General features: G+C 47.1%; 4 protein-coding genes across 5 annotated transcripts; all 4 read right to left on the bottom strand.

Moving 5' to 3' along the window:
- Nucleotides 1-40,221: 40,221 nt before the first annotated feature.
- On the bottom strand, nucleotides 40,222-42,013 carry LOC109764226 (uncharacterized). Its single transcript, XM_020323072.4, has 3 exons — nucleotides 41,722-42,013; nucleotides 41,481-41,610; nucleotides 40,222-41,366 (listed from the first exon to the last, which is right to left on the bottom strand). Exons 1-3 carry the CDS (start codon nucleotides 41,852-41,854, stop codon nucleotides 40,583-40,585), a joined length of 1,047 nt encoding a protein of 348 aa, XP_020178661.1. The 5' UTR covers nucleotides 41,855-42,013; the 3' UTR covers nucleotides 40,222-40,582.
- A 6,684-nt stretch (nucleotides 42,014-48,697) lies between these two features.
- Nucleotides 48,698-53,660, bottom strand: LOC109764221 (putative 3'(2'),5'-bisphosphate nucleotidase, mitochondrial). Its single transcript, XM_020323068.3, has 9 exons — nucleotides 53,477-53,660; nucleotides 53,238-53,370; nucleotides 51,549-51,651; nucleotides 51,230-51,465; nucleotides 51,085-51,144; nucleotides 49,449-49,831; nucleotides 49,254-49,332; nucleotides 49,098-49,148; nucleotides 48,698-49,002 (listed from the first exon to the last, which is right to left on the bottom strand). Exons 1-9 carry the CDS (start codon nucleotides 53,575-53,577, stop codon nucleotides 48,859-48,861), a joined length of 1,290 nt encoding a protein of 429 aa, XP_020178657.1. The 5' UTR covers nucleotides 53,578-53,660; the 3' UTR covers nucleotides 48,698-48,858.
- A 2,940-nt stretch (nucleotides 53,661-56,600) lies between these two features.
- On the bottom strand, nucleotides 56,601-59,006 carry LOC109764227 (laccase-4-like). The gene is made up of 4 exons (XM_020323073.3): nucleotides 58,839-59,006; nucleotides 58,195-58,720; nucleotides 57,105-58,079; nucleotides 56,601-57,019 (listed from the first exon to the last, which is right to left on the bottom strand). Exons 1-4 carry the CDS (start codon nucleotides 58,941-58,943, stop codon nucleotides 56,889-56,891), a joined length of 1,737 nt encoding a protein of 578 aa, XP_020178662.1. The 5' UTR covers nucleotides 58,944-59,006; the 3' UTR covers nucleotides 56,601-56,888.
- Nucleotides 59,007-60,615: 1,609 nt separating this feature from the next.
- LOC109764223 (uncharacterized) lies at nucleotides 60,616-64,722 on the bottom strand. 2 transcript variants are annotated; one of them, XM_020323069.4, is made up of 5 exons: nucleotides 64,562-64,722; nucleotides 62,352-63,904; nucleotides 61,589-62,273; nucleotides 61,426-61,506; nucleotides 60,616-61,336 (listed from the first exon to the last, which is right to left on the bottom strand). In XM_020323069.4, the coding sequence occupies exons 1-2, from the start codon at nucleotides 64,608-64,610 to the stop codon at nucleotides 62,541-62,543; spliced, it is 1,413 nt and encodes a 470-aa protein (XP_020178658.1). In that variant the 5' UTR covers nucleotides 64,611-64,722; the 3' UTR covers nucleotides 60,616-61,336; nucleotides 61,426-61,506; nucleotides 61,589-62,273; nucleotides 62,352-62,540. The 2 variants fall into 2 exon arrangements, with proteins under 2 accessions (XP_020178658.1, XP_040254516.2); XM_040398582.3 differs by lacking the exon at nucleotides 64,562-64,722 and having other exon boundaries at nucleotides 62,394-62,936.
- Between the last annotated feature and the right edge of the window lie 6,505 nt (nucleotides 64,723-71,227).

Genomic DNA, 71,227 nt, shown 5'->3' with positions numbered 1-71,227 from the left:
GGAGTTGCCCTCCGTCTTATGGAGCATCAACACTACTCCTAACAGGTCTACAGGCTTCACGCCTTTCTTCATGGTTTATGGAGCAGAAGCAGTCCTCCCCAGCGACATCCGTCACGATTCACCTCGCGTGGCGGCTTATGTTGAGACGGATAATGAACAGGCGCGCCAAGATGCTCTGGACTTGTTGGACGAACAGCGTTATGTGGCAGCAGCCCGTTCAGCGATTTATCAACAAGACCTGCGCCGTTATCATAGCCGCCAGGTCAAATCCCGGGTCTTCCAGGAAGGCGACCTTGTGCTCCGGCTCATCCAGGATCAAACAGATGTACACAAGTTATCCCCGCCTTGGGAAGGGCCCTTTGTGGTCAGCAAGAACTTGCACAACGGGTCATATTACCTCATTGCTATTCGGGAGCACAAAGATTCACGTAAATCTGAGGAAGAGACCCGTCGGCCGTGGAACATAGCTCAGCTTCGGCCTTACTACACTTGAGCAACCGGCTCTCGTGGTGTACATATTTATCTCAGCCATGTATCTATTATGATAAGCAATAAAGCAGGACCTCTGTCCTTTTCTCTCCTCCAAATATGTGTGTGTTGTTTTTATTACAAGATTACATGCTGACTTAAAGGAGGATCCGGCTTATGATCGTATTCGAATCTACCCGTAAACAGTAAAGTCACTTGGGGGCTTCCTGTTCAAACATGGGTCGTATTCGAACCAAAGAGAACATAGCTGTCGATACCCATTTGATTGGCCAAGTGCCGAGCTCATTGGGAGGTTGCCTTTGGTCATATTTGAATCATAGTTTAACCCCTCTGAGAAGCGACGTGGATCGTATTCGAATCAGCGTCGTTAAACAATTTTAAGAATCACTTGGGGGCTTCCTGTTCAAACATGGGTCGTATTCGAACCAAAGAGAACATAGCTGTTGGTACCCTCTTGATTGGCATCGCCGCACCCACTGGGGGCTATATGATCGTATCCGAATCTTGGCTTAACCCCTTTGGGCCGGGTCTCTGGTCGTATTCGAACCGGAAGCCCCTAAGTTCTTCTGCTTTTTCAAAAGTTTACTCTGAGGGGTGCATGGCCGGGTCTCACTTGCCAGCTTAACTTTGGTTTGCAGTGTTAGTTGCACGTCATGGGTGTCATCAAGGCAAGTAAATCGGAGTTAAGGTGTCAACCTTGCTACCCGGGTTATTTAAGCCGGAAGATGCTTACAGGCTGTTAAGTGTGTTATTTTGGCTATGTTCAGAGTATAATTAAGGACCAGTCTTTTTTAATTCATATTCCGGGTTATTTATCTCAAACACCTGATTCTCAGGGCGGTAAGCCGCCTCAAGATTTGTGATTTTCCTTTTATATGCAGATACTTAAAGGCACCTTTTGAGGTTGAGAAAAACAAAGGGATGATTATGACCCGGCGAAACATCAAAGAAGAAAATTCAAAGGGCTTTCGCATTCAAAACGTGCACGATGGCACGGCAGAGATAAACTGTTGCACCTACTCTATTACAATAATTCTCCAAGTCTAAAAGATGGAACAATGTTTGATAAGCCGCCAGCTAAATTATGATGCCCGCTGAGTTGAAGTCCCCGGCTCATTCCTGTCTTCTCCTCCGGCTGATCCCAAGACCTCGAAGGTTGATGATTTCCAGTCGATGCCGCTGAGAGCTTCGAACTGGGCTTCTTCGTCAATTAACCCGGTCGGGTCAATCTCCGGGGCGAAGGTGTGCTGACGAGCCGGAGGGATCAGATTGAGGGCTTCATAGCGAGGGGTTGGAATCCTCTGATTCTCCGCATCATAACCCGGCTGGTACTTGGTCAAGTCGGTGTCGTTCCCGATGAGGGTGGCCACCAGGCGTACAGCCTTCACACATGCCGCGAAGTCCTTCTGGTCGAAGGCTGAGCCGTCTTCCTTCAGGCTTGGGTAACCCAGGGCGATGTCTGCCGGGTCTAGCTCTGGCAGGAATGCCTTGGCCCGGCTCAGCGCGGCGATTGCTCCGGCTCTCGCGGAGGCCCGTCGCAGCTCTTGGATCCGCTGAGGCAGAACGGCGAGCCGGCGCAGGACTTCGGCCAGATGAGTTGGCACCTTGTTGGATAGGGCCACCACAGCTAAGGCACGCTGTGACCCGGTGTAGAGCTGTTCCACTAGGGTGTACACGGCCTTTAACTTGGTGACCACGCTCTGGTTGAGGTTGGCACTCCTGGGACCTGTTTAACAGAATCAGATAAGCCGGTGACAAGGATGAATCATGACATATATGAACTTGATGAAAGCTGGTGAGGCGACTTACCGAAGATAGCGGCCACCATTTGGGAAACCTGGCGCTTTAGGCCGGAGAGCTCGGCGGTCTTCTCAGCGAGAGCCTTTTCCGCCTGTTCCGCCCGGGTCACCAGTGCGGCCTTCTCTTCGACCCAGGCTTTTCTCTCAGCATCAAACTCGGTCTTCAATTTTTCTTGAGTGGCGATGCTGGATACAAACTTGGCGTTTGCCTTCCGGGTCTCCATCTCCTGCATCTTCATCCGGCTCTTGAGATCCGCAAGGTCCGCCTCTAGTTTCTTGCCAACAGCCTGCATATATTTCCGGGTTATTAACAGTCATTATATAAGTCCCAAGCGTTTTCCAAGCAAAGACACTTGGCACTTGGGGGCTAATGCATATTGAACGTATCTGTCTACATACTGCCGGCTCAGTTGACTAAGCCGGAACCTAAGTCTACAACATATTCAAGCATAAGTCGTCGACTTGGGGGCTAGCATGGCAAAGGTAACTATGCAGTAAGTAAGAAGACAGCAGAAGGATACCTCAGATTTTTGTTGGATCTGGTTGACCATGGCGACCTCGGCGTCCCGGCTCTTGTGTACTTGGCTGATGTAGCCAGAGACGAGCTCTCCAATGCTCAAGTCGGTGTAGCCGGAGAGGTCCAGGTTCACCCGGTGGGGCTGCAGCAACTCCCCCTTCGCGGAGCATTTGGCCAGCGCAGTCGGTCTCCCCGGCTCAACGAACTCCGTCCGGGTGATTACCACGTCCGGGTCGTCTGCTGGTGGGGTTGAGCCGGAGGCCTCCGGGTTAACCGCAGTTTCGGTCGTGGCCTTGGTAGTCGGGGCTGAGGCCTCAGGTGCCGTGTCCATTGGAGTGGTGGCTTCGGGGGCGGAGGCAGCTGGCGGCTCTTTAGCCGTCACCTCCGGTTCAGGTATGTCCGGCACTCCGGCTGACCTGGTCTTCTTCGCTCTTTTGGTGAGCTTTGCCTGGGCACTGAAAAGACAGAAGTGTTAGGCACACAAAGAGTAAGTACAGACAAAGATAATGTAAGATGATTGTTGTTACCCGGGCGCAGTCTTGAAGGCCGGCAGATTTGACTGCATGGAGTCACCCGAAGAGGGGGAGGTCTCCTGATAATTGGAGTCAGAAGAGTTGAGTGGCTGACGGATAACACCCGCCAACGGATGAAAAGGGTACAAGTGAGAAAAAACCTCAGTGTGACGCTTCCTTGTTGCGTCGGGTAACCCGGCGGAGAGATCGGTGTCCTTGTTGGTCCGGGTGTGACGCCGGCTTTCGCGAACCTGTTGCTTCAAAAGAAATTGAGGGTCTTGATGAGCTAAAGGATGTGAAAAGCTTACTTTCCGGGTTACCCTTCGGACTTTCAGCTGTGGCAAGGGCTCCGAGTCGGAGGAAAGTGACATTACCTCTTCTACCACCGGGTTACTGGCGCCGGTGTCATCCTGTCAATGAGCAAGTATTGATAAGGCGGACAGCAACAAACAACAAATATAGCAAGGATTTAAAGGTTTAAGGGTTACCTCTGACTCGGAGCTGTCGCTTAATTGCATTAGCTCCGAAGCGGTGGGTCGGCTTCCCTTTTTGCGAGGGGGGGTTTTCTTGGCGGCTTTCTTTGCCTTCCTGGCCTTCTTGGCCGCCTCATGGTCATATTTGACCCGCCATAATTTATCATCAGCCTGAAGAATACAGTAATGAATTCTTAAAACAGTTCAGGTCAAGGTTACATGCAGAAGAAGTTGAAAGGTTAAAGTCAGCGGCTCACCGCTGGGGCTGGATTGGTCTTGCATAAGGGGGCTAACCCGGTCCTTCCACAGTCTGCCAGACTCTCGTTTAGAAGAGCCTTGGTCTCTTCCTCTGCAACGTCTTCTGGAAGATCATTACGACTGTGCCTCTGAGAGTCATCCTTTCGCCCGGTGTACTCACACATTAAGCCGGGGCGGCGGCTCAATGGGATCACCCGCCATGAGATCCAGACCCGGACCAGGTCGATTCCGTTCAGACTGTTGCCTAGCAGGGCCTTGATCTTATTGATAGTTGGAAGCAGAGGCTGGCGTTCCGCTGCAGTCAGTTTGTCCGACAGTGGATGAGTCGGCTCTAGACGTGTTGGGCGAAAGCCGGGCAGCGGGTTCTTGTCAGCCGGGGACGTATCTTGGTAGTAGAACCAAGTCATATTCCAGTCCTTGGGGTGGCTCGGCGGCTCAGCGTAAGGGAAAAGACAGTCCCTACGCCGCTGGATGGAGATGCCACCTAACTCTAGACTTGGCCCATTGGCACACTCATTTTGGCGGTTTAAGTAAAACAGCTCTCTGAAAAGCAGCAGACTAGGCTCTTCTCCAAGGTACACTTCGCAAAAGACTTGGAAGTTGCAGATGTTGGATACGGAGTTGGGTCCTATATCCTGAGGCCGTAGGTCAAAGAAGTTGAGCACGTCCCTGAAAAACTTTGAGCCGGGCGGTGCGAAGCCCCGGCTCATATGGTCTGCAAAGATCACTACCTCCCCGTCCCGTGGCTGTGGTCTCTCTTCCGACGGGTCAGGGGCACGGGAGGACATGATTTCCTTCTTAGGCAAATATCCGGACTTAACGAAATTGGCCAGGGTCTCGTCGGTGACGTTGGACCTCATCCAGTTGCAAGTGATGGGAGCCTTGGGAGGCATGGTGAAAGTTGGTGGTCTATGATAAAGAGAAAAAGTGTCCGGGTTAATATAAGCCGGAGATCTATCGTTCAAGCTAAGATGGCGGCTTATGAAGGGGACTAATGATATATACTCAGGTACAGTGGGTTATTTAAGCCGCAGGGGCATTCAAGATAAGATTGATTGTTTACGACTTTATCACAGTTAAGCCGGAGGATTCTACAAAGCATGGTTCTCTTTAAACCGGAGGATTCCACAATGCGTGAGTTCTTTAACCCGGAAACGTAAGACGTCAAGATTCAATGGTTGCCGTTTTTACTAAGTGTGGTAAAACAGGTTTCACATATGGCAGTAACTTTTTTGGATCAAAATGGTCGGGTGAAATGAAAACTTTCTAGACCTAGAAACAGACGAGCGGATATTCTTGAGCTCGAACGAAGCAGCTATACAGTGGAAGGAGATCTACTGGTACTTGAAATGAGGCTTAAACGACTACCGCACTAGTTCTATGCAAGGTTGAAGATCAACCAAGTACAGTGACTATGAGAACTACTGAGGTTTGTGGCAATGGCGATGAACGCGAAGAACACAAACGAACCCTACGGTAGATCTATCTGATAGGGCAAAGGAGACTCACCGGAGTTGGAGAAGAGCGGAGGTCGCCGCCGTTTATCTGGTCCGAGTCAGGGTGATGCAGCGGCCGGGTTGATGAAGACCAGGGGTGCGACGACGGCGGCAGTGGCAGAGCTCTGGCAGAGGAGCGACGGCGCGAGGAGGAAGAAGAGAGCATGAGAAGAACCCGTTGGGCCGGCCTATTTATAAGGCAAGGTCATAAGTGGGCGCGAGATTCAAGGAGACCACGGCGTGATTATCTCCCCCCCATGACGCCTCGATTTTCGGAATGACAGTAAAGCAAAGATCCGTTACGGATCTGGCGGAGTAAAAAACGGACTTAATGGAGGATGACGTCATGGCGGATTATCCGGAGTCCAGAGGATGACGTCACTCCGGGTTATGGCCTTTACATGAATGGTAAGCCGGAGATTTTTTCTATCAGAAGAGTTGAAAATTGACATGAGCCGGCTCAAATCAATCTGGGGCCTAATGTTGAGGATATAGACCTTAGAGTCACCCGCCAGGAGGGGCCGGGTTACTCGTACGGTCGTTGCCAGAAGCCCGGAGCTAAATTTCAAGATGATGGGCCAGAGATGGGCTGAGACCCGGATATGGCTTAAGGCCCGTAGTTACAATCATTACTATAATAGAACTTGTAGTGTAAGGCAAGTATTGTTTAGAGTCCGAGCCGGACACTCTTATGAGCCGGCCGGGACTCTAAGGGCTGCTGGGCGTCAGCCTCCCTATATAAAGGGACGACCCGGCAGCGGTTTAAGGACGACAACAATCTCATCGAAAGCCGGGCATAGCTGTTTAGCTCCCTGGTGATCGTAACCTTAATCAATACCACCTCAAACTAGACGTAGGCTTTTACCTTCACCGTAAGGGGCCGAACCAGTATAAACCCTCGCGTCCCTTGTCCCGCATAACCCCTTCAAGCTTCCTAGCTGCGATGGCTCCACGACTAAGTCCTAGCTCGAGGACATCTGCCGTGACAATTCCACGACATACAGGAACTTAACATGGCAAAACAAGGCATGGCATGAATCTACTCAAAGCATATAACAAAAGTCCCTTACTGACCATAAGTCAAAAAGGACCAGAAGATATGATGGCAAGCATGTAAACATAGCAAGTTTCGTTAACAGGTTTCAGACTTAGCAGAAAACATAGCATGGCAGAAATAATAATATGTCGGCCTCTTTGTGAGCTTAATGCACTCACTATAGAGCAATGCATGACAAAACAAGCGTACCTACAGCAATATGGTATGTTTACGAAGCTAACCATGGCAAGAGCAATAGCATAGCATGCATGGATCAACTACAATAAGCTTGGCAAAATTGCATATCATGTTAAAAATCTGCCAGAAATATTTTATAGCAAAAGTAGAGCAAGATTGAGTCATGCTATGGCACTCCATAATTGCAAAAAATTGCAGGAATGGATCAATTACAACTATAACTACAAAACATCCTTACTGAACATCTCCAAAATATGCATGGATCTCTCTGTAGCATCAAGTTAACATGGCAACAAAATTACAGCAGACAAGGACTTAAGAGAAAACACTAAGTCTCTGAAATCAGAAACATTACGGGGCCTACTTTGCATGCTTATGCTATTCACCACAGAGATCACAAAAATACATGGACTACATCACTGGGAAGATGGCATGGCATACTTCAAAACACATGTAGAGCTCATGCCCAAAAGATCCACAGATTAAATGATACAAAAATGACAAATCTCCAAGTTCTGTTAAGAACCAGAGAATAACAGCAACTAGCCCTCTTCTAACAGAGATTTGGGCATCAAGATGACCTCTAATGAACATGGTGCAATTGAACAAAATAAAGGGCATCACAAGACGAACAAATCGACATATTACACGCACGAATCGGAGCTACATGCAAGAAGTTACACACAGTTGAACATGCACACATATTGATAAGAACTGGGGACTTAGAAATATTTCGACCTCGAGGGGGGGGGACGAAGTCAACGCGGACTGTTGACCCGATCGGGATCCGGGGCTCGGCGGCGCGTCTCGCCGGAGAGAGGCCGGAGGAGAGGGAGGCAGCCGGGGATGGCGCGGCGCCGGCGAAGGGGCGCCGGATCCGGCCGGGGCGCGGTCCCGCGACGGAAGGCGGCGAGGAGAGGCGAAGGCGAGGCACACCGACGGCGGGGCGGGCGGCGCACGCCGGCGGGGCGGCGAGGAGAGGCGCGGCCGGGCGCCGGCGGCGGAGGGAGCTGGGCGGCGCGAGGAGGCGGCGGCCGGAGGGCGCACGGCGGCGCGGGCGGAGCCCGGCGGCGACGGGAGGCAGAACCCGCGGCGGCGGAGGGATGGCGGGCGGCGGAGTCCGGCGGAGCTCCGGTGGCCGGAGATGGACGCGGCGGCGGAGGACGCGTGGGCTCGGGGCGGCGCTAGATGGGCTCGGCGGGCCCGCGACGGGCTCGCACGGGCCGGCGGCGGGGGCGGCGGCCAGGGACAGGTGGCGGCGTGCGATTCGCGGAGGGCGGCGGCTGGACATGTCCGACGGCGGCGCGGACATGTCCGGCGGTGCGAGGAGGGAGACGCTAGGGTTTCATCCGCGGATTTTTGGGGGAGAGGGCAAATATATAGGCAGAGGGAGCTAGGAGAGTCCAAACGAGGTGCGGTTTTCGCCCACGCGATCGTGATCGAACGACCGAAAGCATGGCGGAGACTTAGAGGAGTTTTGGGGCTGTTTGAAAGGGGGGTTTGTTGCAATACCAAAACGGACTTTGCGGTTACCCGGTTAACCGTTGGAGTACCAAACGACCTCCAAATGGAACGAAACTTGACCGGTGGTCTACCGGTGGTATACCAAGGTCACTTGACAAGACTCGGTCCATTCGGAGAAGGTTCAACACCCGCACACGAAAAGAAACAAGAGGGGGCCGGGTGACAACGGAGTGCCGGATTGCAAAACGGACAACGGGGAAAATGCTCGGATGCAAGAGACGAACACGTATGCAAATGCGATGCACATGATGACATGATATGAAATGCAGATGATGACATGGCAAAAGCAACACGCAAGCGAAAGACATGGCAACGACAGCGAATAACTGGCAGACACCTGGCGCAACGGATCCGGGGCGTTACAAGTTGGGCCGGCCCATTTAAACTTTATGGGCCACTTTTGTGCCGGTCCACGTGTCAACATATCATAGGCGCATCTCGCCCATTGGATGAGTGACACCTGTGCCAACGCGGAGCTGACACGTGTTTCCGTCAGCCAATCAGAATTTTACAAGTGGAAAATCCCCATTGGTCCGGGCTGTTAATGGGTTATCGGATCCAAAACCGGACCCGATAGCTTAACGGCGTTCCGTTACGGTGGATGCCACGTGTCGGTCACCCTTGACGAAAGCACTTCTGTGACGCGCGATTTATCGTCATGGAAGTGGACACTTCCGTGATGATAATTTTGGTAATGTCATGGAACACTTCTACGACAGCACGGGTATGACTATCTTGATTCCGTCATAAATTTGTCATGGATGTACATGCATGACAGAAAACGTGACCTACTGTGACAAACACGTATCATCATGGAAGTGTATTTTTTTTGTAGTGATAGTGATGGAGCTAGGAGAGAATCAAGGGGGGGCAAGGAGAAAATACACATGTTTGAGGGTGGGGGCAAATGGATGCATTTTGCTTAATCTATGCGTTTTTTAATTATTTTTCTTCATTAAATATCCAAGGGCTAGGGGGGCGACGGCCCCCTAAGCAGTACATGAAGCTCCGTCACCGCCGATCAAACGCTGAAATGAAACTATTCAGTTTCATCTCACTATTCGTTTTAAAACAAGGGAATGGAATCATTCCATGTGATGGGAACTCAAACAATTTTATTTTTACTCGGTTCTTTAACCAACGACGCCATCACTCATGGACAAATCGGGCTGCAAGTGGGATGCCCTGCGGGACGCCCGCATCACGCCGCATCAGCTCGCGTAATTAAGTGGGCTTATGCGGGCTTGCCACATAACATGCAGTTTTGTCCGTGGTTGCCGCTCGTCCCACATAATTTCAGGTCGTATTCCTATGTATCTCTGTGTGTAACGGCTTCACATACAACTCCTACTATATTGTTCTGTATGTGCCATGTATCTAGGATCCTGAGCTACTAAAAGCAGGTTGTTATGCCCCGGTTTGCATTAAATTCAGTTAAGAATTAGAAGGCATAGGGATTCATATTTGAAACATCGGAATCTGACGAACAAATGTACACTTGTAGAGGATACTAGTATATGTGAAGATTCAGATTTAATTACTACGTGGATCCTTATAAGATTGAAAGGCAACAATCAACTAGCAGTCTAGCTACATGGATCGGATCCTCTTTGCTATCCCCACGTCAGGATGGATTGATAGGTTCAGCACTACCTGCTGCCTCCCTGTGTTGGGAAAAGTGCATCTACATATCTGCAACTGCCGCATATCCATGCTAGCTCTTGCGAAAGAACTGGAAACGATCCCGCTTGTTCAACCGTTCAAGGCCAGCCAGTAGCTAGCTGCAGACATAGCCATGGCGTCGATGTTTTTCACCTCATGTACGGGTAAAGGTCCGTACGACATGGCTCCGTGTACGACGCGCCGGGCGGGGGGTGGAAAAGGCCATGCGGTGTAACAGCAGCGCTGCAGCGGAACTGGACGGCGATCTTGCGACCATGGCGGAACTAGACAGCGGCGGCACCCTAATCATCATTGCATCATCGCGGAAACGTGGGCTTGATGCGGATGCCGTGGGACAGCCCACATATGCCACATATCTGGCTGCTCTATTCGCGGGGGTCCGTGAACGTTGATTATGCGGGTTTTTATATAGGCGCCGTGGGCAGCCCACGTCCACTTGCAGCCTGATGGACAAACTTGATACGTCAAGACAACCAAAGTCAGTAGGGGCGTGTTTGTTTACATTGCCAATCGAGCCTGGCCCGGCGAGCCTGGCTCTAGTGAGCTGATTTGAGGAGATGCAGACAAAAAGACCCAGATGCACATAGTTTGGTTGCCTACATGTACCTTAGTTGCATGAGACAACCATTTTTGACCCGACGTTTGGTTTCCCGTATTGCATTAGGCGCACATATGACATGGTGTTTGGTTGCAACCTGCATAAGGTGTTGTCACCACTTCTAACTAGTGGTGAGCTTATCACACACAATCTAAACATGTAGTGCCAGCTAGTTAAACAAATGGCAGTTTATCCTAACTACTATCAAATGAAAATTCAAATTATTAAGAGCCATTGGCTAAATAGGGGATAGTTCATCGGTGTTGTTGGTACCAGATCTTCCTCTTCTTCTGCTTCTGCTTCTTCTTCTTCCTCTTTCTTCAAATATCGTACTGACCTCTATTAAGCCACATTGCCTCTACCCACTTCAACCTTTTGTTCTTCCAAGCGTCATTGTCAAATGCCTCCACACCATGGCCGGAGCTAACAACATCGTCAGGCTCGACCTCTTCCTCCTCAGGCACGTGTTCATTAAAGCCCCACTGAAGGATCCAGTTATGCAGAATGCAACAAGCAAGAACAAGCTTAACCTGAGTAGAGTATGGGTGGAATGGCTTCTGATCCAGGATCTTAAATCTATTCTTAAGAGCTCCAAATGCCCTCTCAACAGTTACTCTAAGGCAAGAATGTCTGAGATTAAACAGCTCATGTGCAGTCCTAGGATAGTTCCTACCAGAGAACTCGTTGAGATGGTACCTGGTTTTCCTGAAGGGTGGAAGAACACCCAGCCGACATGCATAGCCAACATCTCCAAGGTAGAACTTGCCGTCGGGGATGTTGATCCCATCAGGTCGACTCATGCTGTCACTGAGAATGTTAGCGTCATGCGCGCTGACCCCTCCCAGCCAGCCAACACATATGTGAACTTCAGATCAAAGTCAACAGCAGCAAGCACATTCTTGCTTGTGTAGTGCTTCCTCCCCCTGACATGAGTACCATCTATTGCCCCAATGCAATCCCGAAAATGGCATCACAAGCTTGTGTTAGTGCTCAAATTGAACAATACAAGCATATCAAGCCATAAGAAGTGTATATTGTCAATGCTCACCTTGAAGTATGGGTACCATCTTGGGCTTCCGCGAATCTTGGGTGGAGTCTGGCCAGATGGTCTCCTGATCATCTCTCCTCTAAGCTCCCCAACAGCAAAAAGCACCTGCTTGAAGTACCTAGAGATGGTCTTCATTGATCTCCTGAACGTGTTGTGAATGACCATGAACCTCTGGTTATGGCCAACAATATGAAGGAATATGGCCACTTGCTCTTCCACACTGGTGTTGATGTTATCTTGTAGCAGCCCCCTGCTCCTGAAGGTCTCGACAAGCCTGGCAAATGACGCTCTTTTTCATTCGAACCCACAGAGCCTCGACGTCATTGCAATTGTAGATGTAGTTCAGATTTTGGATCCTCTCCTGTTCCCGGATAAACATTGGACCATAGCGGATGAAAGGTCTCCCAACACGACGAAACTCTCTGGTGCATGAACATGACCCATGCCTGAATCACACTTATCAGTGTTGCTGCCTGAATTATCAGCCTCATCCGTGCGTCCATAACCTAGTCGACATCGACGGTTCGTTCAGTGGGAAATCGATCCTACCCTTGCCTAACGGCCTAACCACCGACCTAACAAAGGAGGGAGGGGGTGCTACTTACCAGCATCAGAGACGAGGATGGCGTAGGGGGAGCCATGGCATAGACAAGGTCGACCAGACGGTGGCCAACAACCAGGGGAGCACCAGATCCGCCGCAAACGCCGCCGCCTCTTCCGCCGCCGCCGCCGCCTCTAGCGCAGATCTGAAATCGCATCCGCCGCCGGTGGTGAGGAAGTAGAGAAGAAAGTGGCTATGGGTGAGCTAGTAGAAAGGGGGGTGAGGCTAGATCTGGCGCCGAGACAGCACGCCAGATTTCCCATCTCCCACCATCCCTCCTCGCCCTCGCATCGCACCCGCCCGTGCGACCTCGCGCCGCACTCAGCCTGACTGGCGAGAAACTGCCGATCCGAGCGTTTCCAGCTAGCCAGGCTCTGGGCTGCTTTGAGAAGCGTGCGATGCAGGCCCAACGATGAAATCAGGTAACCAAATAGGCCTCGTCCTTCCCGCGTGGACTTGATTGAGCTCAATGCAGGCAACCAAACACGCTAGTATGTAGCTTACAGGCTACAGCTGTACTCGAGAGGCACAACTACACGGCGAGTTATAGACGGTGAAAGGGTCAACGTAAGTAGTAGAACCGCAGACGGATCGATAGGTAGGACAAACGATAGCTTTTCGCTCCCCAGATCCGCCACCTAGTGGGCGGCCCGCCCGTGTGCCGGGTGGCCTTCCTCGCGCCGGTCGTCGGAGACGTACGGGGCCTTCGCGCCGCGGCGTAGGGGGGGAATGGGAATGGAAGCGCGGCCAGCCGCTTTCTTGGTCGGCCTGGACTCGGAAGCGCGGGCACGGCTGCGGACGAGAAACGACCAAGGAAGTCAAAGCACCCGCCGCCCCAAGCCCGACACGGTTAATCTCACGAGCCGTGTTTGCCCTCATCGAAAGCGACTTGCACCGTCGCCCGCACCGCACCGGGGAGCTGGCCAGCCATGAGCCCGTGAGCGAGACCTTTGAGACGAGGCGTACGGGCCTGTTCTTCTTCCCCGCTCGACCTCGCGCGCGCAGGTCAAAGCTAGCTAGCGCGCTGTGCGTGCACAGCGACGTGCGGGCTCGGCCGGCTCTACGCATGCCAGTCGGGTCCGCCCTACTTGCAGGCCGTGCCGCGGGGTGCCAGCCGTGCTGTGCATGTGGTCCTCGCACTTTTTCCCTGTGGCCATCACAAGTGTCCGGCCCCCTACTCACTTCAGTCAGACCACTGTGCACGGCATGGTCGTGGAGGCCATGCGTGTACCGCTTGCACACTGTATGCCGTGCTTCGAGTAGGAGTAGCGCGGTGGTTTCATGCATGGGGCTTGCAATTTCGCACGAGGATGGCCTATCGATCAGGTTTCCAACAGCGGGATGGTTTCGGTCCAGGGCTGCCCAAGAGGTAGTCATGCATGCAGCAAGGTGTGTACACGTCGACCGAATTTCAAAGCGACGACCGTGCGGAAGCTTCTATTTCACGTGCCTATAGAAATGGTCCCCTGCGTATCGTATGTAGGCGCTATCAGGGCTCATCATATCATCGAGTGTTCAAAAATTACACCTCAAGAAAAAGATGTCTACTCAAGGGAGTAATGATCCTAATCTCTCAATCCACCTCGACGACTTACGCACCAGCTGGCGCATGAGCACGTAAGCGCTGCGTCCACAGGAAAAAGATGGCTACTATGGGGAGTACTCCTACGACGTCGCATGGTGGCAGATCGATCCGAGCCGGGGCCGTCCATTGCATCGGTGTCGACCCGCCGGGGAGAAGTCAATGATTGGGGACGCGACACCGACGGCCGTACGTCGAGGTGGCGACCCACGCGTCCCGGCCGAGGCGCACTGGACGGCCGCGATGCGCGAGGGAGTCGGCCACGAAATCTAAAAACGCCCCCGATCGACGTCGACGTCCGCGCACGTACACATCAGTAGCGCCGAAATACGGCCGCGCCTTCGTCTCCGCTGGGGTCGACACATGCACACTGGATGAACGCTCGTGTAGTTTGTTCTCTCGCGCACTATTCTTCTCCTCTTCCCTTTCGAAACGTGACTGTTTCGTCGATCAGATATGCACAGTCTGGTCCAGCTCTTCGGTCTTCAAGCAATGCCAATCACATGCATGCCGGTTTACCTCGCCCAATCAGTTCAGACCGTGTCGTCTTTTTTTTGACGGGCAATGGCAGTGGTTCTGCCTTTTCATATAAGAAGGAAGCAAAGGATCAAAGATCCCAGTGTCTCATACAGAGAGTGGCCGCTCAGATTCAACAAAAAAAGAAAAGAAAGAAAAAAAGGAGGGGAGGAGGCAAACACTATCTAAAAGCCTCTGTACAGACTCGTCTCCTCTCTAGCTAAAGCAGCAACAGTCTCGGGAGAACATCTCTTACCCTCAAAAGTTCTTCTATTTCTTTCTTTCCATAGGTTCCAGGCAATATAAACCCCCGTGGTAATCTCAGGAGCCAACTCGGGTCTCTTGTGTAGCGCCCATACTTGTCGCCACCAACCTTTGATAGTGATGTTCGTTGAGCCGGCCTCCGCAGCGGCTCCGTCAGAACGATGGAAAGAGAACCAGACCTCCCGAGCATAAGGACACAGCAGGGTAATGTGCGCAGCCGTCTCAGGTTCTTGGTCACACAGCACGCATTGTGCCGAATGAGGCCATCCCCTCGCCATCAACCGATCGGAAGTCCAGTTCCGATTTTGTAACAGGAGCCACAAGTAAAATCGTACCTTGGGCTCAGCTTTAACCTTCCAAACCGTGTGCAGAGAGGGCGCATCAATGTGGCCAAAGAACTGACAAACATATGCAGATTTTGCAGTGTAAACCCCATCCTTATTCATCTTCCAGGAGATAGAATCAGGCTCATCGGAGAGAGTCACAGATTGGAGCATCTCCCAAAGCTGAATGAATTGATCAATCATCCTGACATTATCCATCCTTTGAAGGCCCTTCATCCACCTGTTGGCGGTAAGAGCATCCGCAACAGATAGATTCTTTCGACGGGCCAAAGCAAACAACTCTGGGGTGATGGACGAAGGAGCCATGCCCTGTAGCCATCTATCCTTCCAGAACCGCGACCTCTGCCCGTTACCAAGTGATATCTCCGTGCAAGCTGAAAAAAGCTGCAGGTCATTGCCGTCGCAAGGAGGAATTGGGGTTCCCATCCAGGGTCTTGGCATCTCACTCCATTCAAGCCAGGCCCAGCGCAGCCGCAACGCCCGTCCGAAACAGGCAATGTCCTTTATTCCAAGGCCACCAATTTTTTTAGGCGAGCAACACTTCTTCCAATTCACTAGACACTTGCCGCCATTGCATTCCTCATCAGCAGCCCAAAGAAAGTTTCTTCGAATCTTGTCCAACCGCTTGATCGCCCATTTGCTTGCAGCAAAGCAGGTTAGAAAATAGGTGGCCATGGATGTTAGAACTGAGTTTATGAGAGCAAGCCTTCCTGGTTTAGCCATAAGCCTTCCTTTCCAACCTTTTAATCTACCGGCCATACCCTCTATCAATGGCAGCACCTCAACTCTTCTTGGTTTCCGTAGACTTGGTGGTAGACCAAGGTAGCGACAGGGAAGAGTTCCAGTGGCTCCACCAAAATCATGCATGATACCCGCGAAGTCAAGGTTCTCACAGCGGATAGGGAATGCTGTGCATTTCTGCACGTTTATCTTCAAGCCAGAGGCCTCACCAAAAATGTTCAGAATAGCTTTTGCCGCGGCAATGTCATGCTTGTCCGGATTCAGGAAAAGAGTAGCATCGTCCGCATACATACTAGTCCGAAGAGTGGCCGCTTGCGGGCCAAGCTTGGTCAGAATGCCATGATCAGAAGCTAACTCGAAAAGTCTCTGGAGAGGTTCCATGGCCAAGATGAATAGCATGGGGGAGAGAGGGTCTCCCTGCCTAAGGCCGCACAAATGCTTGAAAGGGGTGCCCGGAGCGCCATTGAGTAAGATCCAGGAGGAACTGGAGCTGAGTATGATTGAAATGAGGTTCCTCCACCGATGCCCAAAGCCAAAGGCAGTTAAGGTCTGAAGCAAATATCCCCATCCCACGGAACCGAAGGCTTTTGCAAGTCTTGTACTGACATGCTCCAAGGTACTACGACCGTCGCCTCGCGATCATAGCTAGCTTGGTTAATTGCAACGTTTTCTTACCAAGTTATCTGTGGATCTACCAAATCCTACAAAAATTTGACAACAAATACATATTTCTGCCTATACGTCAGGCGACTGATATTTCCATCTTCAGTTTGAATCAAACGCTCTAAGCCGTTGGATAAAAATGAACAGCTAAATGATTATCTTCTAGCTCCAACCATTTTCTCCCCTCGGCCGATCCAGTAACACACATTCTCCCCCCCCCCCCCCCCCCCCCCCCCCCAGTCGTCACATGCCTCTCCTTAACATCCTATCCGAACCCTCTGGCTCGGACGGTCCAACTTTGTCTAATTCAAGCATTAGCCGTGTCGCTACGAGAAAGCCCCACACCTGAACCTGCCAAACCCTTTGAATCGCCTCCACCTATGATGTTGTGGCCAGCCATGTCGTCTCGGTCTGGCTTACTCCCGGCTCAGCCTCGAAGCTCCACAACGCTTGTTCTTCTTCGTTCTTTGGAAATCGATTGACGCCACACAAAAAAATAGGCAGTTGATCAATAGCAAATGCACATATTTAGATCACCCTAACATGTGCTAGATTTTTTCACAAAACAAAACACTAGAATTAGGGCACATCCAATTTGCAGGAAACAAAAGCGTAGAATTAGGAACAGTACCTCGCAAAAAAATTAGGAATAGTACATCAATGGAATAGGATTAAGTTGCGCAAAGAGCTCTGATTAGATGTGTAGTTTTCCCTACGAGCAAACGAAATGAACAGTGTTCCTAAGGAAATGTAGTTCTTGTTTCCTACAAAGCGGATGCATCTACGTGGAACTTTCCTATGAAACCTTTGCTCCTATTGTCTTCATGTGAAAAACCTCCAAACCAAATGAGCCCTAACTACTTAGGCAACATACGCTCGTACTCATGTCAAACCCTTCTTTCAAGCAAGGTGTGCACTAATTATCTTGTGATTTCGATGATGCCGACATATAAGACCTAACTACATAGAGGTAGAGATATGGAGGTTAATCTCGCTAGCTGTCTTGCACGCCCACATACTTGTCGCCAAGATATGTTCAACTGTGAATTGCTTCTAGCTAGTACAAGCCACATGGATCATGGCCTAGGTCGAAGCTAGAGGAGCACACATTCCCATGTTATCAGAATGATATATACATCCAAAGATACATCATTTACGAAACAAACAAAAAACACTCAAAGGAACAACGTCTGATCTAGCCATGACAAGTGGGCCAACATTTTAGGAAATAATAGATACCCTTTAATAAAGGCCCACAAACTGATTATTGCATTAACCAACAACCCCTTTGACCTAAGCACAAAGTCTTCTTTTGGCCACTTCAACATAATATGACAAATAAAAGAATCTTCTCCACGTGAAAGGTTTTATCCTTTAAAACTACAATTGTGAAACTTGGAACTATTCGTCACCTTTTGTTGGGGATGCCCAAAGTGCAAAACGACCAGAATTACATGTGCATGGACATAGGATTTTCCAATAATTCGGTATGCATATGACACTATTCTTGTTCTCCCTGCTTGCCAGATCCAGATTATGCAGATGAGCAATCTTCCAAGACATTATGTTGCACAAACTGGATTAAAAATAAACTTCCACAAATCCATCCCGATCCTAATCAATGTGACACAGAGCAACCATCATCAAATCTCGCAAATTTTGGAATGCAAGATTGGTAGTTTCCCATTCACTTATTTAGGACTACCTTTGACTGCGAGCAGACTAAGAATTGAGGATTTTACACCTATTTGACAAAAGATTGAGAGAAGACTGACAGGCTGCTCAAGCATGTTAAATCTTGATGGAAGAATGGTACTGATTCAATCTATTTTTTCTGCACTTCCCATCTTCTTTATGAGCACCCTGCCCCTTCCTGCTGCAAACGTAAATCAGATCAACAAGCTTCTGAGGCACTTCTTCTGGAGAAAATATGGGCAGGAAAATTTAGGTCCAGCTCTGATCTCCTGGGATAAAGTTGTTGGGGAACGTAGCAGAAATTCAAAATTTTCTACGCATCACCAAGATCAATCTATGGAGATTACTAGCAACGAGAGGGAAGGAGTGCATCTACATACCCTTGTAGATCGCGAGCGGAAGCGTTCAAGAGAACGGGGTTGATGGAGTCGTACTCGTCGTGATCCAAATCACCGATGATCCTAGCACCGAACGGACGGCACCTCCGCGTTCAACACACGTACGGTTGGGAGAGACGTCTCCTCCATCTTGATCCAGCAAGGGGGCAGGAGAGGTTGATGGAGATCCAGCAGCACGACGGCGTAGTGGTGGAAGTAGCCGGGATTCAACAGGGCTTCGCCAAGCGCTGCGGGAGGAGGGATATGTGTCACGGGAGGGAGAGGGAGGCGCCAGGGCTTGGGTGCGGCTTCCCTCCCTCCCCCCCACTATATATAGGGCCAAGGGAGAGCGGGGGGCGCAGCCATGACCGAGACGACTCTCCGGTCAATAACCAACAGCGGGATCTGGATACCCATGTTGGCTCCCACATGCTCCTCGATGATCTCATCGGATGAACCACGATGTCGAGGATTCAATCAATCCCGTATACAATTCCCTTTGTCAATCGGTATGTTACTTGCCCGAGATTCGATCGTCGGTATCCCAATACCTCGTTCAATCTCGTTACCGACAAGTCACTTTACTCATACCGTAATGCATGATCCCGTGGCTAACTCCTTAGTCACATTGAGCTCATTATGATGATGCATTACCGAGTGGGCCCAGAGATACCTCTCCGTCATACGGAGTGACAAATCCCAGTCTCGATTCATGCCAACCCAACAGACACTTTCGGAGATACCTGTAGTGCACCTTTATAGTCACCCAGTTATGTTGTGACGTTTGGTACACCCAAAGCATTCCTACGGTATCCGGGAGTTGCACAATCTCATGGTCTAAGGAAATGATACTTGACATTAGAAAAGCTCTAGCAAAACGAACTACACGATCTTGTGCTATGCTTAGGATTGGGTCTTGTCCATCACATCATTCTCCTAATGATGTGATCCCGTTATCAATGACATCCAATGTCCATGGTCAGGAAACCATAACCATCTATTGATCAACGAGCTAGTCAACTAGAGGCTTACTAGGGACATGTTGTGGTCTATGTATTCACACATGTATTACGGTTTCCAGTTAATACAATTATAGCATGAACAATAGACAATTATCATGAACAAGGAAATATAATAATAACCATTTTATTATTGCCTCTAGGGCATATTTCCAACAGTCTCCCACTTGCACTAGAGTCAATAATCTAGTTCACATCACCATGTGATTAACACTCAAAGTTCACATCGCCATGTGACTAATACCCAAGAGTTTACTAGAGTCAATAATCTAGTTCACATCACCATGTGATTAACACTCAATGAGTTCTAGGGTTTGATCATGTTATGCTTACGAGAGAGGTTTTAGTCAACGGGTCTGAACCTTTCAGATCCGTGTGTGCTTTACAAATCTCTATGTCATCTTGTAGATGCAGCTACCACGCGCTACTTGGAGCTATTCCAAATAACTGCTCTACTATACGAATCCGGTTCACTACTCAGAGTCATCCGGATTAGTGTCAAAGTTTGCATCGACGTAACCCTTTACGACGAACCCCCTTTCCACCTTCATAATCGAGAAAATTCCTTAGTCCACTAGATACTAAGGATAAGTTCGACCGCTGTCATGTGATCCCTTCCTGGATCACTATTGTACCCCTTGACTAACTCATGGCAAGGCACACTTCAGGTGCGGTACACAGCATAGCATACTGTAGAGCCTACGTCTAAAGCATAGGGGACGACCTTCGTCCTTTCTCTCTCTTCTGCCGTGGTCAGGTCTTGAGTCTTACTCAATACTCACACCTTGTAACACAGCCAAGAACTCCTTCTTTGCTGATCTATTTTGAACTCCTTCAAAATCTTGTCACGGTATGTATTCATTTGAAAGTACTATTGAGCGTTTTTTATCTATCCTTATAGATCTTGATGCTCAATGTTCAAGTAGCTTAATCCAGGTTTTCCATTGAAAAACACTTTTCAAATAACCCTGGATGCTTTCCAGAAATTCTACATCATTTCTGATCAAAAATATGTTAACAACATATACTCATCAAAAATTCTATAGTGCTCCCACTCACTTCTTTGGAAATACAAGTTTCTCATGAACTTTGTATAAACCCAAAATCTTTGATCATCTCATCAAAGCATTCATTCCAACTCCGAGATGCTTACTCCAATCCTTAGAAGGATTGCTGGAGCTTTGCATACTTGTTAGCATCTTTCAGGATTGACAAAACCTTCTGGTTGTATCACATACAACCTTTCCTCAAGAAAATCGTCGAGGAAACAATGTTTTGACATCCTATCTGCAAGATTTCATAAATAATGCAGTAACTGCTAATATAATTCTAACAGACTCTTAGCATCGCTACGAGTGAGAAAGTCTCATGCAGTCAACTCCTTGAACTTGTCAGAAAACATCTTAACGACAAGTCGAGCTTTCTTAATGGTGATACTTACCATCATTGTCTGTCTTCCCTTTTAAAATCCATGTGTACCCAACAGCCTTACGACCATAAAGTAGTCCTTTCAAAGTCTATACTTTGTTTTCATACATGGATCCTCTCGGTTTTATGGCCTCAAGCCATTCGTCGGAATCCGGGCCCACCATCGCTTCTCCATAGCTCGTAGGTTCATTGTTGTCTAGCAACATGACTTCCAAGATAGGATTAGGTACCACTCTGAAGTAGCATGCATCCTTGTCGTCCTACGAGGTTTGGTAGTGACTTGATCTGAAGTTTCATGATCACTATCATAAGCTTCCACTTCAATTGGTGTAGGTGCCACAGGAACAACTTCCTGTGCCCTGCTACACACTAGTCGAAGTCATGGTTCAATAACCTCATCAAGTCTCCACCATCCTCCCACTCAATTCTTTTGAGAGAAACTTTTCCTCGAGAAAGGACCCGTTTCTAGAAACAATCACTTTTGCTTCCAGATCTAAAATAGGAGGTATACCCAACTGTTTTGGGTATTCTATGAAGATGCATTTATCCGCTTTGGGTTCGAGCTCATCATCCTGAAACTTTTTCACATAAGCGTCACAGCCCCAAACTTTTAAGAAACGACAGCTTAGGTTTCTCTAAACCATAGTTCATACGGTGTCGTCTCAACGGAATTGCGTGGTGCCCTATTTAAAGTGAATGCGGTTGTCTCTAATGCCTAACCCATAAATGATAGTGTAATTCTATAAGAGACATCATGGTATGCACCATATCCAATAGGGTGCAGTTATGATGTTCGGACACACCATCACACTATGGTGTTCCAGGCGGTATTAGTCGTGAAACAATTTCCACAATTTCTTAATTGTGTGCCAAACTCGTAACTCAGACATTCATCTCTATGATCATATCACAGACATTTTATCCTCTTGTCACGACGATCTTCAACTTCACTCTGAAATTACTTGAACCTTTCAATAATTCAGACTTGTGTTTCATCAAGCAAATATACTCAGCATCTACTCAAATCATCTGTGAAGCAAGAACATAACGATATCCACTGCATGCCTCAGCACTCATTGGACTGCACACATCAAAATGTATTACTTCCAACAAGTTGCTTTCTTGTTCCATCTTACTGAAAACGAGGCCTTTCAGTCATCTTGCCCATGTGGTATGATTTGCATGTCTCAAGTGATTCAAAATCAAGTGAGTCCAAACGATCCATCTGCATGGAGTTTCTTCATGCATATATACCAATAGACATGGTTTGCATGTCTCAATCTTTCAAAAACGAGTGAGTCCAAAGATCCATCTACATGGAGCATCTTCATGCGTTCTATACCAATATGACTCCAATGGCAGTGCCACAAGTATGTGGTACTATCATTACTATTTTATATCTTTTGGCACGAACATGTGTATCACTACGATCGAGATTCATTTTAGGTGCAAGACCATTGAAGGTATTATTCAAATAAACAGAGTAACCATTATTCTCCTTAAATGAGTAACCGTATTGCGATAAACATAATCCAATCATGTTTATGCTCAACGCAAACACCAAATAACAATTATTTAGGTTTGACACCAATCTCGATGGTAGAGGGAGCATGCGATGCTTGATCACATCAACCTTGGAAACACTTCCAACACATATCGTCATCTCACCTTTAGCTAGTCTCCGTTTATTCCGCAGCTTTTATTTCGAGTTACTAACACTTAGCAACCGAACCGGTATCTAATACCCTGGTGCTACTAGGAGTACTAGTAAAGTACACATTAATATAATGTATATCCAATATACTTCTGTCGACCTTGCCAGCCTTCTCATCTACGAAGTATCTAGGGTAGTTCTGCTTCAGTGACCGTTCCCCTCATTTCAGAAGCACTTAGTCTCGGGTTTGGGTTCAACCTTGGGTTTCTTCACTAGAGCAGCAACTGATTTGCCGTTTCATGAAGTATCCCTTCTTGCCCTTGGCCTTCTAGAAAGTAGTGGTTTTACTAACCATCAACAATTGATGCTCCTTCTTGATTTCTACTTTCGCGGTGTCAAACATCGTGAATAGCTCAAGGATCATCATATCTATCCCTGATATGTTATAGTTCATCACGAAGCTCTAATAGCTTGGTGGTAGTGACTATGGAGAACCATCACTATCTCATCTGGAAGATTAACTCCCACTCGATTCAAGCGATTGTGGTACTCAGACAATCTGAGCACATGCTCAACGATTGAGCTTTTCTCCCTTAGTTTGCAGGCTTAAGAAACTTGTCAGAGGTCTCATACCTCTTGACGTGGGCACTAGTCTGAAATCCCAATTTTAGTCTTCGGAACATCTCATATGTTCTGCGACGTTTCAAAAAACGTCTTTGGTGCCACAATTCTAAACCGTTAGCATTACGCACTGAACTATCACGTAGTCATCAAAACCTGTATGTCAGATGTTTCGCAACATCTACAAACGACGCTGAGGTTCAGCACACCGAGCGGTGCATTAAGGACATAAGCCTTCTGTGTAGCAATGAGGACAATCCTCAGTTTACGGACCCAGTCCGCATAATTGCTACTATCAACTTTCAACTAAATTTTCTCTAGGAACATATCTTAAACAGTAGAACTAAACCGTAAGCTATGACATAATTTGCAAAGACCTTTTGACTATGTTCATGATAATTAAGTTCATCTGATTATTTAATGAACTCCCACTCAGATAGACATCCCTCTAGTCATCTAAGTGATACATGATCCGAGTCAAACTAGGCCGTGTCCGATCATCACGTGAGACGGACTAGTCATCATCGGTGAACATCTCCATGTTGATCGCATCTACTATACGACTCATGTTCGACCTTTCGATCTCTTGTGTTCCGAGGCCGTGTCTGTACATGCTAGGCTCGTCAAGTCAACCCAAGTGTTTCGCATGTGTTCCGAGGCCATGTCTGTACATGCTAGGCTCGTCAACACCCGTTGTATGCGAACGTTAGAATCTATCACACCCGATCATCACGTGGTGCTTCGAAACAACGAACCTTCGCAACGGTGCACAATTAGGGGGAACACGTCTCTTGAAATTTCAGTGAGGGATCATCTTATTTATGCTACCGTCGTTCTAAGCAAATAAGATGTAAACATGACAAACATCACATGCAAATCATAAAGTGACATGATATGGCCAATATCATCTTGCGCCTTTGATCTCCATCTTCGAGGCGCGACATGATCACCTTCGTCACCGGCATGACACCATGATCTCCATCATCATGATCTCCATCATCGTGTCTTCATGAAGTTGTCTCGCCAACTATTACTTCTACTACTATGGCTAACGGTTAGCAATAAAGTAAAGTAATTACATGGCGTTTTCATTGACACGCAGGTCATACAATAAATTAAGACAACTCCTATGGCTCCTGCCGGTTGTCATACTCATCGACATGCAAGTCGTGATTCCTATTACAAGAACATGATCAATCTCATACATCACATATATAATTCATCACATCCTTTTGGCCATATCACATCACATAGCATACCCTGCAAAAACAAGTTAGACGTCTTCTAATTGTTGTTGCATGTTTTACGTGGCTACTATGGGTTTCTAGCAAGAACGTTTCTTACCTACGCAAAAGCCACAACGGTGATATGCCAATTGCTATTTACCCTTCATAAGGACCCTTTTCATCGAATCTGATCCAACTAAAGTGGGAGAGACAGACACCCGCTAGCCACCTTATGCATCAAGTGCATGTCAGTCGGTGGAACCTGTCTCACGTAAGAGTACGTGTAAGGTCGGTCCGGGCCGCTTCATCCCACAATGCCGCCGAATCAAGATAAGACTAGTAACGGTAAGCAAATTGAACAAATCGCCGCCCACAACTACTTTGTGTTCTACTCGTGCATAGAATCTACGCATAGACCTGGCTCATGATGCCACTGTTGGGGAACGTAGCAGAAATTCAAAATTTTCTACGCATCACCAAGATCAATCTATGGAGATCACTAGCAACGAGAGGGAAGGAGTGCATCTACATACCCTTGTAGATCGCGAGCGGAAGCGTTCAAGAGAACGGGGTTGATGGAGTCGTACTCGTCGTGATCCAAATCACCGATGATCCTAGCGCCGAACGGATGGCACCTCCGCGTTCAGCACACGTACGGTTGGGAGAGACGTCTCCTCCTTCTTGATCCAGCAAGGGGGGAGGAGAGGTTGATGGAGATCCAGCAGCACGACGGCGTGGTGGTGGAAGTAGCGGGAATCCAACAGGGTTTCGCCAAGCGCTGCGGGAGGAGGGAGATGTGTCACGGGAGGGAGAGGGAGGCGCCAGGGCTTGGGTGCGGCTTCCCTCCCTCCCCCCCACTATATATAGGGCCAAGGGAGGGGGGCGCAGCCTTGGCCCTTCCTCCAAGGAAGGGTGCGGCAGGGAGGAGTCCATCCTCCCCAAGGCACCTAGGAGGTGCCTTCCCCCTTTAGGACTCTCCCTTTCCCTTATCTCTTGGCGCATGGGCCTCTTGGGGCTGGTTCCCTTGGCCCATATAGGCCAAGGCACACACCCCTACAGCCCATGTGCCCCCCCCCCCGGGGCAGGTGGACCCCCTCGTGGACCCCCGGACCCCTTTCGGCACTCCCCATGACGTCCGGGATCTCATCCGGGATTCCGAAAAACTTTCGGGTTACTGCATACTAATATCTCTACAACCCTAGCGTCACCGAACCTTAAGAGTGTAGACCCTACGGGTTCGGGAGACACGCAGACATGACCGAGACGACTCTCCGGTCAATAACCAACAGCGGGATCTGGATACCCATATTGGCTCCCACATGCTCCTCGATGATCTCATCGGATGAACCACGATGTCGAGGATTCAATCAATCCCGTATACAATTTCCTTTGTCAATCGGTATGTTACTTGCCCGAGATTCGATCGTCGGTATCCCAATACCTCGTTCAATCTCGTTACCGACAAGTCACTTTACTCATACCGTAATGCATGATCCCGTGGCTAACTCCTTAGTCACATTGAGCTCATTATGATGATGCATTACCGAGTGGGCCCAGAGATACCTCTCCGTCATACGGAGTGACAAATCCCAGTCTCGATTCATGCCAACCCAACAGACACTTTCGGAGATACCTGTAGTGCACCTTTATAGTCACCCAGTTATGTTGTGACGTTTGGTACACCCAAAGCATTCCTACGGTATCCGGGAGTTGCACAATCTCATGGTCTAAGGAAATGATACTTGACATTAGAAAAGCTCTAGCAAAACGAACTACACGATCTTGTGCTATGCTTAGGATTGGGTCTTGTCCATCACATCATTCTCCTAATGATGTGATCCCGTTATCAATGACATCCAATGTCCATGGTCAGGAAACCATAACCATCTATTGATCAACGAGCTAGTCAACTAGAGGCTTACTAGGGACATGTTGTGGCCTATGTATTCACACATGTATTACGGTTTCCAGTTAATACAATTATAGCATGAACAATAGACAATTATCATGAACAAGGAAATATAATAATAACCATTTTATTATTGCCTCTAGGGCTTATTTCCAACAAAAGTTACCTGGTCAAAGCTAAAGGGTGGCCTGTTGCGCGCCTTGGCATTCTTGATGCGAGCTTTCATAACAAAGCTCTTATGATGAAGAACCAGCAAAAGTCCTGAACAGAGAGCCTCTTCCTTGGTTCAATCTTCTTTGGGAGAAATACTATAATAATCAGCTTCCTGGGTCTAGACTAGAAGGTTCTATTTGGTGGAAAAATCATTTAAAATTGCTACCCACCTATAAACAGAATGCCTCTTATCAGTAGGGGAATGGAAAATCAACTCTGCTTTGGCAACATACTTGGCAAGACCAACCCATGTGGCAGAGATTCCCTCATTTGCACTCTTTTGCAATCAATGAACACCAAACTGTATCTGAATGGATTGAAGCCCAATGTCCCTCTCAGCTCTTTCACACCCCTTTAACAGCTCAAGCTCATGCTTAGTACATGGAGTTAAAACTTTTGATTGATAAACAACAACATATTCATAAACAAGGGCCAATGGAAATGCAAAGGGCAGACTGCCAAGTACTCCTCTATCACCATGCATCACAATCTTAACCAGCAAGAAGAGGTCCATGACATATTCAAGTGGATATGGAAATGTTCTAGCAGGCTTAGACACAAGATTTTCATCTAGCTCTTGCTACATGATAGGGTTAACTCAAGGAATTTATTATCAAAAAATATTTCCATCTAGATTGTTATGACGGTGTATTCTACAATGAGCACACAAAGGAGACCTCTAGACACTTATTTTGGGACGGCTGCTTCTCTCAAGACTGCTGAAATAGTAGACACTTATTTTGGGACTGCTGCTTCTCTCAAGACTACTGGAAGAGTATTCTTCCATTAAAAGACTGGGCATCTCTGTTTTTGATGGCATTCTGCTAGCCAAACAATCCCCCCCCCCCAAGATTGCTATGGAAATTATCATACAAGGATGCTGGAAGTATGGATCTAACAAAATGGTAAAGTTTTCAGAAATGAAGTACCAAGTGTGAACTGCTGGAAATTCAAATTACAGAATGACTTACAATTCTTGGAGTACAGAATAAAGGCAAAGCACCTAAGGGCTCTGCAAGATTGGATAGCAGCTCATCGATGATGATCGGCTAGAGTTTAATCCTTTTCAACGAAATGATTGTGACACGAACTGGTATTGGTTAGTTGTATTATGGAAGCTTAAACTCCTTGTAATTGATTTGTAAATATTTTTAATGAAAATTACCGTAGAACTATTGTTCTACGGTTTTCTCTTCAAAAAAAAGAATAAACAACTACACACAAGAGACATTAATAGATATTGAAGAAAACAAAGGGTGCAGCTCTAAATGGAGGTCAAAGTTCATGTGAGTATTGTTGGGGAACGCAGTAATTTCAAAAAAAATCCTACACACACGCAAGATCATGGTGATGCATAGCAACGAGAGGGGAGAGTGTAGTCCACGTACCCTCATAGAACATAAGCGGAAGCGTTATGACAACGTGGTTGATGTAGTCGTACGTCTTCACGATCCGACCGATCCTAGTACCGAAAGTACGACACCACCGCGATTTGCAGACGTTCAGCTCGGTGACGTCCCACGAACTCTCGATCCAGCTGAGTGTCGAGGGAGAGCTTTGTCAGCACGGTGGCGTGATGACGGTGATGATGAAGCTACCGGCGCAGGGCTTCACCCAAGCACTACGACGATATGACCGAGGTGGATTATGGTGAAGGGGGGCACCGCACACGGCTAAGACAATGATCAACTTGTGTGTCTATGGGGTGCCCCTCTCCCCCGTATATAAAGGAGTGGAGGAGGGGGAGGGCCGGCCCTCTCTATGGCGCGCCCTAGGGGAGTCCTACTCCCACCGGGAGTAGGATTCCCCCCTTCCAGGTAGGAGTAGGAGAGGAAGGAAGGAGGGGAGAGGGAGGAAGGAAAGGGGGCCAGCCCCCTCCCAATTCGGATTGGGCTTGGGGGGCGCGCCCCCTCCTAGGCCGCCTCTTCCTCTCTCCCACTAAGGCCCAATAAGGCCCATACACTCCCCGGGGGGTTCCGGTAACCTCCCGGTACTCCGGTAAATGCCCGAACTCACCTGGAACCATTTCGATGTCCAAACATAGCCATCCAATATGTTGATCTTTATGTACCAACCATTTCGGGACTACTCGTCATGTCCGTGATCATATCCGGGACTCCGAACAACCTTCGGTACATCAAAACACATAAACTCATAATACCGATCGTCACAGAACGTTAAGCGTGCGGACCCTACGGGTTCGAGAACTATGTAGACATGACCGAGACTCATCTCCGGTCAATAACCAATAGCGGAACCTGGATGCTCATATTGGTTCCTACATATTCTACGAAGATCTTTATCGGTCAAACCGCATAACAACATACGTTGTTCCCTTTGTCATCGGTATGTTACTTGCCCGAGATTTGATCGTCGGTATCTGAATACCTAGTTCAATCTCGTTACCGGCAAGTCTCTTTACTCGTTTCGTAATGCATCATCCCGCAACTATCTCATTAGTAACATTGCTTGCAAGGCTTATAGTGATGTGCACTACCGAGAGGGCCCATCGATACCTCTCCAACAATCGGAATGACAAATCCTAATCTTGATCTATGCCAACTCAACAAGTACCATCGGAGACACCTGTAGAGCACCTTTATAATCACCCAGTTACATTGTGACGTTTGTTAGCACACTAAGTGTTCCTCCGGTATTCGGGAGTTGCATAATCTCATAGTCATAGGAACGTGTATAAGTCAGGAAGAAAGCAATAGCAACATACTAAACGATCAAGTGCTAAGCTAACGGAATGGGTCAAGTCAATCACATCATTCTCTAATGATGTGATCCCCTTAATCAACTGACAACTCATGTCTATGGCTAGGAGACTTAACCATCTTTGATTCAACGAGCTAGTCAAGTAGAGGCATACTAGTGACACTCTGTTTGTCTATGTATTCACACATGTAGTAAGTTTCCGGTTAATACAATTCTAGCATGAATAATAAACATTTATCATGATATAAGGAAATATAAATAACAACTTTATTATTGCCTCTAGGGCATATTTCCTTCAGTCTCCCACTTGCACTAGAGTCAATAATCTAGATTACACAGTAATGATTCTAACAGCCATGGAGTCTTGGTGCTGATCATGTTTTGCTCATGAGAGAGGCTTAGTCAACGGGTCTGCAACATTCAAATCCGTATGTATCCTGCAAATCTCTATGTATCCCTCCTTGACTTGATCGAGGATGGAATTGACGCGTCTCATGATGTGCTTGGTTCTCTTGTGAAATCTGGATTCCTTTGGCAAGGCAATTGCACCAGTATTTTCACAAAAGATTTTCATTGGACCCGATGCACTAGGTATGACACCTAGATCGGATATGAACTCATTCATCCAGACTCCTTCATTTGCTGCTTCCGAAGCAGCTATGTACTCCGCTTCACACGTAGATCCCGCCACGACGCTTTGCTTAGAACTGCACCAACTGACAGCTCCACCGTTCAATATAAATACGTATCCGATTTGTGACTTAGAGTTATCCGGATCTGTGTCAAAGCTTGCATCGACGTAACCATTTATGACGAGCTCTTTGTCACCTCCATAAACGAGAAATATATCCTTAGTCCTTTTCGGGTATTTCAGGATGTTCTTGACCGCTGTCTAGTGATCCACTCCTGGATTACTTTGGTAGCTCTCTGCTAAACTAATAGCAAGGCACACATCAGGTCTGGTACACAGCATTGCATACATGATAGAACCTATGGCTGAATCATAGGGAATGACCTTCATTTTCTCTCTATCTTCTGCAGTGGTCGGGCATTGAGTCTGACTCAACTTCACACCTTGTAACACAGGCAAGAACCCTTTCTTTGCTTCATCCATTTTGAACTTCTTCAAAACTTTTTCAAGGTATGTGCTTTGTGAAAGTCCAATTAAGCATCTTGATCTATCTCTATAGATCTTGATGCCCAATATATAAGCAGCTTCACCGAGGTCTTTCATTGAAAAACTCTTATTCAAGTATCCTTTTATGCTATCCAGAAATTCTATATCATTTCCAATCAACAATATGTCATCCACATATAATATTAGAAATGCTACAGAGCTCCCACTCACTTTCTTGTAAATACAGGCTTCTCCAAAAGTCTGTATAAAACCATATGCTTTGGTCACACTATCAAAACGTTTATTCCAACTCCGAGATGCTTGCACCAGTCCATAAATGGATCGCTGGAGCTTGCACACTTTGTTAGCATCCTTTGGATTGATAAAACCTTCGGGTTGCATCATATACAACTCTTCTTCCAGAAATCCATTCAGGAATGCAGTCTTTACATCCATTTGCCAAATTTCATAATCATAAAATGCAGCAATTGCTAACATGATTTAGACGGACTTAAGCATCGCTACGGGTGAGAAAGTCTCATCGTAGTCAACTCCTTGAACTTGTCGAAAACCTTTTGCAACAAGTCGCGCTTTGTAGACAGTAACATTACCGTCAGCATCAGTCTTCTTCTTGAAGATCCGTTTATTCTCGATGGCTTGCCGATCATTGGGCAAGTCAACCAAAGTCCACACTTTGTTATCATACATGGATCCCATCTCAGATTTCATGGCCTCAAGCCATTTTGCAGAATCTGGGCTCATCATCGCTTCCTCATAGTTCGTAGGTTCATAATGGTCAAGTGACATGACCTCCAGAACAGGATTACCGTACCACTCTGGTGCGGATCTTACTCTAGTTGACCTACGAGGTTCAGTAGTAACTTGATCTGAAGTTATATAAATCATCATCATTAGCTTCCTCACTAATTGGTGTAGGAGTCACATGAACTGATTTCTGTGATGAACTACTTTCCAATAAGGGAGCAGGTACAGTTACCTCATCAACTTCTACTTTCCTCCCACTCACTTCTTTCGAGAGAAACTCCTTCTTTAGAAAGGATCCAAATTTAGCAACAAAAGTCTTGCCTTCAGATCTGTGATAGAAGGTGTACCCAAAAGTTTCCTTTGGGTATCCTATGAAGACACATTTCTCCGATTGGGTTCGAGCTTATCAGGTTGAAGCCTTTTCACATAAGCATCACAGCCCCAAACTTTAAGAAATGACAACTTTGGTTTCTTGCCAAACCACAGTTCATAAGGCGTCGTCTCAACGGATTTCGATGGTGCCCTATTTAACGTGAATGCGGCTGTCTCTAAAGCATAACCCCAAAATGATAGCGGTAAATCAGTAAGAGACATCATAGATCGTACCATATCTAGTAAAGTACGATTACGACGTTCGGACACACCATTACGCTGTGGTGTTCCGGGTGGCGTGAGTTGCGAAACTATTCCGCATTGTTTCAAATGAAGACCAAACTCGTAACTCAAAATATTCTCCTCCACGATCAGATCGTAGAAACTTTATTTTCTTGTTACGATGATTTTCAACTTCACTCTGAAATTCTTTGAACTTTTCAAATGTTTTAGACTTATGTTTCATTAAGTAGATATACCCATATCTGCTTAAATCATCTGTGAAGGTGAGAAAATAACTATACCCGCCGCGAGCCGCAATATTCATCGGACCACATACATTTGTATGTATGATTTCCAACAAATCTGTTGCTCGCTCCATAGTTCTGGAGAATGGTGTTTTAGTCATCTTGCCCATGAGGCATGGTTCACAAGTACCAAGTGATTCATAATCAAGTGGTTCCAAGAGTCCATCAGTATGGAGTTTCTTCGTGCGCTTTACACCAGTATGACCTAAACGGCAGTGCCACAAATAAGTTGCACTATCATTATCAACTCTGCATCTTTTGGCTTCAATATTATGAATATGTGTATCACTACTATCGAGATTCAACAAAAATAGACCACTCTTCAAGGGTGCATGACCATAAAAGATATTACTCATATAAATAGAACAACCATTATTCTCTGATTTAAATGAATAACCGTCTCGCATCAAACAAGATCCAGATATAATGTTCATGCTCAACGCTGGCACCAAATAACAATTATTCAGGTCTAAAACTAATCCCGAAGGTAGATGTAGAGGTAGCGTGCCGACCGCGATCACATCGACTTTGGAACCATTTCCCATGTGCATCGTCACCTCGTCCTTAGCCAATCTTCGCTTAATCCGTAGTCCCTGTTTCGAGTTGCAAATATTAGCAACAGAACCAGTATCAAATACCCAGGTGCTACTGCGAGCATTAGTAAGGTACACATCAATAACATGTATATCACATATACCTTTGTTCACCTTGCCATCCTTCTTATCCGCCAAATACTTGGGGCAGTTCCGCTTCGAGTGACCGGTCTGTTTGCAGTAGAAGCACTCAGTCTCAGGCTTAGGTCCAGACTTGGGTTTCTTGTTCTGAGCAGCAACTTGTTTGTTGTTCTTCTTGAAGTTCCCCTTCTTCTTTCCTTTGCCTTTTTTCTTGAAACTGGTGCTTGTTGACCATCAACACTTGATGCTCCTTCTTGATTTCTACCTCCGCAACCTTTAGCATTGCGAAGAGCTCGGGAATCGTCTTATCCATTCCTTGCATGTTATAGTTCATCACGAAGCTCTTGTAGCTTGGTGGCAGTGATTGAAGAATTCTGTCAATGACGCTATCATCCGGAAGATTAACTCCCAGTTGAATCAAGTGATTGTTATACCCAGACATTCTGAGTATATGCTCACTGACAGAACTATTCTCCTCCATCTTACAGCTGTAGAACTTATTGGAGACTTCATATCTCTCAATCCGGGCATTTGCTTGAAATATTAACTTCAACTCCTGGAACATCTCATATGCTCCATGACGTTCAAAACGTCGTTGAAGTCCCAGTTCTAAGCCGTAAAGCATGGCACACTGAACTATCGAGTAGTCATCAGCTTTGCTCTGCCAGACATTCATAACATCTGGTGTTGCTCCTGCAGCAGGTCTGGCACCTAGCGGTGCTTCCAGGACGTAATTCTTCTGTGCAGCAATGAGGATAATCCTCAAGTTACGGACCCAGTTCGTGTAATTGCTGCCATCATCTTTCAACTTTGCTTTCTCAAGGAACGCATTAAAATTCAACGGAACAACAGCACGAGCCATCTATCTAACATCAACATAGACAAGCAAAATACTACCAGGTACTAAGTTCATGATAAATTTAAGTTCAATTAATCATATTACTTAAGAACTCCCACTTAGATAGACATCCCTCTAATCCTCTAAGTGATCACGTGATCCGAATCAACTAAACCATGTCCGATCATCACGTGAGATGGAGTAGTTTCAATGGTGAACATCACTATGTTGATCATATCTACTATATGATTCACGCTCGACCTTTCGGTCTCAGTGTTCCGATGCCATATCTGCATATGCTAGGCTCGTCAAGTTTAACCTGAGTATTCCGCGTGTGCAACTGTTTTGCACCCGTTGTATTTGAACGTAGAGCCTATCACACCCGATCATCACGTGGTGTCTCAGCACGAAGAACTTTCGCAACGGTGCATACTCAGGGAGAACACTTATACCTTGATAATTTAGTGAGAGATCATCTTATAATGCTACCGTCAATCAAAGCAAGATAAGATGCATAAAAGATAAACATCACATGCAATCAATATAAGTGATATGATATGGCCATCATCATCTTGTGCTTGTGATCTCCATCTTCGAAGCACCGTCATGATCACCATCATCACCGGCGCGACACCTTGATCTCCATCGTAGCATCATTGTCGTCTCGCCAACTTATTCTTCTACGACTATCGCTAACGCTTAGTGATAAAGTAAAGCATTACAGGGCGATTGCATTGCATACAATAAAGCGACAACCATATGGCTCCTGCCAGTTGCCGATAACTCGGTTACAAAACATGATCATCTCATACAATAAAATATAGCATCATGCCTTGACCGTATCACATCACAACATGCCCTACAAAAACAAGTTAGACGTCCTCTACTTTGTTGTTGCAAGTTTTACGTGGCTGCTACGGGGTGAGCAAGAACCGTTCTTACCTACGCATTAAAACCACAACGATAGTTTGTCAAGTTAGTGATGTTTTAACCTTCTCAAGGACCGGGCGTAGCCACACTCGGTTCAACTAAAGTTGGAGAAACTGACACCCGCCAGCCACCTGTGTGCAAAGCGCGTCGGTAGAACCAGTCTCGCATAAGCGTACGCGTAATGTCGGTCCGGGTCGCTTCATCCAACAATACCGCCGAACCAAAGTATGACATGCTGGTAAGCAGTATGACTTGTATCGCCCACAACTCACTTGTGTTCTACTCGTGCATATAACATCTACGCATAAAACCAGGCTCGGATGCCACTGTTGGGGAACGTAGTAATTTCAAAAAAAATCCTACGCACACGCAAGATCATGGTGATGCATAGCAACGAGAGGGGAGAGTGTTGTCCACGTACCCTCGTAGACCGAAAGCGGAAGCGTTAGCACAACGCGGTTGATGTAGTCGTACGTCTTCATGATCCGACCGATCAAGTACCGAACGCACGACACCTCCGAGTTCAGCACACGTTCAGCTCGATGACGTCCCTCGAACTCCGATCCAGCCGGGCTTTGAGGGAGAGTTCCGTCAGCACGACGGCGTGGTGACGATGATGTGATAGAAGGTGTACCCAACTGTCTTCTTTGGGTATCCTATGAAGACACATTTCTCTGATTTGGGTTTGAGCTTATCAGGATGAAACTTTTTCACATCAGCATTGCAACCCTAAACTTTAAGAAACTACAACTTTGGTTTCTTGCTAAACCACAGTTCATATGGTGTCGTCTCAATGGATTCAGATGGTGCCCTATTTAACGTGAATGCAGCTGTCTCTAATGCATAACCCCAAAACGATAGTGGTAAATCGGTAAGAGACATCATAGATTGCACCATATCTAATAAAGTACGGTTACGATGTTCGGACACACCATTACGCTGTGGTGTTCCAGGTGGCGTGAGTTGCGAAACTATTCCGCATTTTTTCAAATGAAGACCAAACTCGTAACTCAAATATTCTTCTCCACGATCAGATCGTAGAAACCTTTTTTTCCTTGTTACGATGATTTTCCACTTCACTCTGAAATATATGAACTTTTCAAATGTTTCAGACTTATGTTTCATCAAGTAGATATACCCATATCTGCTCAAATCATCTGTGAAGGTTAGAAAATAGCGATACCCGCCGCGAGCCTCAATATTCATCGGACCACATACATCAGTATGTATGATTTCCAACAAATCTGTTGCTCGCTCCATTGTTCCGGAGAACGGCGCTTTATTCATCTTGCCCAAGAGGCATGGTTTTCAAGCATCAAGTGATTCCAAAAGCCCATCAGCATGGAGTTTCTTCATGCGCTTTACACCAATATGACCTTAAACGGCAGTATCACAAATAAGTTGCACTATCATTATTAACATTGCATCTTTTGGTTTCAATATTATGAATATGTGTATCACTACGATCGAGATCCAACGAACCATTTTCATTGGGTGTGTAACCATATAAGGTTTTATTCATGTATGAACAACGATCGTGTGCTAAGCTAACGAAATGGGTCAAGTCAATCACATCATTCTCTTAATGATATGATCCCGTTAATCAAATGACAACTCATGTCAATGGCTAGGAAACATAACCATCTTTGATCAACGAGCTAGTCAAGTAGAGGCATAGTAGTGACACTCTGTTTGTCTATGTATTCACACATGTATGATGTTTCCGGTTAATACAATTCTAGCATTAATTATAAACATTTATCATGAAATAAGGAAATAAATAATAACTTTATTATTGCCTCTAGGGCATATTTCCTTCAGTTCTTACCTACGCATCAAAACCACAACGATTTTTCATCAAGTGTGTTGTTTTAACCTTCAATAAGGACCGGGCGTAGCCACACTCAATTCAACTAAATTTGGAGAAACTGACACTCGCCAGCCACCTGTGTGCGAAGCACGTCGGTAGAACCAGTCTCGCGTAGGCATACGCGTAATGTCGGTCTGGGCCGCTTCATCCAACAACACCGCCGAATCAAAGTATGACATGCTGGTAAGCAGTATGACTATTATCGCCCACAACTCTTTGTGTTCTACTCGTGCATATAACATCTACGCATAGACCTGGCTCGGATGCCACTGTTGGGGAACGCAGTAATTTCAAAAAAATCCTACGCACACGCAAGATCATGGTGATGCATAGCGACGAGAGGGGAGAGTGTAGTCCATGTACCCTCGTAGACCGTAAGCGGAAGTATTATGACAACCGGTTGATGTAGTCGTACGTCTTCACGTTCCGACCTAGTACCGAAAGTACGACACATCCGCGATCTGCACACATTCAGCTCGGTGACGTCCCATGAACTATCGATCCAGCCGAGTGCCGAGGGAGAGCTTCGTCAGCATGACGGCGTGATGACGGTGATGATGAAGCTACCGGCGCAGGGCTTCACCTAAGCACTACGACGATATGACCGAGGTGGATTATGGTGGAGGGGGGCACCGCATACGGCTGAGACAATGATCAACTTGTGTGTCTATGGGGTGCCCCTCTCCCCCGTATATAAAGGAGTGGAGGAGGGGGAGGGCCGACCCTCTCAATGGCGCGCCCTAGGGGAGTCCTACTCCCACCGGGAGTAGGATTCCCCCCTTCCAAGTAGGAGTAGGAGAGGAAGGAAGGAGGAGAGAGGGGGGAAGGAAAGGGGGGCCGGCCCCCCTCCCAATTCGGATTGAGCTTGGGGGGGCGGGGCGCCCCCTCCTAGGCCGCCTCTTCCTCTCTCCCACTAAGGCCCAATAAGGCCCATACACTCCCCGGGGGTTCCGGTAACCTCCCGGTACTCCGGTAAATGCCCGAACTCACCAGGAACCATTCCGATGTCCAAACATAGCCATCCAATATATCGATCTTTATGTCTCATCCATTTCGAGACTCCTCGTCATGTCCGTGATCATATCCGGGACTCCGAACAACCTTCGGTACATCAAAACACATAAACTCATAATACCGATCATCACAGAACGTTAAGCGTGCGGACCCTACGGGTTCGAGAACTATGTAGACATGATCGAGACTCATCTCCGGTCAATAACCAATAGCGTAACCTGGATGCTCATATTGGTTCCTACATATTCTACGAAGATCTTAATCGGTCAAACCGCATAACAACATACGTTGTTCCCTTTGTCATCGGTATGTTACTTGCCCGAGATTCGATCGTCGGTATCTCAATACCTAGTTCAATCTCGTTACCGGCAAGTCTCTTTACTCGTTTCGTAATGCATTATCCCGCAACTAACCCATTAGTCACATTGCTTGCAAGGCTTATAGTGATGTGCATTACCGAGAGGGCCCAGAGATACATCTCCGACAATCGGAGTGACAAATCCTAATCTCGATCTATGCCAACTTAACAAGTACCATCGGAGACACCTGTAGAGCACCTTTATAATCACCCAGTTACGTTGTGACGTTTGGTAGCACACTAAGTGTTCCTCCGGTATTCGGGAGTTACATAATCTCATAGTCATAGGAACATGTATAAGTCATGAAGAAAGCAATAGCAACATACTAAACGATCAAGTGTTAAGCTAACGGAATGGATCAAGTCAATCACATCATTCTCTAATGATGTGATCCCGTTAATCAAATGACAACTCATGTCTATGGCTAGGAAACTTAACCATATTTGATTCAACGACCTAGTCAAGTAGAGGCATACTAGTGACACTCTGTTTGTCTATGTATTCACACATGTACTAAGTTTCCGGTTAATACAATTCTAGCATGAATAATAAACATTTATCATGATATAAGGAAATATAAATAACAACTTTATTATTGCCTCTAGGGCATATTTCCTTCAAGTATTTGGATTGTTAGAGAGATGGAAGGTTTTTCGGAATGAAGGCCCATCTTTTGTTATGTGGTAGCAAGTCTACATGCTTGAACTAGAAATGGTAGGTCATTGAGCTAGAAAGTAAAATACGCCTTCACCGTTTATGGATTGCCTAAGATCCTTGTGATGTCTTCCTTTATTATTTGGCAAACTCCAGGCTTCATGTTGGAGAAAGCAATGAGTTTCCGCTCTCGCCTAGGATCTATGGTCGTTCCGATCTTCACGACTTAGGGGCGGGTTGGAGTCTAGCACGATTTCATTGGTTTTGCCGTGACTATCAAGAGCACATTTGGTCTAAGTGGTTCTGGATGCCCACAAATCCAGCGATGGTCATGACCAGGATAGAGATCGGTAGTGTCGCAACTGCACCGCTTGTGGGTTGACAAACAAAATACAGCTAGGCTCCAGGCGTGCGTGAGCTGCCGATAATTGATTCACCGTCAATCTTAAGGTCAAAATGAGGGGTCATGAAGAACAATAAAGAGAGTGGTAGTGGCCAGAGGGATCTCATAGGAAATATGTAGTTTTACCAAGGTCTAGGCCCCCTAAAGGTACCTTCTTATATACTCTCTCTATAACATGTCTTGTATTATGTTATAGAGGGAGTATGTAGTTGTATGTACGAAACTAGGTCTTCCGATTATTGCTTCCCCGGATGGAGATTATCTTTGACCGACAATGGTCATCAAGGCCATTATATACTTTTGTCGCCTTCGGTAGCAAGACATCTATTTATGGAGTGGCGTTACAACATGATCTTTTGCTGTTGCAGGGAGCATATCTCTTGATCACGTAAATAATGTGAATCCTCCGAGTTCCTACATTAGCACGATTGGATTGTGGGGGGGGGGGGGTCCTAGACATCCTCTAGTAGACTCGTTATGTCACACCACGCTCGTAGGTTAGAGTTCCGTTACTCACGATAATAAGATGACATGTGCGAGCTAGTCGCCACCAGTCAGCTCCCCGCCCCGCTTCCTTCTGCTTCCTCGTCCTCCTTCTCATCATCTCTTCCATCCAGTTGTCCTTCCTTCTCCTCCTTCCCTTTCTTTCTCTTTCCCGGCAGATCATACATCTCCCTCTTCTCTCTTTTCACGCGCCGAGATCAACAACTCTGATTACGTTGCGCTATAAGATCTAATATCCAACGCATGTTCGCTCATCAAATTTGTTATCGAATAATGAGCTCGATGCACACTGGCTCCATTTGAGCAAACATATTATGCGCACATAATTACATAATGCATTTAAAGACAAGGTCATGGCCTCATTAATCTAATGTTTTTTCCAGTTAAGGTCTTAAATACGTACGGAAATAATGATATGCCATGCGTATAACTAAGAATGCATACATACATTGAGTTGCTTTGGTATGTATGTACGTACACTACACACATTGGCCTTGAAGGCGTACTACCTAGGCTCATGCAGCCTTGTACGAGTCGTGTGTGTTGACCTGACCATACCCAAACAAGACGGTTATATCAAACTACAACTACAACATATAGTATTACGAGGAATGTAAACTTTGATGAAGCTTACTAATTAATCCATTACCATAGATTTCTCTTTGACTTATATACAGAAAAACAAATACATGTGGTCAATCGGGTAACTGTTGGTCGCTCGTCGATCGACGGAGCAGGCAGCAGCAATCATTAAGTTGCGCACCAACTCCAGTCTATTTTCCCAACGATTAAAGAATAATTGCTTGTCATGTGACCATCAGTGACTTGACAGTTACTTGTGTCCTTATTCTAGTTGGTTTTTCTCCCTCCATTTGATTTCTTCTTTTATACTTATATTATATTCTCAGTGGTACAGTAACCAATGAAATAAAAGAGGCAGCAAAATTAAACTAAAGAAATCGAATGAACAAGAACAAACAGACATATGATGCAAGTGACCCTATTTTTCTTCACTGGAGACAAAGCATATGATGCAAGTGAGAGGGACAGCAGCCGCCTCCACCAATCATATGAAGCCACCTTTGCCATGATTCCCCACACTGACATGCACCACACACACCAATGAATTGAAGATCGAAATAAGAATAACAGGAAAAGCAAAAGTGAAGTTTCTAACAGTAACCAGTGACCATGAACTGGATAAAAATGGTACAATCCTGTACAAAAACGGCTCTCGTACGTGATCATCATGCATGTGTTTGCCCCCTCTCGGTCGGTAGTACGTGATGAACTGTTCAACTTAGTTTCCACATGCATGCATGTGGAATGGAACCCGTACTTGTATTTTCACTACATGTAGTCGCTCACATCCAGGAGATCGGACAGGTGCATGTCGAACAGCCCGGCGGCGTCGGCGCTGAAGGCGTCAATATTGCTCGTGTTGGCGCAGAACGCTGCCGTTGAAGCCGAGTTCACACGCCCGGCGGGGCTCGATGACGGCGTGGATACGCCGGAGCCGACGTTGCAGTTGTTGTTGTTGCTACTTGTGACCGGGCTGCTCCACTGCAGGTTCGACGTGTCTGACGCCATCTGCATCAGCGCCGGCACGTAGTCGAGCTCGAGCTGGTTGTCGTAGCCCGGGAGCTGCCCGTAGTCAGAGGCCACCACGTGATCCTGGTGTAGTTGCTGCGCGGGGTTCGCGTGAACCAGGCCCGGCATTTGGCACGCCGAGCTGGGCTGCAAGAACATGTCTGCGGCCGTGGCATGTTGCGGCGGCGCCTGAGGTACCTGCTGCGCCATCTGCGCCTGGATCAGCCAAGGGAGGAGCATCTGCTGTTGGGTCGTGGGCTGCGAGGAGGTTGTGGTCGGGGCTGCGAGGAGGGTGGAGGCGAGGCGGAGGAGGTCCGGGTAGTTGGCGAGCGGCTCGAAGGCGCGGAGCGTGTCGAGGTCGGCCTGCGTGGGGTAGTAGGCGGCAGGCTTGAGGAGCGAGGAGAGGTCGAGGAGGTCGAGGCGCGGCGCGTGGGTGACGGGGTCGATGCCCATGCGGAGGAGGCGCTTGCGGATGTGCGTGTTCCAGTAGTTCTTGATCTCGTTGTCCGTCCGTCCGGGCAGCCTCGCCGCAATGGCTGACCACCTGAGCAATCATGTAAAAGAACCATCAAAACCAAACTCGCCAGGAAACCGTACTACGTCGAGTTGAATGATGTGAACTGAGTGCATATATAGTTGTTAATTACGTAGTTCTTACTTGTTGCCGAGGATGCTGTGGAGCTGGATGATGGTCTCCTCCTCCTCGAAGGAGAAGCGGCCGCGCTTGATGTCCGGCCGGAGGTAGTTGGTCCACCGCAGCCGGCAGCTCTTCCCGCACCGCTCCAGGTCTGCACACACACAGACGCAACACAACCGATTAATTATCTATCTATCCATCACCTTTGTGTGGGATCGATCGGTTGCCAGAGCAAGCAGCTGTGTGAGTCCGAGTCGCTTACCGGCATCCTTGGGGAGGGTGCGCCAGTTGCCCTGGCCGTGCTTCTTGATGTAGGCGATGAGCTTCTCGTCCTCCTCCTGCGTCCACGGCCCCTTCTTGAGCCCGGTCCTGTCGCAGCACGGCGCGCGCCCCATCTAATCGCGTACACAAGAACTGTAGAGACGGATTGGGCGATGGAACAAGCAGGAAAAGGCTCAGTTTGTCTCGCAGCTGGAGTATGGAGAGGAGCTAGCTAGCTAGGAGAGTGTGAAAACTGAAACTGGGCGGATGGATGGAGGTAGAGGACGGGAGACGAAGGTGTGTGGGGGCGATGGAAAGGCTTATAAAGGGCGCGAGGGCGACGGGCCGGGGGTGGCGGTCCAAGTCAACAGGATTCGGTGCCGGCCTTTGTTTATCGCGGCCGCGACGTGGCTCTCCTGCCGGCTGCGGGCTGCGTCTCGTCTCAGGGCCACGCCCACGGCCGGAAAGCGTCTGGTCCGTTGGATGAGGATGGAAGGGGTAAAAAAGGTCGCGACCGGAAGACAAGAAACGCACGCAGGGCGGGACGCCACCCCCCAAAGTAGCCAGGCAGATCCCACGGCACGCGCTGGCGTGCCACCCCGACTATCCCATCGTCGCAGGCAAGGCTAGCCCGTAGCCTCGTGGAACATTGTCTTGTGTTTTGACCGAGATAATCACATGTGTCGATCCTTGCGGAGTAGATCAGTGGAGCGTGCTTCCTCCTCCCTTGGCCTTTTGCCCGTTCCATCAGCAACATGCCATTTTTACCGATCGTGGTAGAATCTACTAGACTCCGTCAGGCTGAACGAGCTAGGAAACAAAAGACAATGATGGAGTGCAAAACAGTCAACTGTACTGTATTTTACTTTTACTACTACTAGTAAACCAAGGATCTACGTAGTAGTGGGTAAATTTCTTGGCGGGCGAAACATCCAATCCAATCTAATCTATCGATATTTGACTCGTGTTTTGCCACTCCCGTCGGCTAGCTGGCGTTGACGAACGCCGCTGGCCTGCCCTGCCTTGTGGTGCCCGCCCTCCTGCGCCACCTCGCCCCGCTGACGGACGGCCCAGACTCGTGCCGGCCCGGCCAACTCTATCTATCCCTAGCAAGCCCTCGTGGTCGAGGAACTGCACGGACACTGCTGCATGGAAGGAAAAACGCACTGCCCTGCTCCCACGGCAACGGGCCATGGCCATGGCAGCAGCAGCAGCGGCGGGAGGGGCCAGCACCGGCGATAAACTGGCAAGGCGGCAGAGGCCCGCGTGCAGCTTTCCTTTTAATTCCTGTGCATGGCCCTGCGCCCGCACCGCCTTCCCGCCGTACGTCCTCGCTAGCTGCCATGCCGGGCACAGCCGGACGGCCGGCCGGCCGGCCACATGACAGTCTCGCCCCGCCGTGGTCCGTAACGAAAGAAGATCTGACAGGCAAAAGGAGACGCGCCACGCGCGTGTGTTCGAAATCGAATTCGCGACGCTCTTGCTCGGGGACCTCGCCCTCGTGTGTGCTGGAGTCGACGTCGACCGAGATCTATCTGCGGATCATGCAAGATCCCGACGTGGCCACGTTTTTACTTCTTTTTTTTGCTCGTCTTTAGATTTGTGTCGTGTAAAACGACCGATGGATCGATTTTCGGGCGAAGGATTTTAGCGGTTCCCCACGTACGTCGTGTGCCGGCCGGCGACCGTGTGGCTGACAAGTACACGGGTGTGCACAGGTGTGCCACCTGCTCATGTGGTGTACCGCAAAAAGGCTCGATGGGGTGTTCGTCCGAAGGACTCGTGTGCTATTATTTTTGGGGATTGCGACTCGTACTTCGTGTCCCTCCACAACCAGCAGGCGCGGTTTCTGCGCTGATATTACTAGTTAATATGTAAAGTGAAAACAAACGTCAAAAAAGTTTGCCCAAGCAAATCAGAGTGTGTGTAAAGGAAACTGAAAGTGACATCAAGCCAGGAAAACGCGACCAGGGAGAGAATATTGCTACTACCCTGTTGTACGGATGCGATCTACGAGTGAACGAAGCATGAACGATTGATGTCGCAAGTGAAGGCTCATATAAGGAGTAGTACAACACAGCATGAACGTACCCTGAATACCTAATAATATTACTAAAAAGATTACTACTACGTACAAGATCGCGGTTAAATCACCTGCAAAGAAGAAGATCATAGTTAAATGGGTGAAAATGAAACTTACTTGGCATTTAGCATCGTCTTTTGTTGTCTTAGTTCCATGAAACACGCAACACTCACTTGGTACTCCATTAAGCTCTCTTTCCGGTAGGGACGCGTGTCTGCCAATCGAGCTTGTAGTGTCCATGTCAATTGACCTTTTGTGCATCACAATAATTGCTCGACACGGCCGGCACACATCAAGCCACTCGTACATGCGAGTACAACACGAGAGCACGCTTGAATGAAGGTTTTTTTCCAGCACTGAGTATTTATTGATTTAATTGTTGAAATATATCGCCCATCTTCCTTCATGAGTTCGGACTTTTGGATGAGTTGACTGGTGCATAAATTCAATATGGTATCAGAGCCAAGAGGTCTTGAATTCAAAATCCTGCCAACGCAGTATTAAATAAAACGATTCTGCAGCCTACATCGATCCCACGTCTAAGGACTAAAATAGCCTAGACGTGAGGGGGAGTGTTGAAATATATTGCCCACCTCCCACCATCAGTTCGGACTTTTGGATGAGTTGGCTGGTGCATAAATTCAATATTAATGTCCAGATTAAGGTGACGCAAAAAAAGCTAGTAGCGCAGACGAAACCAACGAGCAGGTTCAATTTAGCTGATGAGCACATCCACAAATAGAAGATTAATTTGGAGAAGGGACGAAAAGAAAGCCAAACTGTGCAGCTTACGGCAAAGTTAACAATGCACAAATATCTCATCCACTCCATCAAACGCGCAGCGACTAAAACAGTCAATGCCCTATACAATGCTTGCTTGCTTGCGGTTAATACTAATGTAGTGAGATGATTAATAATGATCTCTGTTGCCCAACCACAAACCTGTACCGCTACCCCCTGATTAGCCAGCCCTCCAAAATAAGGCACCCGTCTTAATTAGTTTAAGCAGGAGGAGGGGTAACCAAGTCCAAATTAGGGAAGGCGATTAGTAGTCTGCAGGTCGCTCCACTAACGGTACGGATTCACACAGCAACATTATACAATTTTCGGAGGCAGTAGCCACTTTTGGCGTCCATTTCCGAATGCAAACATCATTATCGTATGTCATGAAAATAACCCCGCGTCCAATAGAACAGTGCTATTTCGGACTAGTTGGCCGACCGTCCTTCTCAGACTTAATTGGGGAGCATGCATGCAATCAATGGTCTACATGCAATCACTGTTTCGGTTAAGGGTACATGCTTGCATCTAAACTTTTTTTACCACATACTACCAGTAGTGCTCAATTAATTGAGCATGCGTGATGAGCTCAATTGTACTCCCTCCGTTTCAAAATACTTACTTCCATTTATCAAAAAATGGATGTACCTATATACTAAAACATGTCTAGATACATCTATATTTTGACAAATGAAAGGCATGTATTGTGAAACGGAGTACGTGCCAACCGACTGGTCCGAACGAAACCGGAGGCTAAAATTACCGAGAGGTGATTAGACTGGCGTGCAGACGTAACGACGACAGCGCCTCGCGCGTGTGTGCGCACCGTGCACACCTGTGAAGTGCCAGCGAGCAATGCTTGCCGATGCTTCCGGGGATCGACCGGAGTACTTTAACCAGCGTCCGTACATGGATCGCTATTAACACTAGGGAAAAAATATATATATGGTGATAAAAGTACGGGCAGTGAGATCACACTCTCGCGCAGCTTCCACTGCGATCGTTGTTCATACGGCAACCCAGAGAGTAGTACACCAGTACGTACGCATGGCGCATATATATGCGTACGTGTACTAGCTAGGTACAGTAGCTCGCTAGTACAGTAGATTTGTTGCAAGACTTGACCGGTCGTCGTATTAGTAGATAAGACGGACAAGCTAGACATGCATGTTACACCATTTGTTAATCCGCGATCAGATACACTGATACATACGTACAACATGGCGTATACTAGAATTAACCCACCTACTTAGCTACTTAATCAGGAAGCGTTGGAGTACACAGGGATAACCTAGCCAGCTAGCTAGATTTGCTAGTAGCTTAACTCTAATTAATCAACACATAAGCTGCATACGCCTCCATGTCTCTCGCCATGGAGACACCGGCCCTCTTCCACGCACTACTCAAAACAAATCCCCAGCAGTTTTCAAGCGAGCCAACACACGCCCTCAGATTAACAACCATTAACCCGCCCGCATGAAGCTCTTAAGTATTCCCCTAATACCTGATCGGGGGCTCACGTGGCGCGAGATCAGGATTCCATGGCGTATCCCCTGCCCGAAACGGAGCACCGCTTACGTCGCCCTTTTGACCTACGCGACGGACAGAGAGTTGCTGCGAATAACGCGACGCACACACGCGCCTACGTGTCCCCCGGCCTCCAATAGTCTAGGCGCTACGGCGTCCTTCTCTATACGCGCGCGCGCAATAGTTAATTCGCGGTTGGGTGATCCGGGAGATCTCCGTGAGGTCACCCCGGTCTCGCCTGCTTCATCCTAACATTGACGTTTAACGTATTCAAATCCCTCTCATAATTGTGTATTTTTAGCCAGGGGTTTGTGGATTTCATTGTTTAGACGCAAAGGCATCGCGTTAGATACTGTAGATTATTGTGGAGCTGGCTGGCCAAGACAACTCTGACTTCGTCTTGCTGCACTTTACGCGGATGTGATCGCGTTTTCTATAGTCCGGAATGGTTGATTAGCACCTGTGATCACGGATCAGGCGTCGCCACGTTGGAGCGCGATCAGATCAACCAATGCAAGGTAAAATAGTGCACTCCAGCCAGTACTTACGCATGAGCCAGTTAATCTTTACCTCCTTTGTTTGTGCAGGGCATCCATGCATAGTTAAGTGTATTATCTGAACCTGATCCTGCTAGAACATTCATTTGGTGATCAGGCATGAACATGATTGAGAGGTTAGTTAATTGCAATAGCTGTGACGATCTCCTATACTATTTCTTTTTTCTTTTTTGGCATCTCTGCGAGCCTGTGATCACTGTTCATGCGTGGGGTCCGTAGAAAACTATGGTATTTGCATGGGGGACGAGGTACGTACATACGTGGATCCATGGATGAGGTGTCAACAAACTGTCAACTCAACATACAAACTGGCGCCTCCGTTGCATCACTCCCAGCTGCTCCATAAAAATATTTGTCAGTGGCCAGGATGAGGCGCCCGTGGCTGTGGTTTCGTTTGGTTGTGACCTGGATCGCCTCCGCCTATAGTTAGCAAGAGTAGATGGGCGGGAAACATTGTTATTTCATGTCATGGCCCATGCATATCGTACTTGCTCCCTGGATGCATATGGCCTGGAAACGGCAAGCAGGACATTTAATTTTCTAGGGGTGTATCTTTCTTATGCGACATTATTGTCATCTGGATGCGGCGAGTTGGTGGCATAAAAACAGCTAGCGCACTTGGTTCCGTATATGCCTTGGACCTTGGTCGATTCAGCATATGGGTCAGAGCATCAGAGGACAATTCATGATGGAGTGCAGTTTGTGGCTAGAAAGAGAAGGAGAGAAATTAATGTTCAGATGTCTGACTGAAAGGACGTGCTGAGGAGTATATAAATCGGAATTATTCAGAACATTTGGTACCTGTTTTCGGCTGTTCATACGCAGCTGTTCATATGTAGTAGGAGTACATTGGTTGGCCGTTCCGACGCTAGCTCATGCTCATGCAAGCACTGTTTTTTGGAGAAGAAAGACCTCATGCTTAGTGTCCAATACGCACCGCTTGTTGTTGATTAAGCATTATAACAACAATTTCCTTGATGTTTTTATATGGTGTCAAGTGAGATACCAAGATCTCAGTTGCGTAGCTCAATACACGAAACTAGCGCCGACAATGCTCGATCTCGGACGCCAGCGCAAATAGTAGTTCACCAGCACATACACTTGAGAGCATTTGGCACTTGATCTGGGCAAGAACGGCATTGGCTCGTTCCATACACTTTCACGACATCTGAAGTCCAACCACTTGTACACTTGTCATTTCCGCTGGTCAATCAGCCGGGGTTTGCATGCCGGAATGGCTGACTCTTGGCAAGCATGGGCGGTTCCTGCAGCAAGCGACAGGCAGCATTTCAGATCAAGTTAACCCTCTTGATGCCTTGGACAACTTAATTTCACCCTGATAGCTAAGCTAGCTTGCTTACGCAGCAGAGCTATTCTGAAGACGCGTACGATAATTACGACTTTCTGCACACAAAAACATCTGATCAGTAGCCTTTCTTATTGCGCCCATCGAAGTCAGCATAGGCTACAGCAAGAAGATATAATGTCGGGTCATCTCGGTTTACTGAACCCGCGGCAGGCGGAGGTACGTGTCACCGGAGAGGCCAACGGATCAGTGTCCAGACCGTCGTAGTGGCTGCAGCAGTAAAGGTCGTCCGGGTGTACGTGATGTGGATTTGCTGGGCTAATCATGCTTATAAGGTGGCAATTTTGCATTACGAACGATCTCTGCAGGTCGTTATCCTGCAAGCTTTGGGGGTGCCTTTTTCTTGGGCTTGAAGAGAATTGGTGGCCAAACATGTTGCAAGGTGCAGCGATGTCAGATTTGTCCGAGATTTCGCTTCTCCACGCTGCAAGCTTTGCTTGAATGAGGCCTTCGGCTCAGGGGTGCTTGCCTGCGTGGACGTCGTACGACCATGCAATGCAACCTTCTCAAGGTTATCCAACAGATGCAGAGACTCTGAAGGCCAAGGACTGTATAATTCTGAAGGCAATTTAGATGCCGACTCAAGGGAACATCGAGCACGGTACCGCATTTCACGCCTATAGCTTCTGGGTGACGTTGCTTGCCAAATTCATTCAGGTGCTCATTAGTCAAAGGGAACTGTGCTATTTGATTCATGTAAATATTCTGAACAAGGCTGTGGTTTACCTCTATGAATGCGAGACCCGATACAGTTTGTCATGCGGTAAAATGTTACAGACAGAACAAAATCATGCTCCTGTTTGAAGCTGCGCAACACTGCATCTACTATTTATAGTTTGCTGAGATCAGTTCGACGAGCTTGTCGTGCAGAGCGCCGTTTGTGACAAGAACACCGCCTGAAGGGTACAGAATTCTTCGCCCTGTTAGGTCAGCTGCAAGATCCAACGGTTCTCCACTCCAGTCACTGATCTGTCAGTTTCAAAAAATTGCAAAATTACAAAAGTTATGATACTAATGCCGGTTAGTCGATAGAACAAATGTAGATTTCAGACAGAGGTATATACCTGACCACCAGCTTCCTGCACACAAATCATCCCAACAGCATGATCCCAAGCCTATGCAAACAGTGGGAGTAGACAAGGTCAGCGTATGTGTAAACATAGTCCGCAAGTTGTTTAACTTGTCATGCAGAACCATTGGAATTTCAAGCAAGAGGACACCTTGATTTGAGTGTTCACCCGTGCTCGACTGAAAAAAACTGAGGCTCTCCCAGATGCTACCATTATATATTTGCACAAGCTACAAAACATCAGCAAGAGCATTATCACTCATCGATGATCAGTCTAAGATAGTCACTATCAACCTAACATACTTTTCTAGTATAATGCTGGTAATAAATAGAAAATGCAACAAACCTGCCACAGCAAGCATATCGGAGAAGAATTTTATTCTCATCTCGAGTATCAGATTCATCTGTTGTTGAGTCAAAGAGGACGGATAATGGTATCATGTTCCAAGTTTGGCTATCCGGAATGCAGAAGCGTGCCATGTGCACAACTGAACATGCATCAACAAAACATCTCTTCCAAACATCCTGTGCTGTGGTGAACTGGCCAATCTCAGGAGACAAGTGCCTAGACCAAGTACCACAGCATACATGAGACACCATAAGGATGCCATTGCCAGGACAGGGATCAAGATTTTCTTCTTTCTTGTTTGCCGTGGTACCATTGGTCCAATTTGGACATCCCATCACTCCCACTGCTACCTTCCCGTTCACCACAAGAGCCAAACCGACCTTAAGACAAAGCAAGAATAGCTTCATATCAGAAGAAAAATAATACGAAAATGTAGTGACCATGATCTATTGCTCAGGTAGCACTTAGAATTTTAGAAAGCATGGACCTGCAAAATTCAGACTGAACAGCTACCACAGACGAGCGAACAAAAATGGTATTTACCAACCCTAATTTGCCAAACTAAGTACTCAGATATCCTACTTTGTCATACTTGGTATTATCAAAGATTGCAAATCCAAAAGGACAGTGTTTCATTAAAAAAAAGCTGCAAGCAAACTTTACGCCAGTAAATAAAATGACGATGTTACAATGTTAAATATGGTTTGTTTCAGTGAGGAACCATGTGGAAAATCATCAATCTACAAACCCCAACGTGCTATGAGTCTCATAATGTTGAGTGGGGCTTTTGATGCATGCATCTAGATCGCTTATGCTACAAAGGAACACATGATGGAGGCCCTGAGACAAGCTACACATATAAACAGTCCAATATGGATCATCACGACATTTTCTAGTACAATACGCATTTTAATGTGCGTTTGAGAAGATAGTGTCCAACACACATAATGTCCAGAAAATGTTCATAACAAAGGTCTATGCCGTTGCAGTTCTGTAACAACGATTGTACTCCAAGTTGCAGGATGCAGTCAGCGATACCCAGTGATGAGCCTTATAATGAACACAGAGCCACCCTACCAAGAGTGGATGGCCTTCAGGAACAATCTTGCCCCATACACTGACACATCACAGGAAAGGATGTTCCAATATGCCCCCTTTTTTGCTAAATTTGTGCGGAATACGGTACTCAGCTGGCTAGGCTGTGACATCATGAATATTATGGACTCTTACAACTTGGCTTCCCTGTCAGCTTTGTGACGAGAGAAAGGCACAATTTTCAAAAGAAAGGCATCGAATGACTCCATTGGGTTAGTTATTCATAGCTGGTAGAATTTATGTATGTAGAGGAGTAGTAGAATCTTGCAGAATCAACCCTTAAGCCCAAGACAGAATGCATACGAAGTTTGTGAAGACAATGAGCAATGGGATGGAGCAATGATAGACTGCTAGCTACCTACTTATCTCAGCCAGCCTAATGGTGTTTCTGCAAGCTCTTGTACAGATTAAATAGTTTTGGCACCTAGCTGTTTGTCTTTTAGCCCCCTGTACATAATCTTTCCCTCCCATAAAATAATTAGGAAGAGCTCCTGCCGTTCATTCAAGCAAAAAGAAACAAATAAACAGAGAGCTGTACCACATACAGAGCATCATCTCCTTTCAAGAAACCTTTAGTGCCATCAATTGGATCAAGTACCTTCAAAACCACAGCATCATGATAACTCAGTGGAACGAACTTTTACAGATCCTGATATGCGATTAATGAAAACTTGGCAGTTTACCCAATAAGTAGCAGGATTTGAATCAAAGGAGACAGCGTCCTTGCCTCCTCTATCAATAGCTCTCAATACATCATCATGAGTTAAAGGTGAACCACTATTTTTCACTTTGTCTGCGACAGCACTTGAAATTGACTCAATGAGTACATTACCACTGTTATCATCAGGATTAGATGACTTCAGAAATGTTGAGTCCTCTTCTGCCACCAGAGGTATTGATGGAAACAGTTGCTGGAGCTCTTCCAGTAGGGTAAATATGGCATCAGATAAAGGTACAAAGTGCATATGTTAAGCTGAACTAAGGAATTATGCTATGAATTACCGAAGCTGATAAGGGCCTGAACTCCAAAATCTGCAATTGTCACAGGACTTTGGTCATTCTTTTCAAGAATCTTCCTTCCACCTGAAAGAAGTGATCTCTTCACCTGTCAAGGCATACAAATTAACCAGCAAAATGTAGCTCAGGTTATCAGCTAAACAATCGATAACATGCTAGGCATTTGAATTTATTACATCACCATTAAATGATGCACTGAGAACTCACGAAGTCAACGTTTGGGTTTAGTGCAGTCTATTGCTGCTGAAACCTTTGGGGCTTCTGTTTTTTACTTATGCTCTTCTCAGTAACCGCAACAAAACTAACTAGACCAAAATTGGTCTTTGCCTATTGAACTTAAACTAAGACCTGATACACAAGAAATAATTCTGGCTTCAGTGAATGGATGTACCTTTTATTTCCTAACTATCCCATAGTTTATCCTTATTTTCAGGTATATATGTTGTATTTTGGAAAGAACTTAGATATACTAAACTGAGTGATGTCAATACTTCAGAAATAAACGGTGCATGATATGAAGCATTTGATGGCCATATGATCTGCCATGCCAACTATGTCTGGGGGAGCCGGAAATGGCCATGCACCTCTGCAAGAACTGCCCCTTCTTGACAGCGGTCTGGGGCCACGTTAAAGATTGAACGGGAGAGAATATGGATATGGTGGCGGACCCAACGCTTCTATTCATCACGGCAGTCTCACATTGGTGGGACGAGATGATCTCCAATGGCCTGAAGGAGGTCAAGCGATGCCAGAGTGGTATTCTCTTATACACGTTGTGGAACATATGGAAGGAACACAATCGTCGCATCTTCAGCGGAACCGCCTCACCCATTTTGAGGTTGCCGCTCTGGCTCTCCAACGCGACATGGCTTTTGGGCACGCCCATGCCATGGAAGGTATTGGCTATAAGGTACTCCCTCCGTAAAGAAATATAAAATCGTTTAGATCACTGCTTTAGTGATCTAAACGCTCTTGTATTTCTTTACAGAGGGAGTAATAGTCAGTCTGTTCCTGTCTTATTGTTTCCGCCAAGTTCCCTTCAAAAACATGACACATCTGTACATAAACCTTCATATTCGTCTAAATGAAAAGGCAGTGCTGCTGCCGGTTCCTCGAAAAAAATGAAGTATATTATTGTTGTTCTACTGTGTATGGTTAAAATTGTCTAAATGAGATTGTTTACCTTTTATGATCACACTCACATGGCGACCACAATACACAACTGTGTTTTAGAATAGGTAAATCATTTTGATGATTTTACTAAAGCTACCGAGTACATGAAATGACTGGATTTTCTCTGTGTCTAGCATACTGCATTACGCATTGGATGCTTAAAATGTTCTGTCTTACAAAACTTTACCCCAGAAATGAACCTCTTCACACAATATGTCTCGTGCTTTATCAAACATTTGCAAGGAACTGACTTTTCGGTGTTCCACGGACCTTTTCACTCTTTTTTTTGCAAAATAAATTTCAACACCGCAGGAATTGACTTCAGAGAATAATATGCAAATTAGTTGATCCTTTCTAATTTTTTCTCAACTTTGTTGCCATCGAACTTTACATCAAGAGAGCTACTCCTACTTTACAGTGTTAAATCACTGCTATGCCACCGAATGGCAACGACCCCGGCGCCCAATCTGAAACCTAGAGGAGGGGATGAGGTCAACTCACGTCTACGCAGAGGCGGCAGGCGCGCTCGACAGAGGCGGCGGCTGCGGCGAGCTCGCGGTGGTGGGGAGCGCGCTCTGGCGGGAAGGGGAGATCGCATCCATCCTCCGCGGCTGACGATATCAACGCTGCCGCCCTGTCCAATAACAGAACAGATCAGCCGAAGAGGCGGCGGCGGCGGTTGCTGCTACCGAAATCACATCGGAGGATGGATGCATGGCCTGGGAGCTTGCGAGGGAAACCTTATCGAGATACGAGAGGGAGGAGGCGTCAGCGGGGCGAATAGTCGCCGGCGGCCGACGAGGAGACGGTGCGCCGGAAGCGAGAGGTGGAGGAGCGGCATGTGTGATATGGGTGTGTGTGGCGGGAGCAGGACGGCTGATACTGTTGAAACATGTTTTTTTTTCTTCAGAAATTATGTACCCATTTGTTGATCACATAACAAAAGTATTTGGGGCAAACCAAAGCTGTGTTGGATGGTTAAGAGGACAGTGCTATTCTTAGTCTACCAAAGTTCAAATCTTAGTGTTCGTATTATTTTGAATTTATTTCAGAATTTTAAGCAACGCGCGTTTAGTGGGAGGAGACGTTTTCATCTACTACCAGGAGTCAGGCCTCAGATGGATCAATCAGCCAAACAAACAGGCCGAAATTATTTCAAAGTGATGAACCGGCAAGTGTGTGAGCTTCTCTGTTTGAAAATATTTTTTCAAGAAACTTTCAACCTAAAATCTAAAAAGTGCATACGCATTGTTTGGGCGAACCGAGCGGTCGGCTCCTGGCCACTCGATTCCGCGCGGACATAGTCCAGGTGCCATCTGTGTTGAATCATTTGAACTGGTTTTGGACTGTTGCTCTTTAAAATAGTGGGCCAGGGAATATAATTAGAAGAAAAAGTAGTACGTTATGTTCATTATCTCTCTCCGTATGTGACTGATTTAACTATCTTTCACAAAAATTTAAAAAGTCATATCTTTCAAACCTTGCATCGGAATTTAGATCCGTTTTCATCTTTGGACTCCTCACATCGAGATCTTTAAAATTAGATCCCGCATGGGGTATGTTTCGATGAATTTTTTTTTATGCCAACTTTGGAGCTATATGGTGCAAATTTAGTACTGTGTTGTGCAATTTTAGTACTACATGATGCAACATTTTTCAAAACAAAATTTTAGGGCTGCATAATCATGACAACCTAATTTGCAACTAGTCTACTGCCGTGGCCAACTACCTAGTCGTAGATGTGCAACCATCCTCCCTACTTGTAATGTAGTCTAGTTGCACACACATTGATGTTTAGTTGACAGGAAGACTAGTTGCGCACACATATGCTTAGTTGGCTTTTAATGTAGTCTAGTTGCATACACATTGATATTTAGTTGGCTTGTAATGTAGTCTAGTTGCACATACATTGATGTTTAGTTGGCTTGTAATGTAATTTAGTTGCACGCACATTGATGTTTAGTTGGCAGGAAGACTAGTTGCACACATATATGCTCAGTTGGCTTATAATGTTGTCTAGTTGCACACACATTGATGTTTAGTTGGCAGGACACTAGTTGCACACACACCTATGCGCAACCGAGGCGGCAATGTAGTCTAGTTGCACACACATTGATATTTAGTTGGCAGGACTAGTTACACATATATGCTCAGTTGGCGCGGCAATATAGTCTAGTTGCACGCACATTGATGTTTAGTTGGCAGGAAGACTAGTTCGTCGAAACATCCCCATGTGGGATCTACTTTTGAAGAGCACGTCGCGAGTGTTCCAACGGTGAAAACGGATCTGAATTTCGACACGCGGATTGAAAATTATGCCTTTTTAAAATTTTAAAATCACAAAATAAATGTGAACAAACACATGCACATGCATATGCATGCACAAAAGGAGAGATGCATATGCTGGCATTTTATACGTAGCAGAAAAAGGGACTACTAGACCAAATCTGTAGCATAGACAGAAATAGTGCGCGCACACAATTTAGAATTTAGGCCGACCGCTCGGTACGGCTACCGAGCAGCCGGCCGTTCGCTAGACTTGCCCAACTTTCAATCCATTCATTCTTAATTATAACAACTGACAGTACAAAGGACACCAGAGCTAATAAAAATTACAGTCGGGTCCGTGGACCACCTAGCAACAACTACAAACACACATGTGAGTCGAAGGCGCGACACCGTCATCGCCTCTCCCTCCCCGAAGTCGGGCAAATCTAGTTGTAATAGACAGTCGAGAAGTCGTGTGCTAAGGCCACCAGCGCACCAGAGAAGCAACCATCGCCGATGAAAAAAGTCGTAGATTGGAAGGATCGAATCTATAAACACACAAACGAAGATGAACGAAGACCAAATCGAAATAGATTCACCGAAAACCAACACCGACCGAATCCCACGAGATCTGACGGAGACACACCTTCACACGCCCTCCAATGAAGCTAGGCGCACGATCAGGACGGGATAGAATGTGGGAGACATTATTCCTGCCGAGGGACGTCGTCGCCACCACACAGCCCCAACCAAAACGATGAACCTAACAACAACGAGAACGAGGTCCCTCCCGTCGGCAGGGGGCCGAGGCCCCTTGCACCTACATGGCCCAAAGGCCATCAAAGATGAGGCGGAAAGCAATATCATCAAAATCTGATGCTATAGCCATAATCTCATTAGCAATTTGAAAGTATTGGCCTGTCATGATCATCTACCAACGAGAGAGCCTCTGGCAATGCAAGTGCTTCGACAATTTTAGTGTCTGATACCCGCAAAAAACTGTTGAGGATGCCGCGGGAAATCACTACTACCACGAGCAACAACTGCCACTGTAAACACAAAATCACCTTATATAGACTTTAATTTGTTTCCTTATTATGTCGTTTAACAACCCACACTTGGATGAACAACATTAGTTTTAAAAGTTATCATGTACACATTCTTAAGAAAATTAAGCAAATTGCATCAACCACAAATAAAGCATCATGCACACATTCAACCGTCATTTACAAATCACACATGGCATGTTCTCATGTGTACACCGTCCCCTCCTCCAATGTGTTAGGCTCTCCATGCCACCCTAAAAAGCGTGATCTCCACTCGCGCTATCTCCCAAAGATTGCCATGTACTACTTTGACTAAGGTGTTGATGGAAATAAATCGGAAAATATCCGTCGTGTGATAAATCACATCCAATTTCACTAGGAAATGGAAATTAACTAATATAAATGCTAAATAGTTCAAAATGTGGAACAAATGGTTCAAAACAAATACTTGTAGCGCTCTATATTCATCGAGCATGTGAAGATAAGAATTGAAGTTTATTTTAGCTCATGTAAGTTTAGCCAATCATGCTATTTGTACCTCTAAAGATAGTTTCACTGAAACTAATGAACATTTATTTTTAATAACAAATGGTCTAAACAACATGAAATGCCAACAAAAAATGGCTTAAAGATTCGGACATTCTATTGAAGTCATTGCTTATTCGAGAAGAGTCAAAACATTGTCGCTACAAAGTATTAATAAAATATTTAGAAAACACAAGAAAATTACAAGACCCGCACACTGATTTAATACACTAAAAATCTTCTGAAGGAGAAATCAATTGCTAGTTAGCAAACCGGTAAATGAGGAAAAATCAACAACTTTGATCCTCTCCGACTAGCATTTGGGAAGATCGGATGGCGGGGGGAGCAGCTTCTGGTTCGACAGGCTCCCGTCTAGCACCAACCATGCCATTCGTAGTCCCCAAGTTGTGTGCACCTCCAAATGGCAATGCATGAACCATACACCTGCGGATAGATGCATATCACACGTATGAGTACAGGCTAAACATCCAGTTTCATGAATATAGAGAGTATATGCAACTCTGTTTACCTGGGTTGTCAGCAAGGAACCGTATGGCAACCCATCCACCAGCCGGCACGCCGACGGTGTTCCGCTCGACGGGGTCGACGAGGTTAAACCTCATTGGGTCATTCACAGGGTCGTAGTTGCCAAACCCTTGCCCGACAACGAAGAAGTTGAAGCCGTGCAGGTGCAGAGGGTGGCTCTCGATGCCAAGGATGCTCGTGTCCTGCATCACCAGCTCCACCGACGCGTTGAATGGTAGCACGAGCAGCTTGGTCCCGGTGGCCACGTTCGTGTTGTTCGGCGATACCCCCGTGTAGTTGAATTGTGAGAGGGGCAGGACCGGGAAGTTTGACCCATAGACACCTCGAGACTTGCCTGTGAAGTGCGACTGAAGGAGCGCCGTGGAAGGAAGCACCAAGGAGATGTTGTTGATGGCTGCCGCAAACTGTGTGGTGTTGGTAGGCCCCTGGCATGTCGCATTCACGGGGCAAGGGCGTGTGCCCAACCCGACCGTGAAGAAGAACCGCCTGTCCACCGACTGCGGCACGGCCGCCGGGTACTGCGGTGTGGCGAGGCTCCGGAGCTTGGAGGTGAAGTTGGTGACCAGGCCGGTGTCGTTGAACCTCGGCAGAGTAGGCCTGAAGAGTGGCAGGTCCTTGTCGAAGCTTGACTCGGAGGCGGAATGAGGGTTGTGGTACTCGAGGATGCCGGCGACGGTGGTGTTGTCGAACGTGCCAGGCCTGATGACGGAGTATGGCGCGGCGGACATGTAGAAGTTAGCCTTGGGATAGAACGGCTTGGCTGTGAGGAGCACGTTTGTGGTCTGGCCCGGAGAGATTATCAGAGTCTTGACAGGGAACGGTTTGACATAAACTGCGTCGACTTCGACGATGGTGAGTGTGTGGTTGGCGACGGAGAAGAAGAGCTCGTCGTTGAGAGCAGCGTTGATGAGGCGCAGCAGGTATGTTTTTCCTGGTTCCACCTTCAGCTTGAACGTGTCTGCAAAGTGTCATGGGTGCACGGTAAGCATGACACTTTGACGATTTTGTTGTTGTTGCAATTATGACACTTTGACGATTAAGACGCATGGAAGCACAGAGTGAGCGCAATGTACCTTTAGCGGAGCTGTTGTATAGCGGCCCAGGGAGGCCATTGATGGTGAAAGCGTCTGAGATGTTTGGGGCGCCGCCCGTCCGGAGCGCCTGGCTGATCAATGCCTCCGTGTCCGCCCTCCACCACTCGCCGAAGAGAAGAGGAAGTTCCTTGTGCGGCGCAACGAACGGGTAAGGCACGCCGAGCTTGGGGAGGATGACGATGGCGCCGTATACGGTGGCGCGTAGCCAGGAGATGTGCGCGTGCCACCACAGCGTGCCGCGCTGCCCGGCGACGGTGAAGTTGTAGACGTAGCTCTGGCCCGTCTGAATCGGGCACTGCGTAACGTACGCCGGCCCGTCGGCCCAGCCGCTCCGCAGCTGCCGAATGCCGTGCCAGTGCAGCGTCATGTTGTGCGCGACGTGGTTGGTGACGCGGACGAGCACGCGATCGCCCTCCCTCGCCACCAGCGTCGGGCCGGGGTACTCCCCGTTCACCGTCACGATGCTCTTGCTGGCGCACAGCCTCGTCACGTTCGCCATTTGCACCTGCAGAGATCAAGGTTTGGAAGACGATCAAACCCCATCCATGTGAGAAATCAGGTGCACGCCCGGAAATGCATGCAGAGCATAGATGAATGTGGACGTGTATACATATAATACTTACATTGAAATCGTAGCGTCTAGTGATGCTCTGTGCCTGAACGATGAGCAGCATCAGAGTCGCCATGAGGAGAGAGCAAGCAGCCGGAAGACGGGAGGAAATCGCCATGGCCAGGGTTTTCAATTAGGCCCTAATCAGCTAGCTTGCCGATCTTGATGAGCTCTTGAGTAGCAGATGTATGGCTAGGTGAGGATGGAATGCTTTTGTTCCAACAAGTACTTGAGTTTATATATACACGTAGGAAGCTGCAAGCGTGTACCACCAGCTACGTACGTACCACCGTCCCATTTCTTTGAGGTATTCTACGTGGTCAATTTTCGTTAGGTGCTTCGGTGGATGAACGATCAAGGCAGGAGCTTGAGCTGGAGTACTATAGCTTTGGAGTCGAGCGAAAGCCAGTGCATTCGTGCCATCCATCACCTCTGGTTTTTAATTGAGGTAATATCACTATCAGTCACAAAACTTGCGTTGGATGTGCATTTTAGTGCTAAAACTTGCAAAATACATCGTTGTGGTCGCATAACTTGCGTTTACGTGCACATACGGTCACAAATCCCGTCTGCCTTCATACGACGTGCTGGCATGGCATACCTGGCCCGCTGGCAGCCTCTGATTCCGCCCGGCGCGGCGCGCGCGTCTTCTTTGCAGAAAACCCCTTGGCCCGTTTACTATTTACGCAAAATAGACCCTGCTGACAGTGGCCCTCTGTACAGCTGACTGCAACCCCTGTTCCCAAATCGCTGCCCCCTATTCCCAAATCCCTAACCCGCGGTTCAAGACGGCGGCGGCTCGCAGCGACGTGTGCACTAGGTGGCCGGCGGCGGGATCTGTTCGAGATGGGCGGCGCTGGCTTAGAGAAGCGCGAGGCAGAGGAATGGAACGGGGAAGAATGGAAGCCCACGGCGGTGTATCACTGGGGATCGAAGAACCACTATGAGGTAACAGATCTGTCTAGTTCATGTACGATTTGTTACCCTACTTTTTCTCAGAAATAATTGATTTTTAGGAGGAGGAGTTGCCGGAATGTTCACTGGATCCGACTCATGTTGTTGCAAACCGGGGCAACAACAAAGGCAGTAGGTTGTTGGGATGGAAGAATGAGGTAAAATAGGAGTAAACACAACTAAAACTGAATCTGGCAGTGCATAAGTGTATTGATGTGTGCATGACTTGTGCAGGATTTGAGGAGTGTTATTTTTGAGCTGGATAGGAAGAACAAGGTGCTGCAGAAAAAAGGTTGAAGAAAAAGATGCAGAAAAGCAGGCTGAGATGGAGAAGCATAAGATGGAAAAGAAGATGATTGCAAGGATCAACAAGGAGAAATTGATCTGTAGAGATAGGATGCTAGTGTTTGCAATAGCCATATGTGTAGGCTTGTGCGCCATTGTCTTTGCATTAGCTGTGAAGTAGAGGTTGGATGATGTTGAATGTAATCTGAATTATGTGTTGTCACTCTATTTTTCAGTAAAGTGATGATTTCAGTTGCATTGGCAGTGTGTGGATTTGATGGGAAATTCAGTCAATTGATCATTTTGACCAAATTTCTGCTGTTTTATAAATCATTTTTGACAAAAATCCCAGCAACTATTTTGACCAAATTGGACAGGATTTCTGCTGTTTTATAAATCCGTTTTGGCAAAAAATCCCAGCAACTCTTTTGACCAAATTGGACAGCATTTCTGCTGTTTTATTAAGCTTTTGGCCAAGATTTGTAATATAGCAGACTTGCAACAAGGATCTAGCACAGACAAATTGACCTTAAGTGAACAGGAACATATCATAATCGAAATGACATATTTGGCACTAACATAAGTAGTTTCTTAGTCGTACGAACCAAACCAAAAGTGACATAACTGTTATCACATTGTCTTCTAAATAACTACTGAACTAGAGACCACAAGTTCATTCATGAACTCCATCACCAAACCAACAAGTTCATTCATGAACTCCATCAGACTTTCACCTAAAGATGCATGTAATGTAAACTACAAAGACAAAAAGTCATGCAAATCATCAGGCCAACCTTCATCATAGAGATAAGGATCCTGGCTAGCTCCTGGTGTATTTTGGCTAAAAATGACCTCCTCCTCACCCTGCATGACAAGTGGCGGTTCATGTATTGTGGATCCATCGGGTCCAAATAGCAAGTTGTAGAAACTTGGAGCAGCAGCTCTTGCTCCTCTTGCATTGCCACCTCCTCTTGCATTGGCCCCTCCTCTTGCATTGGCCCCTCCTCTTGCATTGCCACCTCCTCTTGCATTGGCCCCACTTGTTGGAGCATTGCTTCCAGTTGTTGCAACATTGCTTCCCATTGCAATATTGCCTTCCCTTGCCTGCTTTTTTCTTGGCCTTGCAACTTTCTCATTGGCAGTCTTTCTCACCCTGCCTCTTGACATGGCTGTTGTAACTCTAACCATAGGAATTGAGTCTCTGGCATTGGCAATGAAGCTAGACTCAGGTAGGGGGGCAAATTCCCTAGGTGCTGGATATGTAAACTTCTCCTGCTCACAGAAGTACAATATAAAAAGGTGGGTATGTAAGCACTTAAATGGTAATTACATCTGCATAATTTTGTCACTGAATATATTACCATTTCTTGCATCTTGTAAACCATTGAGTCAGGGGTTTGTGTTGGATCGAGTTGAGGGTAGACTCTGTGTGGCATGATGTTCTGCAACAGGTGAAGCCAATGTATCAATGTTTAAGTATAGTTTGAAGATTAGAGGGGAAAATATATAAGCAAAGGATGGTACAGCAATTATGCTTGGATCGTCATATTCTTCTTCAATTGTTGTTTCCTCAGTTGTTGTTTGATTAACATGATTGTGGTGGCCCTTCTTGTTATGGTTAGCAGCTCCACAAACAGAACAATGCATGGTCACACCATGTTTGCTCAATTTTTTCACCCCAGTCTTGTCCTTCTTCTCTTCTGGATCTTTTTTCCTGTTCTTCTTAGGCCTGCCCATTACTTTTGTGTACAGGGGTGGGTGAACAGCAATGCCATGCATTTTTTCCCATTGTTGTGGGTCCGTCATTGGCATCATATTAAATCCATAACACTTCTTATATTCCTCAACAGTGTAGCATGAATGGACCATGCTCTCTGGCTCAATTCTCTCATGCCTAAAACATGCAATTGCATGATGGCAAGGTACGCCAGATAGTACCCACCTTTTGCATTCACAAGAAAGCATGTTCAGGTCAACAATGTATGTGTTGTTCAAAGAGAAAACCTTGAAAACACCTTGCCCATACTCTTGCACCCTGCAGTTCTTTGCCCACTCCACATACTTGTCCAATTTCTTCTGTATCTTGGGACATAATCTGCCTGTCCATTTCTCTGCCTCTCTCTGCTTACCAACAATCCTGTTTGTTAGCTTCCACATAATTTGGTCCAACATTGACTTAATTGGCATTTCCCTCGCATCCAAAATGGAACTGCAAAATAGTACCAAATATGTAAGCACACAGTTGGCATTTGATTTGTTGTTGACAAGAAAATAACAAGAGAGTAACCTATTGAACACTTCTGACATATTATTTAGTAATATGTCACACCTGCAAAATGGGTCAAAGAATGCTTTGATCCATGTTCTTGGCTCCAATTTCTCAACCCAGGTGTAGGCACCCAAGCTGTGTTCTTTCATTAGATCCATGTTCCTGGTGTATGCAGCTTCATTAGTGGACCTTGCTATAGACCATAGATCATTCTTGTACCTTCTTTGTCTTCTCATCAAATACTTCCTTAGTGCACAAGAAGAACTGGCTTCCTGGATTGCTCCTTCTAAGCTCCTGACCATAGTCCCACAAAGTATTGTATTGGTCATCATCTACTCCCCTTATTTGATTCACTGCAGCTCTCCTAGCTCTTCCCAACTTACTCCTGTGTGGAACCAAATTATATTCTGTCTCCACCTTATCTGAAAATTTCTTCAGAGGCATTTTTTCATTGTCTCTGAATTCTTCTCTCAACTTGTTAGTAAGAAAAGGAGCAGTCAGAACTCTCAGGTCCCATGCTTTTGTGCAAGTGTGATTGTCAACATACTTCTTGATCTGTATGCTACTTGACCTGTTATCTTTACCTGCCTTCAAGTACCAAGTGCAACCAGGCTTGCATACAGCCTCTAGTGATACTGAAGTATTTCTGAGCTTGTTCACTTTCACCCTATTCCTTACACTGTATGCAGTGAGAGCATGCCTCAATTCCTTCATATCTGCAAACACCAACCCAATCTTAAACACAGGTGCATTCAGATCAGTTGTTGGGTTGAAAGTACTGAATTTGTGCTTCAACTTCTCTTTCTCTTCTTTCGACATATTTAAGTGGCTGTCCTCCAAAGCATCTTCTGGAAGTTCTTCTTCAAAGTCTGGCAATATGTTCTTCTCTCTGTGATCATCAACATCTTTGTCTACATTTGCCTCAAACAAATCATCATCACCTTCTGCAACTTCATAGTCACTCTCATAGAACTCCTCATCTGTTTCTGACCCTGCATCCTCATCATTTCCCTCTTCTTCGCTATTGTTAACATCCTCAATATTCTCCTCCTCCATAGCATTCCTTGAGCTACATCCTTCTCCAAATGACATAGATCTCCTTCCTGTCCTTGACATTTTCTCTCTAGGACTCTGCTCTTTCTCTGGATAGCTGACATTTTCTTTTCCATGCCTCTTTGGAGTAATAACCTTAGGTGGATCCTTCACTCCATTTGTCAGAACATCATCTCTGTTTAATGACTGCAGGGTATCACCATGGTCTACTATCAGCAGCAGGTTCTTGTGCTCTAATGTTGCACAAATCATAAGAACAATGTCGGGATCACAGGTCAAGAGCTTCAGGCCATCACTAACTGTCTTTCTTGGTAAACACCAGTAAACATCAATCTTTGAAGCTTGTCTATCATAGCCTAGCTGCAGAAGAAAGTCATCAATCCAGAGTAAGGACCAAGTGTCAGTCTGACAATTGTCAAACCAATCAACCTCATAGTCCATGTATGTTCTGCTTATGTCACTGCCACAAAAGAAACCACTATGGTGGATCTCAACACTGAACAGACCATCAAAATCTCCTGCAATGTAAAAGAGTTCATAACAAATCAGTACATCATGTTGAATTCACATGTTCAAATGTCAGATTCAGTTAACAAGTACATCAGTCCTCCCAACAATTTCAGAGAAAAAATTCAGCAAATGCCAACTTCAGTTAACTGCAGCAATGTCAGACAGCGGCAGCAAGATCGTTTCTCGGTCAGTGCACAAACAGGCTCATGCACTAGCCGTTTTATTCCTAACTGGATTTAACTAACGACTAAACTAGGCGCAGGATTACAGAGACAACAAGCAACTTCAGATAACACTGCACACATTCAGACTTTTGAAAGATTCAACTACCAGCAGTACACATTGTCAAATATCTAATAAATAATTTCCCCCAATTAAACCCTAGAACAATTTACATGGAGGCCTCTCGTTCCTCTGATCATCAATTTCTATGGATAAAGCGACCTCCTCGATAACCCCTAATTAAACCCTAGCACGATTCCGCAAGCATGGCCCCAACAACCATCCGTACGTAATGCCTATGTCCAGAACGGGCTACGCACGGCGCCAACGTACATCAATCAGACTTGATCGCCCTACCCCATGAACCCTAACTACGTCGAAGACGGCGAACATAACAACAAACAGATGCAGAGTCAGAAACGACAAAGGACAGTAGGACTAACCATACGGCGGCGCTGGATCGCCTCGCACCCGACGACGCGGGTCATCCATGTCCTACGACGACGGCCGCCGAGCCGCCACCGTGTTGGAAAAATCGACGGAGACAAAGGAGCGACACAGAGGAGGGAGACGAAGCGGTGAGGAGGAGTGGGAATGAACGGGTAGCATTTTTGGGACCCTTTGGGCAAAAATAGCAGGCCTGCCTGTTTCCGCCGTTGCAGGGGTTTTTCAGCTAATTATGAAACGGGCTAAGGGGTTTTCTGCAAAGAAGACGCGCGCGCGCCGCGCCGGGCGGAATCAGAGGCTGCCAGCGGGCCAGGTATGCCACGCCAGCACGTCGTATGAAGGCAGACGGGATTGTGACCGTATGTGCACGTAAATGCAAGTTATGCGACCAAAACGATGTATTTTACAAGTTTTAGCACTAAAATGCACATCCGACGCAAGTTTTGTGACTGCTAGTGATATTACCTCTTTTTAATTTGCATGCCTCCTCCTTACCCCTGGTCAGGTACGGCTTCCGTTGCCGATCGACAAGTAGGTAAAGCTATATACTAGGGACGCCGAATTTTGTGCTCCTCGGTGGTTTCGCATCAATCTTTCCCACTGTATATATGACAGATTTGGGATGTTTTTTTTCCGGAGTAGTCGATCAAAATTGACGTTTACATTATCTTTAATCCAAGGTATTCTGGATTAGCTCCTGGAGAAACATCAGTCAAAGTTAGGTTCTGCGGCTTAATGATCGAAACATCACTTGCATGGTACAGCAAGATTGGCTAGCTCCTGGAGAAAGGCACAATACAATGGAAAATTAGTTCAGCCGGTCACTGTCGCCAAAGCAACCAGCATAGCTCCGAAACCAAGTCCCACAGAATCGCTAAAGGTAACTTCAGTTCGTAGCACTATCTTTCCTTCACCTACTACAGTCCAATACACGAATATAGTATCAGTGTCCTATGTGCATGTACCAACGTTTGCATGATCACTTAACAATTCGACATGGTTGTTGGCATCTCTCTCTATCTTTGACGTGTGTTCTCGACTTCTTTCCTTGTACAATTCCCAACGGATAGAAGGATGCCTCACCCAACACGATCAACGTTTTTCAGTTGTTAACTCTCGCGAGAGGATTTTTGTCTTAGGGGAAGAGGAGGTTACGTGATCGAGTAAGATGCATAGAACCACCACTTTACAAAACGTGACACTTTGCATCGAACCGAAAATCTGACCGTGGCAAAAAACACGAATGAAAAATGCTAAGCGTTTGGATGACATCACTAATCGGTTGGACCCGCTGGTCAGGCTGAGTTGGTAGATTTTTTTTGCCACATACACAAATTGACTTGGTCTTCTTCTTTCTCATCCACTCACACACACACACATCTGGCAAAGGGGAAGCCGCCTAGGCGCGTGGTCGAGGCGGGGCATCGTCTCCCTCGTGCTACTGCACGAACAGGAGGTCCATGGCGGCGACGTGCTCGATCTCGAGCTGGGGAAGGTGTGCAGCTGCGGCAAGGAGCAGATCCGGATGAGGAGGTGCCTGGGTGGCCGGATCTGGCGGCGGAACTTGAAGCTAACGGTCATGGCGGGCTCCCTGTGCAAATGATGAGAGAGAGAGAGAGTTCTAACCATACCCATAACCGTATAGCCTGCAAATATGTCCATTCAACCCTATATAGGGTTTCATCATATCAAGCTTTAGAGCACAGTAGATATTCTTCTTCGCCCTACTTCGCTTTATGAAATACAAACATTCATATGCTGAGATGATATTATCAGTTATGAGCACGGTATATATGAATGCATAATGTTATTCTTCTGAAACAATTTTCGACAAAATCATATTTAGTCGGTTGGCCACAACTTTAGAAACAATTTTGTACAGGACACTTCATAGATTGGTTGGTCAGAAATGTGACAAGAGAATGAGATTTGGTACCTTTGGAATGAGAACCAAAATGGTGCCATTTATGCACTCCGCACTTTCCTCCCTACAAACAATCCTGATCATTGGGCCGCACACATCCCAATGACACTGAAAAAATGTGTCCGATATATATATATATATCCGTCTCGGTGCTTTTGTCGGGAACATCTCGAACAGTGCCTTATTAACTTCAATAGGAGATTACGGTGCAGTTTGGACATCCCTCATAGTTGATGGTGTAACTTTCCTTGGAACATGAGAGAGAACCTCCTAGATCCCCTACACACCCTCCGAGGTATTCCTTCATAGCTGGTGGTGTAAATTTTCCTGGTAAAATGTAAACAAGTTTGATTCTTTACCATATCATAAAGCCTACTTTTCAAAGATCTCTTCCTTCTCTTCGTTATCGAATATCAATTGCAGCAATTTGATATAAAGCTTATCTGGATAGATGTACATAAACAGTAACACCCCCCCCCCCCCGCGCGCCCCCCTAGAAACGTGAGTTTGGTCTAATAGTTTCCTCGGAATAAGACAAAAAAATAAAAGAAAGAATAAAATATGAAAGAAAAGCGTCCATTGTCTAATGGATAAAACCCCTAGAAGACGAATATGGGTGTGACGCCCCCGATTTAATCCTACACTAATCATACACGCAAACATGTACGATCAAGTTCAGGGACTCACGGGAAGATATCACAACACAACTCTAAAAATAAATAAGTCATACAATCATCATAATACAAGCCAGGGGCCTCGAGGGCTCGAATACAAGTGCTCGGTCATAGACGAGTCAGCAGAAGCAACAATATCTGAGTACAAACATAAAGTTAAACAAGGTGCCATAAGATGGCTAGCACAAATTGGGATACAAATCAAAAGAGGCGCATGCCTCCTGCCTGGGATCCTCCTAAACTACTCCTGGTCGTCGGCGGCAGCCTGCACGTAGTAGTAGTAGGCACCCTCGGTGTAGTAGGAGTCGTCGAAGGTGGCGTCTGGCTCCTGGGCTCCAGCATCTGGTTGCGACAACCGAGAAGAATGGAAAGGGGGAAAAGAGGGAGAAAAGCAACCGTGAGTACTCATCCAAAGTACTCGCAAGCAAGGATCTACACTACATATGCATTGGTATCAATGAAATGGGTAGTATCTGTGGACTGAACTGCAGAATGCCAGAATAAGAGGGGGATAGCTAGTCCTATCAAAGACTACACTTCTGGCAGCCTCCATCTTGAAGCATAGAGAAGAGAGTAGCTGGTAAGTTCACCAAGTATCATCGTATAGCATAATCCTACCCGGCGATCCTCTCCTCGTCTCCCCATGAGAGAGCGATCACCGGGTTGTATCTGGCACTTGAAAATGTGTGTTTTATTAAGTATCCGGTTCTAGTTGTCATAAGGTTGAGGTACAACTCCGGGTCGTCCTTTTACCGAGGGACACGACTATTCGAATAGATAAACTTCCCTGCAGGGGTGCACCACATTGCCCAACACGCTTGATCCCTCTGGCTGGACACACTTTCCTGGGTCATGCCCGGCCTTGGAAGATCAACACGTCGCATCCCCACCTAGACTCAACAGAGAGGTCAGCACACCGGTCTAAATCCTAAGCACGCAAGGGTCTGGGCCCATCGCCCATTGCACTCCTGCACGTTGCGAGGGCGGCCGGAAGCAGACCTAGCCCCCTTAATACAAGCACAGGCTTACGGTCCAATCCGGCGTGCGCCACTCCGTCGCTGACGTCAAAAGAGCTTCGGCTGATACCGCGACGTCGAGAGCCCATAACTGTTCCCACGTAGTTGGTTAGTGCGTATAGGCTCGTAGCCAGACTCAGATCAAATACCAATATCTCGTTAAGTGTGTTAATTGATGTAACCACGGACGCCGACCACGGGCCAGGCCCACCTCTCACCTAGGTGGTCTCAACCTGCCCTGTCGCTCGGCCACAAAGTAACAGTCGGGGGCCTTCGGGAACCCAGGCCCACCACTACCGGGATGGAACCACCTGTCCTTTCAGCCCCCACAACGGAATCACTTGCGGGTACTCTACGAGCCGACCCGACTTTAGTCACCATATGTATCATATAATATGTACGTAACTATATACCCATGATCACCTCCCGAGTGATCACGGCCCGGTAGTATAGCATGGCAGACGGACAAGAATGTAGATCTACTGATGGAATACTAGCATCCTACACTAAGCATTTAGGATTGCAGGTAAGGGTAACAACTGTAGCAACAATGACAGGCTATGCAGCAAAATAGGATTAACCGAAAGCAGTAACATGCTACACTACTCTAATGCAACCAGTAGAGAGAAGGAATAGGCGATATCGGGTTGATCAGGGGGGGCTTGCCTGGAAGCTCAGTCGAAAAGGAGGGGTCGTCAACACCGTAGTCGTACTGGGTAGCAGCGACGTCGGTCTCGGTATCTAACGAGAGAAGAGGGGGAAGAAACAATAAATATAATGCAACCATAAGCATGACGATGCATGACATGACAATGAGCGGTGCTAGGTCTGCTCTAACGTGGTAGTAGGTGATAACGATGAAGGGGGGAAACATCCGGGAAAGTATCCCCGGTGTTTCGCATTTTTGGACAGACGGACCAGAGGGGGAAATTTGCATGTTCGCTATGCTAGGGACGTGCGGCGGACGAACGGGCTGCGAATGCGGATTCGTCTCGTCGTTCTGAGCAACTTTCATGTACAAAGTTTTTCCATCCGAATTACATATTATTTAATATTAATTTTCAAAGTTTTAATTCATTTTCTAAATTATTTTAATTCGAAAATTAAATGTTAAATACTACGGGTACACATAAGTGTACCCACAGGTGTACAATGGGGCTGACTGGTGGGGACAGGGGGCCCAGTCAGCAATCAAAGTTTGACTGTTGACTGGTCAACCTGACCAGTGGGTCCCCATGTCATAGACACATTAGATAACTAAGTTCAATTAGTTTAATTAAACAGATTAATTGATCTAATTAGGTGGTTAGTTTAATTAAGCCTAATTAATTCACTAATTAATTAATTAGTATTTTAATTCTTTTCTTTTCTTTTTGTTTTCCAGGGCGTGGGGCCTGGCTGTCATAGGCCCAGGCCAAACCGGGGCGGGTGCCAGGCGTGCGGGCGTGGGCGCCCGTTTGCGTGCACCGTGGCACCCAGAGGGGCGCCGGCGGGCATGGCGCCGGCCGGGGTAGGGCGAGGCCGGGCCGGGGCACCAGAGGCAGCGGGCAGCGCAAGCGCGCGGTGCCAGGGCGGGCGAGCGACGTGGGACGGCGTGTAGCGAGAGGCGGAGCAGAGGTCGTGGGTGGGGTTGAGGTGTCGGTGTGGAACGACACCTACGGGATCACAAGAATCCCTACTACGGTTGCTGGGGCGCGGCGCGGGGTTGCAAGAAGAGCAGGATTAGTAATCAGCACAAGGATTGTTTACCCAGGTTCGGGCCGCGAGGATGCGTAAAACCCTAGTCCTACTTTGGTGGATGTATTGAGTGTTCTTGAGCCCTCGAACTAGCTACGATGGCTCAGTAGTTCCAGAGAGCCGAATCCTTCTCCAGTACGCCATGGGCCTCCTTTTATAGTCGAAAGGGGCTGCCACAGTGGCACACAGGAGGTGGAAATGCGTACAGTGCTACGAGCTTATCGCTCGTATTATAGGACAAGACGCATTTAATGCGTCGCTTAGGTGTCCCCTTGCTTTATCGGGGACAGGGGCGAGGCCCGTCCCGTCCGTCGCCGCTCCCCCTCGTTTCGGCACGCGCCCTGGCCAGCGCTGCATGAGGCGCCATGTAGGCAGGCAAGCAGCTGAGGTGGCGCGGCGGTAGGGTCTTCACGAAGATCTGCATGCCACCACGCATGTGCTTGCTGATCCGGTCTGGGAGCTGCATGTTTCCACGCAGGTGCCATCCCAGCTGGTTGGGCTGGCAGCTGCATGCGAACGGCGGTGGAGACTTGGCTGGTGCGGGCCTGGCAGTGGCCCTGCTGGCGTCCTCGGTGAGGGCCTTGCCGGGTGGCCCGGCAAGGGTCTTGCCGTGGCGCGCTGTCGTCCCCGGCAAGGATCTTGCCGGGGGTCTCGTGGCTTTCCTCGACAAGGATCTTGCCGAGGGTCGCCGTCTTCTGGTCCTCATCTGATCTTGAATATTCCTTGGTCTTGACAAAGATCTGCATGCCACCATGGAGGTGCCTCTCGAGCCCTAGTTCCAACGTGGTTGGTTGAGTTGGAACCCGCGGGCTCGAGGGTGGCTCACTCTGCTGGTGTTGGACGAGCCACCCCGACAAGGGCCTTGCCGGGGGAACCTGCTTCGTCTCTCTGCTCTTTTGTGATCTTGGCCTTGGCGTTGCTCTGGCTGTCTTGAGCTTCGGTTTTACCTCGGTTCACCTCCCCCGGTCCGCTCGGTGCGGCCGTGGGCGCGGCTCCGAATGTCCGTGCACAGGTAAAGGGGTACAAAGGTGTGCCCCTTCTTTTGTACACCGATAGGATCCCCCGGGCGTGGGCCACACATAAGCGCGACACGTTGTTGGGCCAGGCCCAAAACGGCGCGCGGGCAGGAGGGGCGGTTTTTACCGCGGTAATTTTATGTCTGCTGCGCTTCCCCACGACCCGCGTTGAATGCGCGACGTGGGAAGGGTGCGTACGTGACGTGGGCGGCATGCGTGGGGCGGTTTCCGCAGGCATGCGTCACATCGCAATACAGGGGCGGCTCGCGCCTTTCCCATTAAGAGGGAGAGGCGT

Source organism: Aegilops tauschii, chromosome 2, assembly GCF_002575655.3.
Source record: "Aegilops tauschii subsp. strangulata cultivar AL8/78 chromosome 2, Aet v6.0, whole genome shotgun sequence".
Classification (NCBI taxonomy): domain Eukaryota; kingdom Viridiplantae; phylum Streptophyta; class Magnoliopsida; order Poales; family Poaceae; genus Aegilops; species Aegilops tauschii.
This window is presented reverse-complemented; position numbering and strand designations above follow the sequence as displayed.

Excerpts from the sequence above, each read along its gene's own strand:
- LOC109764226 (XM_020323072.4), bottom strand. The coding sequence starts at position 41,854 with ATGGGGCGCGCGCCGTGCTGCGACAGGACCGGGCTCAAGAAGGGGCCG. Across the intron at positions 41,611-41,721 it reads CACCCTCCCCAAGGATGCCG|ACCTGGAGCGGTGCGGGAAG; the intron begins GTAAGCGACTCG and ends GTGTGTGTGCAG. Across the intron at positions 41,367-41,480 it reads CACAGCATCCTCGGCAACAA|GTGGTCAGCCATTGCGGCGA; the intron begins GTAAGAACTACG and ends ATGATTGCTCAG.
- LOC109764221 (XM_020323068.3), bottom strand. The coding sequence starts at position 53,577 with ATGCCGCTCCTCCACCTCTCGCTTCCGGCGCACCGTCTCCTCGTCGGC. Across the intron at positions 49,832-51,084 it reads GAGATGATGCTCTGTATGTG|GTCGGTTTGGCTCTTGTGGT; the intron begins GTACAGCTCTCT and ends CTTTGTCTTAAG. Across the intron at positions 49,003-49,097 it reads TGCAGGAAGCTGGTGGTCAG|ATCAGTGACTGGAGTGGAGA; the intron begins GTATATACCTCT and ends TGAAACTGACAG.
- LOC109764223 (XM_040398582.3), bottom strand. The coding sequence starts at position 62,665 with ATGATGACCAATACAATACTTTGTGGGACTATGGTCAGGAGCTTAGAA. Across the intron at positions 61,507-61,588 it reads ACGATCCAAGCATAATTGCT|AACATCATGCCACACAGAGT; the intron begins GTACCATCCTTT and ends CACCTGTTGCAG. Across the intron at positions 61,337-61,425 it reads TTTACAAGATGCAAGAAATG|GAGAAGTTTACATATCCAGC; the intron begins GTAATATATTCA and ends TTCTGTGAGCAG.
- LOC109764227 (XM_020323073.3), bottom strand. The coding sequence starts at position 58,943 with ATGGCGATTTCCTCCCGTCTTCCGGCTGCTTGCTCTCTCCTCATGGCG. Across the intron at positions 58,080-58,194 it reads ATACAACAGCTCCGCTAAAG|ACACGTTCAAGCTGAAGGTG; the intron begins GTACATTGCGCT and ends GACACTTTGCAG. Across the intron at positions 57,020-57,104 it reads GTTCCTTGCTGACAACCCAG|GTGTATGGTTCATGCATTGC; the intron begins GTAAACAGAGTT and ends ATCTATCCGCAG.